The sequence below is a fragment of the Magallana gigas genome, chromosome 1 (assembly GCF_963853765.1).
Source record: "Magallana gigas chromosome 1, xbMagGiga1.1, whole genome shotgun sequence".
NCBI lineage: Eukaryota > Metazoa > Mollusca > Bivalvia > Ostreida > Ostreidae > Magallana > Magallana gigas.
Genome location: NC_088853.1, coordinates 6,008,803 through 6,073,703, shown reverse-complemented (window position 1 = coordinate 6,073,703; position 64,901 = coordinate 6,008,803). Strand labels below are relative to the sequence as shown.

General features: G+C 33.7%; 3 protein-coding genes across 3 annotated transcripts in view; 1 reads left to right on the top strand and 2 right to left on the bottom strand.

Moving 5' to 3' along the window:
* Nucleotides 1–4,286: 4,286 nt before the first annotated feature.
* On the bottom strand, nucleotides 4,287–8,376 carry LOC136269497 (eppin-like). The gene is made up of 5 exons (XM_066081754.1): nucleotides 8,129–8,376; nucleotides 7,060–7,192; nucleotides 6,431–6,505; nucleotides 5,267–5,450; nucleotides 4,287–4,401 (listed from the first exon to the last, which is right to left on the bottom strand). The coding sequence occupies exons 1-4, from the start codon at nucleotides 8,165–8,167 to the stop codon at nucleotides 5,269–5,271; spliced, it is 429 nt and encodes a 142-aa protein (XP_065937826.1). The 5' UTR covers nucleotides 8,168–8,376; the 3' UTR covers nucleotides 4,287–4,401; nucleotides 5,267–5,268.
* A 10,380-nt stretch (nucleotides 8,377–18,756) lies between these two features.
* On the bottom strand, nucleotides 18,757–25,072 carry LOC105346764 (eppin-like). Its single transcript, XM_066084858.1, has 5 exons — nucleotides 25,067–25,072; nucleotides 20,453–20,591; nucleotides 19,819–19,893; nucleotides 19,145–19,336; nucleotides 18,757–18,848 (listed from the first exon to the last, which is right to left on the bottom strand). Exons 1-5 carry the CDS (start codon nucleotides 25,070–25,072, stop codon nucleotides 18,835–18,837), a joined length of 426 nt encoding a protein of 141 aa, XP_065940930.1. The 3' UTR covers nucleotides 18,757–18,834.
* Nucleotides 25,073–60,187: 35,115 nt separating this feature from the next.
* LOC117690926 (uncharacterized) overlaps nucleotides 60,188–64,901 on the top strand; it is a 6,201-nt gene continuing 1,487 nt past the window's right edge. Inside the window, exons 1-3 of the mRNA XM_066081719.1 lie at nucleotides 60,188–60,596; nucleotides 62,801–63,672; nucleotides 63,803–64,901. The exon at nucleotides 63,803–64,901 is cut by the window's right edge and continues 1,487 nt beyond it. Of these exons, the coding sequence (XP_065937791.1) occupies nucleotides 60,577–60,596; nucleotides 62,801–63,672; nucleotides 63,803–64,901 (1,991 nt within the window). The 5' untranslated portion in view covers nucleotides 60,188–60,576. The remainder of the gene's footprint in view (nucleotides 60,597–62,800; nucleotides 63,673–63,802) is intronic.

Genomic DNA, 64,901 nt, shown 5'->3' with positions numbered 1-64,901 from the left:
TATTTGTGTATGTAAAAAACGTACAATCACCTGCATTTATTAATGGTGTACAATAATTAAGTCACCAATAAACAATTAGGTAGTTTTTCCTTATCAAAATTTGCTTGTACTTGTATGCGTATGTATACCAGTCTATTGATACTGATCGATCTTTGAAGCAACAATTGATAAATTAAAACAACAGTATTTTTCAAAATTTGAGCATGGAACAATGTCTACGGTAAGTAATCTTTCTAAACTAAAAAATCAAGTTGTACGAATTTCCCCGCAAGCAATTGAATATTGTGTATAAAACAGCCACAAACCACGTGTATGTGTTGAAAAGTAAATACGTTGTAGACCGTCATGCTTTGCGACTCATTCACAGGATTGGAGAACCTTTTTGATGTAAATATTGTCACATGCTAAATAATGCTATCCATATAAGGTAGTGTACCCGACCTGCTAAAGTGAGTGCAACTTCTGGGAGTCGCCTTTGTCGATTTACTTTATACCCTTTATGGAATATTAACATCAAATATGTTTGTTAATGCATTATTTACAAACAAAATATGCACATAGAATAAGAAATAAATACTTAAAATCGATAAACAACGAAAGGAATGCTACACGTCGGCAAGGAGGTTCAGATGTGCGATCGGGTGTCACGGATTCGAAGGGTTTATATACCAAGTATCTGTGTGACAGTGCCTTTTTAAGAGCGGAGTTTAGCTTTAATGCTTTATTGAGACAAACCACTGATATTTAAAACAAGAGGCCCATGGGCCACATCGCTCACCTGAGGAACAAGCGGTATGATAAAATCAGCTCAATGGAGTCTTAATACAAACTATCTGGACTATGTACAATAATTCATGTAAATCCTGTATAAATAAAATCCATTTTCCCCTGGATATTCTTATGTTTATAATCATTAGTCCCTTTTCTAACAGGATGATTTTATAGTCATATCATATGTTGAGTATTGCAGATCTAAAAAAGATCCCTAACAATAGTTTATATATGGGATATAAACGTACATCAAACTCTGAACCTTCTTGTGAGGCCAAAGAATTGTCCTGGGGCCAAAGTCTTAACAATTATAAAGAATCATCTGGCTGATTAGTTTCTGAGAAGATTTTTAAAGATTTACCCTATATATTCCTTTGTTAAACTTTGACCCCCCCCCATTGTGGCCCCACCTTACCCCCGGGGATCATTATTTTCACAACTTTGAATCTACACTACCTGAGGATGCTTTCACACAAGTTTCAGCTTTCCTGGCTGATAAGTTTCTGAGAAGAAGATTTTTAAAGAATAACTCTGTTTATTCCTATGTAAAACATCGAACTCCCATTGTGGCCCCAACCTACCCCCAGGGGTCATGATTTTCACAACTTTGAATCTACACTACCTGAGGATGCTTCTACACAAGTTCAAGCTTTGTCGGCGAATTAGTTTCTGAGAAGAAGATTTTTAAAGATTTACTGTATATAATCATATGTTAACCTTCGATCCCCCATTGTGGCCCCAACCTACCCCCAGGGGTCACGATTTTCACAACTTTGAATCTACACTACCTGAGGATGCTTCCACACAAGTGTCAGCTTTCCTGTCTGATTAGTTTCTGAGAAGAAGATTTTTAAAGATTTACTGTATATATTCCTATGTTAAACTTCGATCCCCCATTGTGGCCCCACCCTACCCCCGGGGGTCATGATTTTCACAACTTTAAAATTTACACTACCTGAGGATGCATCCACACAAGTGTCAGCTTTCCTGTCTGATTAGTTTCTGAGAAGAAGATTTTTAAAGATTTACTGTATATATTCCTATGTTAAACTTCGATCCCCTATTGTGGCCCCACCCTACCCCCAGGGGTCATGATTTTCACAACTTTAAAATTTACACTACCTGAGGATGCATCCACACAAGTGTCAGCTTTCCTGTCTGATAAGTTTCTGAGAAGAAGATTATTACAGATTTACTCTATATATTCCTATGTAAAACGTCGATCCCCTTTTGTGGCCCCACCCTACCCTCGGGGGTCATGATTTTTACAAATTTGAGTCTTCACTACCTAAGTGTCTGATTAGTTTCTGAGAAGAAGATTTTTACAGATTTACTCTATATATTCCTATGTAAAACGTCGATCCCCTTTTGTGGCCCCACCCTACCCTCGGGGGTCATGATTTTTACAAATTTGAATCTTCACTACCTAAGGATGCATCCACACAAGTGTCAGCTTTCCTGGCCGATTAGTGTCTGAGAAGAAGATTTTTAAAGAATTACTTTTTATATTCATATGTTAAACTTCGACCCTCCATTGTGGCCCCACCCTACCCCCAGGGGTCATGATTTTCACATCTTTGAATCTACACTACCCGAGGATGCTTCCACACAAGTTACAGCTTTCCTGGCCGATTAGTTTCTGAGAAGAAGATTTCTAAAGAGTTACTCTATATATTCCTATGTTAAACTTCGACCCCCCATTTTGGCCCCATCCTCAGGTGAGCTAAAAAGGTTAAGTTTACAATTCAATAAGTGGGTTTCTGGAAAAAAAGATTTTGGAAATTTTCGTAATAAATATTGACAATTTTTTATACTTTTTTAATCTTTAGCTTTTAAGATCTGTGTACAAACATAGAATTGTGAGCAAATCTCTGTATTTTGCTTATAATTCGAAGCTTAACACTCAAATATGGTTAGTAAATAGAAATTGTAAACAACATGCACTACATGTATAACAAATAAAGAACACAATTTATTTTATCGAAATGAATCATATATATATACATGGATACACCTACATATTTCCGTAAGCGATATCAAACTCAATTTAAACTGAATAAACTAGAGAAAATGCCGAGCATCTCAACAAAACCTATTGCATTAATCTACCATTACGCAAAAGATAATGCCGAATTACCGATAGAATGAATTGTATTTCAGTACCCCTTCATCAGATTTTGCTTCATTTGCGCAGGTAAACAGTTAATGTAACTGTTTGATTTACCGAAGTCTCTGATTGATTTGATACGTAAAAATCACGAAATACAGACGATAGTTTCCAGGTTACAAAGCATAACTAATGAAAACGAAACGAAAATCAGAACAAGCTAACACCAACGTCATGTGTGAAAACTGTCAACGCATTGAAATATTTAGCCTCAATTTACTTCACAAAATCGGCACCAATATATTTTTCATGTTTCAAAACTTCCCTTCATACGCGAACTGTTGCACAACAAGCAAATTCATCATAGTCAGATCGACCCTTTTTCGTTTAATGTCATGGCTGCTTTAAACACAGAACCTCGTTTTAGAAGTATGGAATACGAGTCTTGGTAAAATGGGTATGCAAACCCGGGCCGTGGCAAAATAAATGCCGGGGCAGATCGGCAATCGTCAATTCCAAATACGCATTATTTTGCAGCAATATCTACAGCGAATACAAATATACTAGTCCATCAAATATCCTGAAATTTTAATGAGATTGGCAGATTAATAACTGCCAATCTTTTGTTTTGCCCAGGCCAAGTCTTGCCTACCCATTTTACCGGATGCCGAGCCCGATTGAAACACGCCTTTCCTTTATTATTATTTTCGTAATAACTTCGATTTGAAACAAAATTATCCCTTAATTTTTGCAATTTATATTTTCCTTCCCATAAGGATAATTTATGCTAAACTACGTTGAATTTAGTAGTTCTTGAGAAGAAGATTTTTAAAAATGCACCCCCCTTTTTTACAGTTTCAAGGTTTTCTCCGCTTTGAATACAGATCGGACTTTAATTTTTGCAATTTATCTTCGCCCTCCCATAAGGATGCTTTGTGCCAAATTTGGTTGAAATTGGATAAGCAGTTTTAGAGAAGAAGTTCAAAATGTAAAAAGTTTACAGACGGACAGACGGACGGACGGACAGACGGACGACGGACAAAATGTGATCAGAATAGCTCACTTGAGCTTTCAGCTCAGGTGAGCTAAAAAACAACAATAGACATTTTCATAGGTTATCATATTAGTGAAGTTGCTGTACAAAACTTCATGAATTGATTTCGAAATACCGGTGCGTTTTAGCAATAAAAGCTGTGCTGGTTTTGATTTTTTGACGACAGATACGGTGTCACTTATTTAATCATTATGTTAATAACGATTTTTATTAATTAGACATATCCATGACGAAATATTTAAATAAATTAATTCATTTTTAAAGTAAGATAAACTTCTTAGATATTTTGCCTCACTACAAGAAAGCATTTGTTTCTATCATAATGATAAACAAACTGACATCATAATGATAACGTATTTCTTTTGATATTTAATACACCTTGATAGGACATAACTTTAAACATAAACTATTCAAACGTAATGTCATGTCCTCGATGTGGTTAACCTCCATGCTTTTTATCTTGGCCGATCTGAAAGAAATAAAATAAGTCATTACTTATTGTATAAAGATTCCATTGAAGTACGCTACAGATTTAATTCAGTAAAGTTAGCTACTATGAATTCATATCACTTGTTTTTTTTTAACTATGCTAAGATGAATTAATCCATACCGATAAACAGAAATTATAACGTTGTTATACCCTCCCTCCAAAGGAGAAGAGCTATTCTTTTTTTTTTAAACTTATGTACCTGCCTGTCCGTAACAGTTTTATGCATTTTCCTAAAATATCATCAATTGCAGATGCATAAATTTTTAATACACTCGTTGTTCAGATGAACAATATGTAAGATTATTTCTGTTTTTTCATTTCTGCAGTTAAAATGATGGGATTTATTAGAAAAACAATTCGATGTCAACTTCACTTTAAACTTCGACCCACTCGCATCAGATCGAAGGTATAACTAGTTTCATTTGCTTACTAGTATCTTGTTTAATATTTTGCGATAGTAGCAAATCAAGTTCAATTTAAATCTGGTAAATATAAGAATGTCCTACAGTCCCCTTCCCACACTCCCATTTACTCATCTAACTTTCTTTGTCTATCCTCTTCATAAACCCTAATCTCATTTTACGTATATATACGATAATGTTCCACATGCTTATGAAATATTATTCAATTATATATATATATATATATATATATATATATATATATATATATATATATATATATATATATATATAAAGGCATGCATTTTGGTTTACATACTTTTTCTTCTACTATATTCTGTTTAGAACAAAATACTGAAAGCTGTAATTAAGTACTTAATTTGTGTTTATATGTGCTTTGACAGTGATATGAGTAAAAATACATATTAAAAAAAATGACCTACAACTATTGGCTCGTTTTGCAGCGCTGTTCGCATTGTCTTTTTGTCTTGTAGTTGTTTCCATTTCCCCCAGATCCACCGTAGTTAAATGTTTCGCATTGTTTGGTTTGTTTGTTGTACCACCATCTTCGGAATGCTGCTCTACAGAGTCCTACCTCTTTTGGTTCGTAACACGTGTTGGGTTTTCCTGAAACAAAGATTATGCAGAAAACATATGAACAAAGGATTCATTTTTATTAAATATATGGATATGAAATTGATAAGTTATAATGTCAAGAACAATTCTTAAACTTAAATTCTAAAAACATTTTGGTTTCAATATTAATTGCTAATTTAAGTCAAAATGATGTTGATTTGTCTTTATTTGTTTGTGGTAAGAACAAGAATTCATTTTTATTCCTTCAAGATAAAAATCAAAAAAGAAACCTATATAATCTAGGATCATTAATACTATAACAGAAAACAAGGAATCTATAGTTTTTATTATGTGTGTTTTGTAGGTCGTACGTTATGTCATTTTTCTCTTATAAAATGTATTTATATGCTTTAAATTCGTATCTGGTGATACAGAACTCGATTTGACATTCGAAGGATTTGATAAAGTTTCGGTTTAAAAGTATAAATTTAAAGTCTTACTGAAATCAAACATGAACATGTATGTCATCATTAGTTTTTATTTAATTTTACATATGTTATACAGATTTTCAGTATTCATTTTTTGTTGCAACATAGTCAATGGTTTAAGCATATTTTTAATCTTATCATACCGAAAATAAACTGAAATGAATATGTAACACATTTGTACCATGTAAGGATTGTATTTAACCATTACATGTAATAGGTGTAAAAATAAGTCCCCAATATTTTTATGGCATGACAAAAAATGAAAAAAGGGCCCAAAGAAATCAAAAATACTTGATTTAATAATAACATTTACCTGGTTTTCTTGGTTTTAGGGCTGATTTGTAGTTCTATAGTTATATCTTATGCCTGGTTTATGGACTGTTGTGTAGTTATTTAGTGATAGCATTTACCTGGTCTATGGACTGTAGTGTAGTTGAGTTAGTGATAACTTTTACATGCTTTATGGGCTGTAGTGTAGTTATTTAGTGATAACATTTACCTGGTCTATGGGCTGTAGTGTAGCTATTTAGTGATAAAATTTACCTGGTCTGCCTGGTTTAAGGACTGGGTTCACACACCTCCGTCGACACCCACACCCCTGGTCACAGCACTTTTGTCCTAAAATGCATTTTTGTGAGTTTGTAAACTTACCCTACTCTTAATTAAGACTTCTTTATGGTCGTGATCATTTGTAGAATAATTGAATGTGCCTTAAAAGAAGAGCTTCATATATAGATATAAAAGTTTTCAAATTTTAAAGCTAAAACATCGGAATGTTTCTTTATATAATAAACGGTTATAGATTGAAAAACAGTTTCTAAACATTTAATTAGAAATGATGGTTAAAATGTTGACTACCCAGCCTCTCTAATAAAGAAAAAGATGATGCATGCATGTTTAAAGCAAATTATCTATACGAACGGTGATATACAGTGAGGAAATGTAAATCACCAATTGTTTCTACGTCAAACGTATCAATTTTCTGATGTCAACAGTTGTAACGTTCAGAAATAAAGTGTTGGAAGTTTACTTTAAAATTGTCGACCAACAGCTGATTATTAATTATCTTTTTTTTTTAAATAAGATTTAATTTATGAGAAGTGATAAAGATTAGAAATATTTTGTTTATCTTTTCCTACAACGTAATATATAAACGTCTAAACAGAACTTACCGCCTGGACAGTCCCTGTCGATGTTACAGCGGTTTAACTCAGGTCTACAATCGCACGTAGTGATTATTTTAGACGCCGGACACACAAATGGCATTGGTGGTCCTGGAGGAGGAGGTGGTCGAACAGCGCAGGCCTGAAAAAAATAGTCAATCTTTGTTTACTCGAATTAGATAGGACTGTTTAAAAACTTCGAGATATCCTAGTATTTGAGATATCGAGAGTAAAAAACTGGCTTCGATAGTTATGCCCCGCTTCGAAGAAAGGAGGGCCTTTTGCTTTGCTTTGCTGCTGTCCGTCTGACTGTATTTAAATAAAATTTAGGATGCATATTTATCATAATATCTAGGTCAAGTTCGATTTTGGGTACGACTGAGCAATTTTCAACAGAGTTATGACCCTTGGACTCAGTAAAATTCCACTTATTTGCAGTTTCCGTTCATTTTGTTTGCAGAGGTTGTTCGACTTGAAATGAAATTTGGTATACAGATTTATTATGATAACATCTAGGTTTTTGGGGACGCTCAAGTATTTTTCGACAGAGTTATATGCCCACTTGGACTTAGTTAAATTCCACTCATTGGCAGTTTCCGTTTATTTTCGAGATTGCACGTATTGAAAATGAAATTTGGTACACAGATTAATCATATTATTATCTAGATCAATTTCGATTTAGAATACTTTCGAACAACTTTTGACAAAGTTAGGCCTTTTTGACCCAGAAAACTTCCAATTATTTGCAGTTTTCGTTCATTTTATTTGTGGTTGTTTCCAAGGGGGGGGGGCATAAGTGTTTCACAAATATCTCTTGTTACAATTATATTCTAGCTTGATAATATTTTTTTAAACATTTTTTGAACGTATTCCAAGTTTTCACTTAAAATCATTGCATTAAATATAATAAACTGTTTAAAGTCATAATGTAGTTAAACGTTAAACAGAATGAAAATATCAAAAGTTGCAAACCAGAAAAACCGATATCTAATCATGGTTTTAAAGTCAATTCAGTCTATTTTAAAATATAAAAACATAATTTATATTTATTATCGAATTTAAAAAGTCAGTTACTTACGCTGACGATAAAACACAAAACTAATAGTTTTACTCCCATTTTTCAGCTCTTTTCCAACTGTTGTGGAAGTATGGTAAATATCCGCTTATATGAAGGGATTCTACAAATTTCCCTCCACAAAACCTGTTACATATAAAATTTATTAAGTTGACATTTGGTAACAACCCTATTAATTTCAAATAAAACATTCCTAGAAGCATCAGATTTAGAAGTAGATCAAGGATATATTATAATCTATGGTATCAATATCACGCATGACTTTTGACACACGTGTCCATTAGGGTCATTGCAATATTTACAAACCGTGTTATAAAATTGGGCTTAGCATTTTACAGTTGGACCTCTTTATTAAAAATAGGATTTACTGTACCATAAACCAGAGGCGTTGTTTAAGGATGTCTTACATCAACGCCCCTGGTTATGAGATTTGGTAATTCCCCTTCTATGTGGCTGTCATTTGTTTAGATCTTTTAAACTAAGGTAAATAAAGGTGTTTTATACGCTACTACCAACGATCTGGAAGTGAAGGTCTTGTTTCATAAAATTATTTAATTTTACTAATGTCACATATATTTAAGAAATAAAGTACGAGTTTTCGTGAATGTTGCAGAATAACCTCCGAGGTCGAGAAATGTTGTTTTGAAATATAAAAGCCGAGGCGTTAGCCGAGGCTTTTATATTTCAAACAACATTTCGAGACCGAGGAGGTTATCCTGCAACATTCACGATAACAAGAACTTTATTTCTATTCTACTAACAGCCCAGTATTTCTACAGATCGTTTCTGCTATAGAGAGACGATCTAGGTCATTTTGACGGCTGTTCCGTGTAACCCCAATGGTTTTGTTGGTAATGTTTACATGTGTATCGATCAAAGGAATCACATGCAGACGACAGAAATTTCTTTGGTTTTTTAATATTCTTATCTTATTTATAAAATATCTTTGAATCATGTTCCTAATATTATAAAGGCAATTTAATACGATTATTACTACTACACGATATATATTTTATGTAAAAACATGCAGTGAAAAAATGCTAGGGAGGTGCTAGGAACAGCCGCATTGATCTCTTAAAAATAAACATTTGAGGCAATACACATCGTTTTGACTGGAACTAACACGTGAACCTGACATGGTTTTAAAACTTTTTACGGTTTGAAGTTGTACTTTCATAGTCAGTGCGAGACAAATAGGTATTTCTGATCTGATAATTTACTGATGACGTTCGTGGTATATTGGAGAATAATGTCCGCGGCATCTCTTTGATCTCGGCAATAACTGTAGTAGAATATACAATATCGTTTACTGATAAAGATAATACACATGTATATATATATTACTTGTCCCAAAGAATACAACTGCACTCCAACATGCAAAGAAAATGTACCTGTTCGTCATTTATCACCTTTAAAACGAAAGCATTTTTCAGATTTATTTTGGAGGTTTTGCCTTTGACCTGCTTATAAATCGGGCTACTTTTTTGTAAGAATATCGGCCTACAGATTTATACTAAATTTACGATATTTTTTCCCATCAATAAACTTGAAAAAAAAAAATTCACTACGATAAATAATTTTGATTCTTTTAATACAAATGAATCCATTATACTACATTTTACTAAGGTTTTTCTTTTTCTTTCATCATCCTTTTAGTACAAGCGGTATAAGAATTATGTCAATAATACTATCATATGTTACCATTGATATCTACTGTTTTCTTTATTTTTTTCTTATTCGGGACGGATATTTCACTATTAGTCTAAGTAAAATTCCTAAATTTTTCTACTTTCACATTTAAGCTGGAGTTATTTTTCCTGACCTAATTTTTTTTTTTCCAATCTCGATCAATATAAATATTCTACTGACTGAAGAATGACGAAAATTTTAATACATCAACTCATGTTTATTCAAAACACAAATACATGTTACAGCAAATGCTATTTAGTTTAAACGTTATTTCATTTGAATTGTACATCAGTATAAACAATAAATAATACAAACAGGATTCGGAAACAAGTTGTTACAACTTATATTATTCCGTTTCCTTAAGTTGACTTTCAACTATTGAAAACAATAATTGCCCTTGCTGAATGGCAAGTATATTAGGAACAACAAATGAAAAAAAAATGAAATAGATGGAAAAATTAAACCAAAAAAAAATGAAAAGGGAAAAATATGATAGAAAATATACACAGAGAGATATCATAACTTGAATTAACATTAAAAGTGACCGAGTAAGAAACAGTCGTACGATGCAAAAATAACAAAATCGACAATACGGTAGCAAGTGGAATTAAGTTACAAATCGTTTAGTAGCAGAAATAAATTGATGTACATGTTTGAAAATGTTTGTATTATAGGAATAGTTTCTATCTGGGTCTCCAAACAACAGAATGTTTAAAGTGACCGGTCTTAATGGGTCAATGAATTTTTTCCTTGCATCAGTGTATAGAGGACATTCTAATAAAAAGTGTATTGTTGTTTCAATTTTTCCACAGGCACAATTAGGATTATCTATTATATGTTTTTCAGATAAATGCGAATTAAGTATACTACAATTGAGTCTTAAGTCGTGTGTGTAAGATCTGTTCTGTGCGCTTACCAAATAGAAAGTGTCTTGGGGTTTTACAACAGTTTGAGTTAAGCACACGTTTCAAATTGGATACTGAAGGATTTACTTGGACACTTATCGGAAGATCGTTCCAAAGCATTGTAGTGGACGGTAGAAAAGATTGTGAATAGTGGTTTGTATTAGACTTTGGTTGATTAAGGCAGTGCGATCTTCTTGTGGGATAATGATGTGTTTCACTGATTCTTAATGCTATTTAATATGCGTTATCAATATGAAACAAACAATTCTGCATTTGTTTGAAAGAGTTTAATTTAAATTATACATTTAAAATTGTCACTGGTTAAATCACTCTCGAATATCCTGTGGGGTAAATCCTTGGAATTCTCCAACGGCGTTGCTCTAGAAGAGAAGCTTTATATGCAATTCGGATAACAGGATGTCTTCATAGAATTCGTCATCACTATCACTATTGACAACTTCCTCCGGCACCATGGCTTGGAATTCACTATCGGCAGATTAAGAAGGTCCTGACACCAAATCATTGTAAAAAGCGTCCTCCTCGGATCCGCCGATGTTGTTGCTGATTCCGCACTTTTTGAACGAACTGCATGTAATATCTGTGGCACTGAGTCCCAGTCTTTTCTTGTCCATCCGACGATTACAATGTAGCTGGGCCTTCTCAGATTTTCTCCCGCCGTAATTCCTTCTCTCCGTTGATCATCCATTCGGCTCATAGCTCGCGCATCGTTGTCTTTAATGGCATATTCAGGGACACGCCCAGTAGCTGTAAAACTAAAGTGAGTGCAACTTTCGGAAATCACCTTCGTCTATTACAGAGTTCTTTTTTACTTTATACCCTAGATGTCCTCGAAACATGTCCCACACAAGTTAACTCTTTCTGTAATCAGGGCGGCGGGACGGGTCGACCACACTTTCTCGAGCCACACGTTACACAAATCTCCGTTCCCTTTTATTCACATGTAATAACACTCCGGCTTGAAGGTTCTTTGTGGGCATAGTTTTCCTTTTAAACACATCCATTGGCTTTAATTTAGTACCAAAGGCCATGCAAATTCACAAAATTTCTCTGCCCCCGTTTTTTTTACTGACTTTTTACCTTCAAAATGAACTGTCTTGTTCGGTGTTTAACAGGTGTTTCTGAAGAGCCTAAAGCGAGGAGTTCCGTGGTTTTGTTTCGCTAACCTCTGAGCAGCTTCTCGTTGACTCCATATTCTCTTTATGCAGCAGCATCGCTATGTTGTTCCATATACGACCCAACTTCATGAAATGTCAATTTCAAAACTTCTGCAAATGTGATATGCTCTGTCCAATTCTGTGAGTGTTATCTCGAAACATGGAGCCAACGTGCAATATTGGTGCAATATACTTTATTTCTCCTTCGGGCTTCCACGTCTGTGTTGGACATCTTCACACTTGTAGTAGACTAATTAACACAATTATAAGTTAAAATACCCATAAAACCACTGTAGAAAAAAAGTATCCAATTATTATATATAGTCCCTTGATTAGAAAGAAAATGCAATATTGAAACATGCAGTGGCTATGTACGGATTATCGATTTAAGAAAATATCGTTTCTAACCAGCAAGGGTGTAAACACAAGAAGGGAAAAAGATTAAAGAGAAACAGTTGTATTAACAAATTCAGGTAAAATACCATGTTTTTCATCTGAACAGGTGAAAAATACACATAGCTGCATCGCTAAATTACTCGATGAAAGTATATAATGCATTAAGAGATTAACACATATCAAATATTGCAAGGGATAAACATATACAGACTAAAATGGTATGTGTTCAAATAGTGTGTTAACTGTATTTAAAAAATGCATTATAAAAACATCTGCATCCCTTATGCACTCTTAACTATTTATCACTTCAGAAGCACATTGATCCTTTATCAAGAAAAGCCACTAAATTATCTACACAATATTTTTGACATTTTTTTTTCTAAAATCGCACAATTCATTTGCTGTACAGAACTGCATAAATTGATTTCAATATACCGATGCCTCTTAGCAATGAAAGCTGTGCTGGTTTTGACTTGAATGACAAATACTATGTCATTTTTTTTTTATTTATCAGTTATTTTGATTATAACAATTAAATTGTTGATGTCAATAACGAATTACCTAAATTAAATATTAATAAAATAAAATATTTAAATATTGCGGTCCATCCATTTTGTTTAAAATTGAACATGGGAAAATAATACGATAATTTGTTTAATATGTTGATAGAATTTTTTATGACTTTTGTAAGCATCATGATTTATATATTATCAATGTCAAACAATAAACTCTTTACAAAATTATTTCTCATTATTTTTATTATAATATTATTAATTATTATGTATAATATAATATTATTATTATAAACTTGTTAACAGATATTGTCATATTTTAGATTACAAAACCGATTCCCAGAAGTGGGAGTATAGAAAATATAAAAGAAAGTGCAGGAATATGAGTTTGCAGATGACCGATAACAGTTTTTCATTTCTCATTATGTCATTTGCTGATTGCCGTTAGGTTTGTAAACAATTGTGTTAAATATACTTTTAAATGTCGTTCTCAAATATAAATTTGATTAAACTGTGGAAAGAAAGAGATAACTCCTGCAGGAAGTTGCGGTTTTTCATTTATTAAAATGCTTTTACATTTGAAATGGTGTTTTGAAATAAATATGAAAACACTCTCACCATGTGGCCACATTGGCCCGCTCTAGGCCCATAGCCCATGAATTTCACAAATTCGGTAAACTATTAGGACTTCATGGACATCAATACCATGCTTTATATAGCAGAAGAGAAGAATTTTTAAAGATTTGATATATTTTTACTAAATGGTCGAATTGATCCCACCATAGGTCCACGAGTGTCAAAATTTAGATGAAGATGATCAAGATCAGACCGAACACGTCAACCAGGAGATCACACTGATGACTATACCAATAGTGTCAGGCATTCACTAAATTTTTAGCTTTACCTATAGTAACAGGCATTCACTAAACTCATAGTTCTACCCATAGTTCTAGGCATTAACAAACCCATAGCTATACCCATAGTGTCAGGCATTCACTAGACTTACAGCTATACCCACAGTACCGGATTCACTAAACTCATAGCTTTACCCATGTTGCATGGCATTCACTAAACTCATAGCTTTACTCATAGTGCCAGGCATTCACTTAACTCATAGTTTTACCCATAGTACCAGACATTCACTAAACTCATAGCTATACCAATATTGCCTGACATTCACTAAACTCATTGCTATACCCATAGTGCCAGGCATTCACTTAACTCACAGCTATACCGTTAGTGTCAGGCATTCATTAAACTCATAGCTATACCCATAGTTACAGGTATTCACTAAACTCATTGATATACCCATAGTGGCACGCTTTCACTAAACTCATAGCTTTACCCATAGTGCCAGGCATTCACTAAACTCATACCTGTTCCCATAGTGTCAGGTATTCACTTAACTCATAGCTTTACCCATAGTACCAAGCATTCACTAAACTCATAGCTATACCCATAGTGCCAGGCATTCACTAAACTCATAGCTTTACTCATAGTGTCAGGCATTCACTAAACGTACAGCTATACCGATAGTGTCAGGCATTCAGTGTCAGGAATTCACTAAACTCATAGCTATACCAATAGTACCAGGCATCCACTAAACTCATAGCTATACCCATAGTGTCAGGCATTCACAAAACTCATAGCTTTATCTATAGAACCAGGCATCCACTATACTCATAGCTATACCCATAGTACCAGGCATGGGTGTTGCTAAAACGCGGAACGGAAAACGGAAAGAAAATACAAACACATTACTATCATGATTACATATATCAAAGATCATTTGTGTGCGTTTTTGGCTTTTAAATCAAGAAATTTATTCTGAATTGACTATTCATATATTTATATGTTTTATATACACTATAGTAAGCGAGCATTTAAGTTAGTGTAACAGTATATGAGTTTCATTGTTGGCTAGGTACAAAATAGCGGTTATTCGATATTCCGACAGTAGTGCATTGGGGCACCATCAAATATCATGATTATTTTTTGAGAAATTAAATACGTCCCATCTAATGAGAACACAATCAGTACGATAACCACTAGGTTTAATATCTGTTATTTCAGTGTACTTTTAATAAATGTCTATCCGCACCAGCTGTGGCAACTCATTATCGTCATTTCACGGTTTTTCTACGACCCATTTGTTTATGAATGAAAAACGGCCCATTAATATTTACTATTGAAAAAAAGGCTACAAACAGCTTGGCTATAACTCGACCCTTTAGTATAATAAAATGTGACTTACATAATGAAAACAATTTCTTACAATTTAAAATGAACCGTTTATAAATTTAAAAAGCAAAAGGTAGGACACGACGCTTTTCTAAATTGATCCTCAATAAACGGGGGCACTTTCAAGTTTGTCTGGTGACGGCAACCAATCGTTGCACTTTATAATTTTCCGATCTGTTTTTAGTCTGTTATATTTGCCCCGCGAGTTCGCGCAGAATTCAGTCAGGCACTGATCATGATTATAATTTTAACGCCATTTCTATGGAAAACGGGACATGTATGTAACGTATTTTTACTAAAACAATTACATAAACATAACTCATTAATTACATTTTGAGATTTATTCAATTGTAAAACACATAAAATCCCAATAGTTATACGTATACACTCCACTCCGTTTTTACTATAAATATATCAGATATTAATTACTGATATATAAGCCAGAGATAACTGAAAATTAATAACTGTAATAAATTTCCGAAAATGGGTATGTTTGTACATCGAGTGAGGGAAGGAAACATTAACTTTGAAGAGAAACATCTTGGGAGATTTTAGTACTTCACATTAAAACATTTCAAATAATTCTTGTGAACGTTTGTTAGCTGCTGACCGACATCAGGAGGGCAAATGATGAGAGCATCCTCGTCAAATTCGGTTTTTTCATTGTGAGGCATGCCTTCCGTAAATGATAATGGACATTCTGAGGCGTGAGCGTGAGTTTTGATATCCCGTGCAAGGAATAGGCGCGATATTCCTTTCTGCATATAACCACATCGTAAGGGGGCGCAGGAACGTGTGGCGGGATTCTGATTGCCTTTGAACAACCATAACATACCCGTATCTTTGTTCAATTTAATGATTTCAGAAAGTAATTTGAGTCAATATCATCGGCTGCAGTTACATTACTTTCTGTCGGGTTGTAGCGCGATCTACGTTTCGTGGGAATAGAATCATCGTATTCAAAACGAGAAGTAGATTTTCTTTTTGACGATCTATCTTTATGGCCTGGTTTCTTTTGAGGTTTTTGTGGCATTTTGTCTCTGCATATCGCTGAAATGCTGAGACCCCTGCATTTTTCATACCAACAAAGATAATTTTCAAGAACTCCCCTTTTTTCTGCTACTGCCAAAGCACGAGAACACATTTGTTTGGCCTTATATCCATCACATGGGTATTCGATTTTTCCGCTTTTGAAAATTTCAACATAATAAGGCATTTTTTTTTATTTACTGACAACAAGCATGGCTGTGTTTTCTCCAGGGGCATGAACAATATTATTGTCCTTACCCAAAATATCAGCAGCTTTCTCCCAAACATGTTTATAAACGATTTCTGACAATCCAGTTTCTTCAAAGTTGATACTTAGGCTTTGGCATTTGTTTGTACTGGAAGACCCGGAAGTGGAAGCACCCTCGTTGTCAAAACGTTGACGAGACGGCTTCAAAGGGGCCTTAAGAAAGTTTTTTAGATGGCTTTGTCTTGTACTGTTTGAGAGCTTAAACCAATCCGTTTGACATATTTCAAATTGCTTATAGTCAGGTCGCAGTTCGTAAGGTCCGACTCCAATGAGGGATTTTTCAACATCTTTATTCTGGCTGTCAACTAAAGAGAACAGTTTGGAACAAAATTCTCCTAACTGAGATTCTTTGTAGTCAACTTTTTCTTTCAGCTTCTTGTTAATAGATTCATTTGCATTTGTGGTGTACTCAGCAAATCCAAGACCTGCAGATATTCTAAACGGTAACAGAAGATGCTTGTTAAAGGTATCTGCTTTTTCCTTAGGGAACCATTTGTGGAAAAGTGGATCGTTTGTTTTGCGGTCTCGATTTCCCTTTCATTCCAGATTATTTCATAATTTTTCAACTCTGTATCGAACTCAGAATCTGATGTTGCATCCACCAATTCATATTCTACCTCGGAATTGCGTTTAACACCAAATATGTCCCTCAGGTATTCGCCTGCAGCGGTTTCAGAAACACCTAGCCCTTGGAGTTTTCTTGAAATGTTGTTTCGCATATGCCTAAAACATTGAATTTTTAAGCTACGGGGGAAGTTTTTAACACCGTTAAAAATGGCCTTTTCATCGTCAGTTCCTATGAAAAGAATTTCTTTTAGAGATGGTCTGAGAGAAGTGCATGTGCTTGCCAAATAGGAATAGTACATTGGGAGCTTCTGTTGGTGAATGAGCACCGGGCCAATCATCGTAGGGGAGTTTCCGGTTTGCCGATGTCGAAGTTGCAAGTGTTTGTACGTTCCAACTGTTACCAGAAACTGGCCTAAATTAAAAGTAGGGTCAATACCTAATATAGGTGCTTCTAAAGGGTTAGTTAGGATTTTTTGCATTTCCGATAGTTGTCTGTCAGTAACACAGACGCACATGGGTTCAGGCGCAGCTTGAATTGATCTGATAAAGGGGTTGGTCAGAGATTATTCAGATTTGCATTGTTGTATTATCGAAAACAAATCGTCTTTTTCTTTGGACCCTATTTCTTGCTTGGGCTTCGATTGTTTCATGTTGTGAATGTGCTTTACGTTTCTGGGGATGGAACACATGCTCCCTGCTTCCATGCCGCCAACAAATTCGAACGCATCCTCAAAAGCATCTTTTGGTTTCAACTTCTCCTTCACCTTTTCAAGGGGAGTTTCCGGTTTGCCGATGTCGAAGTTGCAAGTGTTTGTACGTTCCAACCTTTACCAGAAACTGGCCTAAATTAAAAGTAGGGTCAATACCTAATATGGGTGCTTCTGAAGGGTTAGTTAGGATTTTTTGCATTTCCGATAGTTGTCTGTCAGTTACACAGACGCACATGGGTTCAGGCGCAGCTTGAATTGATCTGATAAAGGGGCTGGTCAGAGATTGTTCAGATTTGCATTGTTGTATTATCGAAAACAAATCGTCTTTTTCTTTGGACCCTGTTTCTTGCTTGGGCTACGATTGTTTCATGTTGTGAATCTGCTTTACGTTTCTGGGGATGGAACACATGCTCTCTGCTTCCATGCCGCCAACAAATTCGAACGCATCCTCAAAAGCATCTTTTGGTTTCAACTTCTCCTTCACCTTTTCAAGCGTTGACTTTGTTGTCCTAACATACATGCCCCCTGATTTGCTATTTCCATGCGGTCTTGGCTTTGGTGGAGGAACATTACCGTGGAAAACGGTGCATACACAAGTACTATGAGGTTGACATTAAAAAGATGCTCGAGTTTCTGATAGACAACATCTTTGTAGCCTTTGGAAATCAATTCTTCCAAAAACCAATATACTCAAGACGTGCATTTCGAAAAGTATAATGCTTTATCTGTAGGAGAAAATGCTTTTTCCGTGCTGTTATTTGTTAGAGATTGTTTGAATTTTTTTAAATTGAAAGAAAATATAAAGCATCTGAATGAGAGTAAGTGGTTATATTTTCATATTCTGGTATAATAAAAAAATCATTTCCTGGTGTAATATAATAATTCATTTTAATTATTTTATTATATGTTCAAAATAAAAATTACTTAGAAATTTAAAGACATCCAATGAAACATTTCCACGATTGTCTGTATTTTTTTTTAATGCTATAGGCTCAACCGTTAAATAATATGGTGCTTTTATATAGACAGACCTACCACAGTTACGTGTAAACTTCTAGTGTTTATGACTAAACGAGACACTTCTTTATATTTCAAAGGTTCGTTAAAATTAACGTAGGAGTTCAGTTTGAAATTTGAAATAGCAAAACAAAATCTTTGTGTTGTAATTTATTTTGGAGACATTGAAGTCACCATTCCTGATATTATATCTGTAGACGTTACCCGGCCCACACTGAAATACGTAACATCAGAGACATTTACATTATCACAGCAACTCGTTGTTTTGCGTTTACAAACGTAAATATATCGGAAACAAAACATACATATTAAGGCATTGGCCTTTACATTTAAACAGCAATCCATTGTTTGGCAAGTTAAAAACAATTAACATACATATAGACATTCACGTTGGAATGATGTATCCGATTTGAAATAAAAAAAAAATGCGCATAATATTCGGTGTATAATGACTAAATAACATTTGCAATTTAAGTTTCTTTATCTTTTATTCTAATTAATTTGACTTACAATTTCGCCCTTTGCATCGTCCTTCACACACTTGTCTAGTCCTGAAGTTGTTTTCGTTTCCACGACATCCACCGTAGATAAAACGCTCACACTGTTTAGTCCACCTGTTGTACCACCATCTTGGGAAATATCCGTAACAATAAGGACCGCTCTGTGGTGCCTTTGGCAGGGAACATACGTAGTCAGATTGTCCTGTGATGATGTAAAAATTACACTTGTAAATACGATAAATAAAAGGCCATTAGTATAATTATGATTTAATTTTTAAAGGTATATTGTCTGGTGAAAAAATGACTTTCTATTCCTACTTTGTGGTGTGGCTGTGTTAAACTAGGCTTGAGTGATTAAGGTTATTGATTTGTGTGTTTCACAGAAGCGTAATTCATAAAAAAAAAAGAATGTTGTGGAGTTATATAGTGATAACATTTACCTGGTCTATGGACTGTAGTGTAGTTAGTGATAACATTTACCTGGTTTATGGACTGTAGTGTATTGAGTTAGTGATTACATTTACCTGGTTATTGAAATGTTGTGTAGTTGAATTAGTGATAACATTTACCTGGTTAATGAAATGTTGTGTAGTTGAATTAGTGATACCATTTACCTGGTTTATAGTTGAATTAGTGATACCTGGTCTATAGACTGAAGTGTATTGAATTAGTGATAACATTTACCTGGTGTGCCTGGTTTACGGACTGGGTTTACACACCTCCGTCGACACCCACACCCCTGGTCACAGCACTTTTCTCCTAAAATGCATTTTTCGTTTTTGTAAACTTAACTTACATTTAGTTAAGACTTCTTTATGGTCGTGATCATTTGTAGACTAAACGAATCTCCCTAAGAAGAAGAGCTCAATATAAAGATGTAAGAAATATATTTAAATTTCAAAGCTAAAACATCGGAATGTGTCTTTACATAATAAAAGTATATACATTGAAACATAGTTTCTAAAAGAATGAAATAGATATGACAGTTAAAATGTTGACAACTCAGACTCTTTAATACAGCAAAAAAAATAATGCAAGTGCGAATTAAGCAAATTATCAATAAGAACGGTGATCTACATTGCAGAGAATCAGACAATTTTCTCTTCGTCAAACGTTTCGATTTGCTAATGTCAACAATTGTAACGTCCACAATTAAGATGTTCGAAGTTTACTTTGATATCGTTGATCAACCGCTGATTATTATCTTCTTTTTTTTTATCTTCAAATAAGATTTATTTGATGAGAAGTAAAAAAGATTAGAATTATATTGTTTTTCCTTTCCTACAACGGAATTTATGAACGTCAAAACAGAACTTACTGCCTGGACATTCCCTGTCATTGTTACAACGGTTTAACTCCGGTCTACACTCGCAAGTAGTGATTAATCTAGACGCAGGACACGAGCCAGACTTTGGTCGTCCTGGAAGAATAGGTGGTCGAACATATTGAGCGCAGGCCTGAAAAAATAGTAAATTTTTGTTAACTCAAACTAAATAGGACTGTTTATAAACTTCGAGATATCCGCGTATTTGAGATATCGAGGGTAAAATACTGGCTTCGATATTAATGCCCCGCTTCGAAGAAGGGAGGGCCTTTTGCTTTGCTTTGCTGCTGTCCGTCTAGATAAAATTTAGGATGTATATTTATTAGAATATCTAGGTCAAGTTCGATTTTGGGTACGACCGAGCAATTTTCAACAGTCTAAGTTATGCCCCTTGGACCTCAGTAAAATTCCACTTATTTGCAGTTTCCGTTCATTTTGTGTGCAGAAGTTGTACGAATTGAAATGAAATTTGGTATATAGATTTACTATGATAACATCTAGGTTTTTGGGGACGATCAAGTATTTTTCGACAGAATTATGCCCACTTGAAGTTTGTAAAATTCCACTCATTGGCAGTTTCCGTTTATTTTCGAGATCGCCCGTATTGAAAATGAAATTTGGTACACAAATTTATCATATTTTTATCTAGATCAATTTCGATTTAGGATACGTTCGAACAATTTTCGACAGAGTTAGGCCCTTTTGATCTAGAAAACTTTTCCAGTTTTCATTCATTTTACTCGTTGTTTATAAGGGGGGGGGGGGCATAAGTGTTTCACAAATATTTGTTGTTACAATTATATTCTAGCTTGATAATATTTTTAAACATATTTTGAACGTATTCCAAGTTTTCACTTCAAATCATTGCATTAAATATAATAAACTGTTAAAAGTCATAATGTAGTGTAACGTTTAACAGAATCAAAATATCAAAAGTGTCAAACCAGAAAAACCAATATCTAATCATTGTTTTAAAGTCAATTCAGTCGATTTTAAAATATAAAAACATAATTTATATTTTCAACTCGCAGCAACAACGGAAGACCTACTCGGGGCTTTGCCACGAGCTCTGCTCTAGGTTCTTGTTATGATTTATTGTGTCTAACTAAAACAAAAACAGATAACACTGACGCCATCGATATACCAGGTTTCTGTATTTTTTTGAAAAACAGATTTGATATAGCAAAAGTTAAATCTGGAAGTATTATTATTGCTGTCAAAACAAATCTCGTTAAGTTTTTTTCTGTACATAAGACAAACTCTCCATATGTATATTGGTTTTCGCTAGCTAAGTCATTGTTTAATCTCCCAAATGATATTTTATTTGGTTCTGTCTACATACCCCCAGAAAATACAAGATATACATTTAAAGATTGTTTTCTAGAAATAGAGAGAATTGTTAAGTCTCTCACGTGCAACTGAATATGTGTGTCTTTTAGGTGATTTTAATGCTCGTGTGGGTAAACTAAAGGACTATGTGATAGTTGATGAGTATTTAGCAAATCATAATAACTGGGATGAAGAAACACGAGAAGCTGAATTTTCTTTATTCCGCAACAAATTAATTGAAGAAAAATATTCAACAAATGTTAACACTTATAAATTTGGGAACCTTGACATTGATTCACTAAAAAAACTGTGTCCATATTTATTTAAAAAATATTAGCTCGATTTATTCAACTCTGTACTCTTCCTAACTTGACTCTGTATTTGTACATTTGTAAATATTTTTGTTTTTTGTACCTCATGTACCATTGATATGGTTTGAGTGAAATAAAACATTCATTCCTTCTCGCTTGAACTGAATGGACACCTAATACTTCACAGCGATAGCGCAGACAATGGCCGGTTTTAAAATATGCATATTCTGAGATTTGAACTTTGACAAGCTGAAACTTCCAAACTATTCCCTTTTAAATAGAAAAATGTTGAGGGATGACGGTTTTAGTATTCAAACTTTAATTTAACAAAAAAATTGAAACGTGATAAAATTCCTTTAAACGGATAATTGATGATCAACAGCGCGGCTTCCGGCTCTGACAAATAAGTATAAGCTCCGGTTCTCACACTGGCGCGATCGTAACTGTAGCTTTTATGACCGCAGATCACAACTGTTTTAAATAAATACAAAGCATTAAGAGACTAATTCAGTCATTTGTACAAGTGTAAGACCCTCAATCACCCTAAAAAAAAGCTCAACATTAAATATCAAATAGACATAGCATAAGAATCTTTTTGTTCTCTTAGCAGCACCGGAATGAAAATTTAAGAATTAACTTATTCTTGTAAACTTTCTTGAATTTCAAAATTAAAGCTTCAGTGAATTGTTCTTAATATGGGCATCGTTTTTTTAAAAATTGATTTACTATTTTACATAAAAGATATGCTGTGATAATAGTTTTTAAATCGGGAAAAAATCAAATTCAACTTTAACAAAAATACTATTAGCGTTGTTCAAGTTGACCTTGATGTAATATTTAAAGAACAGAAAAACCAGGTTTTTTTAACAATACTTTTTCCACTACATCCATAATAGTTTTGCGCAGGGTTATTAAAGGATGCACTAAATATCAATTCCTTACAAAGTAAGACTTCGGTTCCTATTCATTATGGCCTACAAAGTAAGCAATTTAAATATCGTCTACCATCAAGTGCATGATCTAACGTTTTACTCCTTTTAAATCGGGACATTGAGTAATCCTTGTAATGATTTTTTCTTTGTATTTTGAGTAGAGGCGGTATTTTCAATAAAGCGGTTCACCTTGAGGGGATAAAATGCCCCTATTCATTTGGAAAAGACTTGGCAGAAACGGGAATTTTTGTAAATAGGTTGCTAATTATGATTTCAAAATGTGTAAACATTTTCAAATATAATTTTTGTTCAAGAGAACAGACTTTTTTGGAGATAATTTGACGGAATGGTGCATTATCTGACACGTCTCTATTGCGTTGATAGGATTTGACGACCAACTTGACGGAGATTATACTGAAACTTAATAAAATGAACTCTACAAAGAACAAAACTTGTTTCTAAACAATTAACTGAGATTAATTTCTCGGCAATTAATTGGCAAAATTTTGGCATTAAGGGCAAACTAAAATCAGACGTTAGGATTTTGGAAAACTCATTATCTTGAATTTCTTGAAGTTTGTTTTTTAATTAAAAAAAATCTCTTCACTTGCTGTATCATGCTTTCAGATACATCTTCGTTGGATTAACAAAGTTTTTAAGGCCGGCTGAAAAGCAAGTATTGGTTTATTAAAAACAGGTACATTTTTGAAAACGGATCAGCTGGGCTTTTTTCAACTCAGGCCATAAGTTTGTTTACGCTTTCTGAACAGAAAATATTATGCCATTGTGGATAAAGTGAAATGCTTAGATATTTTAAGAATTTTTTTCCAAGGTCAAACAAGCACTACGATGTGTAATAATTATCAACGTCGTTTCAACTGCTGATTTGTTTTAGAAATATTTTAGTCACTTTAAACCGTAAAAAGTAAGTTTGAGACTTAAGTTTTGAATGGTAAAAGAAATGGCAATGTACAACGTTCATTTAATTTTTATGCAGTGGGTCATTTACAAAAAAAATATTTGGTTTAGCAACGATCTACTTTGTATCAATCTACTTTATCATATTTTAACTGTTAAGAAATGTATTACACTTATTACTTATGACACATTTATTCATAATTGATTTCCGTATGAAAGGGCTTTAACTTATGTAGTTTACTTTACGTATGTCTACCACTTCCATCTTTCGATACATAATACTATATTTAAAAAAAAACAAGACAAGGTATATGTTGCTCTTTGCCACCAGTGTGACTTTAATTGTTACATGACATTGTAACACATTGCGTAAAATTATATAAAATTATGTAACGTTATACAACAATTGAATTATGTCACAATTCTGCATTTGATCTTAATATGATGTAACTATAATTAATTTCATAGTAGTGATTAATAATAATATACAAATATGAATTTTATTAGTTAGCTGTATTGAGAAATTGAAATCGAAAATTGGTTACGTAATATCGTCAAACAAATTCCTTGTGGTCTGAAAACGCCACGAACTTGATTAAACGTATTAATCAAGTTCAGACCCCAAGGAAAAAAAAGAAGGAAAGAAATACTGGTGGGAAAGAGTAAACTCAGAGCTAATTGGATAAACATATACCCTGGCAATTTCAATATTAGAACTACAAATAAATTACAATTAACTTTCCTAAACATACAGTGAAATAAACATATATTCAATGCAACAAAAAATAACGTACAAAAATATTACTGGAGGGATAAACAAATGCCCTTCCGTAGCCCAACAATAATGTCGACAGAGATAAACATATGCTCTGGATACAGCGTAAACAAGGTTAACACAGTGTTGACTGTGCGTCTATATATAAACATGTTGTGTACTTCCTGTTTACCTGTTACCTCTGAAGAGAAATGACTCTACAAACATCTACCAGTGATACGATCAATATTCTGTCCCAAAGTCACTCAATTATCTATGGGGAAACAATGGACCCAAACTCCCAAACTACTGTTTCTCTGGACACGATCCACTCGTTACTTATTGATATTAACACCAAACTTACCGCCATTGAAGGTAATAACGCAGCCTTAGAGTCAAGACTCAGTCAAATTGAGAGCGACGTTTCAAAAATCAAATCAGTCACAGACACTGTTGCATCATTAACAAGAAAAGTAAACACATGTGAAAATGAAATGAAAGAAATGAAAAATACAATATCATCTGTAGAACACAGTGCAAAAGCAATGAGTCAAATTTTTGATGACGTGCAAAAAAATCACGAAAGCAAGTTAAAGTCTATAAAAACTAATACCCGAAATCTTGAAGAAAATTTGAAAAGAAGTGTTAATTCGATTGTCCTAAAGAACGAGGAGTTGCAAATTTCAATTTTTAATCTAAAGAGTTGGTCAATGCGTGACAACCTGATCTTTAGCGGCATTCCAGAAACCTCAAATGAAGACTGTGAGGCAGTCTTACACCAATTTCTCGAAAATAAACTGAACATCGATGAATACATTTCCTTCGAAAGAGTTCATCGCATGGGGAAACCTGACGAATTCAAAACAAAACCCCGTAACATCATTGCCAAAATCAGTTTCTTCAAACACAGGGAAATTCGTCCGTCGTCGTGCGCCGCAGAAATTTAAAAATACAAATATTTGGGTTAACGAGCAATGCCCACCTGATATTGAGGAGAGACGTAAAAAGATCTACCCACAGACTCGCACGACAAAAACACAGCCAGTTTAGGCTTGTGGTTGACAAGTTATACATTGACGGTAAACTCTACAACCCGGAAGACAATGCAGAAGAACCTCTAAGGACCCAAGGGGATGCAAAATCCGACAGCAGTGTACGCGGTAGCAGACGTGAAAACAAAAGAGCGCGTTACGGTTCAATTCCTGATCGAAACGGACGCTAGGAATGCGCGGGGGAGCGATCGGATCCGGTGTCCCAAGACTCAGTGCTCACTTAAATTCTTATCTTTAAATGTATGTGGACTAAAAAATAGACTTCACTACAATGAATTTGCAAACCTTATTTCTGAATATGATATTTTAAGTTTCACAGAAACCAAAACAGATGATACTGATTCTATACAAATACCCGGCTTTGTAACCTATATGAAAAATAGACACAAACTCTCAAACATTAGATCGGGCGGGATAATCGTAGCTATCAAAGACAATATTGCGAAACATATAAATGTAATAGATATTGACTGTAAATTTATTACGTGGCTAAAGTTAAGCAAGGTTTTATTCAACACTGATAAAGATGTAATCTGTGGAGTTGCTTACATACCTCCAGAGGCTAGCAAATACTCATCTAATGGAAATAGAACAAGAACCTTTTAATTTCTCTAAAGACTCGAATTATTTTTGTTTCATGGGAGATTTTAACTCCCGAGTTGGTCGTCTTGGTGATTTTGTTGAACCTGATGATTTTTTAACAAATGTAAAACAACATATTGTTGTTACTGAAAACATTGATTGCGTTTCTTATTTTAAAACTTTAGGAATCCCTATTTCTAGAGCTGCCATGGATACTGTATTTAATAATGTTGGTTATAAGATGATAGACTTCTGTAAAAATAACAACTTTTTCATTGCAAATGGTCGAGTTGGTAAAGATATTGGTGTTGGTGCACTCACATGCAAAAACAGTAGTACCGTAGATTATGTTTTATGAAGTCTAGAGCTGTTTCAGTATCTTTGTAATTTTAAAGTTCTAGACTTTTGTAAGTTTTTTCCTGATGTACATAAGCCTATATCTTTTTCTATCAAGACAAATGTCACCGCTTCTATTGTTAATCCTTTACCTGCGAAAAACCAACCAACTGTGAAACTTTGGTCAGCAAAGAAAGCAGACGTTTTCCGTGAAAAGTTAGATCACTCCACCGTCGAAAGGATCACTGACGAACTATTACATTTAAAGACATCAAATACCGTGAATGAAGAAAATATTAAAACGGTGATAACAGAATTGTGTAAATTATTCATTACAACGGCAGAACAATCTTTTGGGAAAAAACATAGTGCTCCATAAACCATGGTTTAACTCCAAATGTGAGACGGCAAGGAAGAAATTTCATTTAGCGAAGCGTATGCACAGCCGCAATCAATATACATAAAAAAAGGCCACCTTAAAGTTAACAAGTAAACATTATAAAACAGTTATGGACGAATCCTTGAAGAAATACAGAAAGGACTTATCAAATAAAATGCAGAATCTACGTGCGTCGAATACAAGAGAATACTGAAACATTCTTAACAATTCAAATACGACCAAAAATGTTCTGCTGATATTGATACATTGTATAATTTTTTTTAAAGTATTGAATGAAAATGAAGGCGCTGAAACATGTGATAATATTATTGATCAATCGGACACTGTGAATGAATTACTTAATAGCCCTATCACTAGGGAAGAGATTGTGAATTCAATTAATAGTTTAAAAAACAACGAAGCCCCTGGCTATGACAATGTTATGAACGAACATATTAAAACTACAATGTCTTATTGTTTACCACTGTATGAAAACTTGTTTAACATTATTCTTGATACTGGTATTGTCCCAGAGGAATGGTTAATAGGCATTATTAGACCAATATATAAAAATAAGGGTGGCCCATCTAATCCAGAAAATTATAGACCAATCACTTAATTAAGTTACTTAGGGAAAGTATTGACTAATATTTTAGGAACACGCATTGAACATTTTGCAGATGATATTTCACTTATTAAAGAAAGTCAGGCGGGATTTAGGAAAGGGTTTTCCACACTTGACAATATTCTAGTTCTGCAGGTTTTAACACACACACTGATCAACAGTAAAAAGAAATTATTCTGTGCATTTGTAGATTTCAAACAAGCTTTTGATACAGTATGGTTAGATAAAAACGTAACTGGACTGTCTACAATTACTGAGGGAATTGAAAAGGAACTTTTTTATATTTAAAAATGTTTATCCTTTTTTCAAGAATTGTTGTATTTTCTAAAGGTCGTCAACCCAAATATGTTTTTTCATATAATGGTTTACCTATTGAAATAGTTAAGGAATTTAATTATCTCGGTGTAATTTTCTTAAGAACAAAAAAACGGCTATGTGAGCAGGCACAGAAATCTATGTACGGAGTTACATGGAAGATAAGAACTTTTAATTTACCTATTGATTGTCAATTAGATTAATTTGATAAAATTGTTGTACCAGTTTTATTGTATGCATTCGAAGTTTGGGGTTATGCAAATATTGAGATTATTGAACGTGTCCATTTAAAGTATTTGAAACATATACTTAATCTGAAAAGTTGAACACCTAGTTACATGGTATATGGTGAAGCTGGACGAATTCCTCTGTATATAACCTTTTTTACTAGAATGATTTCATTCTGGGCCAACATAATCAATAGCAGTGAAAACAAGTTAAGCAAAATCATATATATGTATGTGCGTATTCTTTTTGATAAGGGACAACTATTAAATCCATGGCTATGCTCTTTAAAAAATGTTTTAGATAATTGCGGGCTTTCAAATTTATGGTGTGATCATGAAACGTACCATTATAATTCCAGTTTTAATAAGACAACTATTAACCAAAGGTTAAGAGATCATTTTTTTACAAAAATGGCATTACGATATTCAGGAATTGACAAAGGGTGTTATATATAGAATTTATAAAACAAATTTGGAATGTGAACGCTACTTACTCGTGTTACCCAGTAAATTAAGAAAAATATTAGTTAAGTTAAGAACTGCAAATCATCATCTTCCTGTTGAAAGAAGTAAACGTTATTGTAATTTGTGTAATTGGAACAAAATTGGTGATGAATTTCATGTTATATTAGAATGCACGGCATTACGTGAATTACGAAGTCAGTTTTTAGATACATGTTACTGTTTTTCTCTTAACACTAAAAAGTTCTATAAAATCATGTCTTCAGTCGATTATATCACATTAAGAAAATTGTGTTTCTTTATTTCCAAATTATTAATCATACTGTTCGTTCACCCCACCTACTTTCTTGAACTTTACAACTATATTGTATATATATAAATGTGTTTGGTCTTCCTATGTACCCCTTGTACCATTATATGGTGTTGAGTGAAATAAACTGAATTGAACAGTTACTAGACTGGGTAATTGCATCTAATTACACGAATTAACCGGTCTGGTGTACGATTTAAAGGCATCCGATTTCCAACGTCCCAGGAGTCTAATTTTACCGTCGCTCATTCCGCAGTCTGCGCAGTGAGAAGCCATGCCAATTAAAAATGAATGACTAGTAATTTTCCCCATCTGGATATTAGCGAAAGATCAATTCTTCAATATCACCGAAAATTTGATCCTCGTCACAGGTGTGCATGGTACGTGGCAAAATAAAGGACCATCTTGCACTCCCCTTTGATTAATATTATTCTTAAGGCATTGCACTGGGCATAATCTGAATCCTAAGCCCCATGTATTGTAAGAAAGATAGGTTTTCCCAGGCTATGCTTATATGAAACAGATTTAATCAATATTTTGTCATTCGCGATAGAAATTTGGTTAAAATGTAGCAGATATTCATTTGGCACAGTTAAGCTGGACGTTATTTCGCCGATTCTCAAAATACCATAAAAGGCTAACAAAAAGATTGCTCGAAATAGAATTTTTTTCATATAAATTGGATATAGTATATTGTAAAGAATCAAGGTGTTTGTACAAATTAGCCTTAGTTATTGGTATTCTAACATCAGTTGTCGGTTTGAGCTTACGAGCTCAAGTTAATACTTTTTGTACAACAAATGATGAGCATGGATCTTGGAGGCCGTTAAGTTTATGGACGTGACTGATGGCCGAGAGATAAGATGTTATCGTTGACGGTGCGTAGTCTTTTGAGAATAGGAGAGCAACATAGAGAAACAATATGTGTTGTTGGACGGGGATATCCGTTCGTAAACTGTACTTCTCCGCAAAGTGAACATATGAACATCTCCCCACTGCACATGGCCTTGTTGAATTAAGGATCGCAAGTCCTTATCGTAACTATACTAGTTATCTTCTGCATCTGCAATGTCCCTGACCGCTTCTAGATGTTTTGCGAGTTTAGCTTGTTCGTGTGGATACTTTATGCAATAAATAGCCATATACCTATTCCAAGCTGTAAGCTAGTCGTTCATAGAAGACAATTATCCATCAGTATCCTCTCTCTCCACGTTGTGTATTATAAGCATACCTGGCTTTATTGAATTTTCTACCTGAAGGGGAAGTTTTTCCCTACCGTGTTTGTTCCGGAGTAGCAGACTACCAAAATCCACGTACTGCTTTGACCAAATCTTTGATTTCAATTGTTCCGATGGAACAGAATCATTATCAAAGGTGTTACCCGTGCGGTGTCCTGAAAAAAAGTGAATTAGCGCGTCTTTTTAAAAAAGAGAGTCGCTGGAATTCCCGCTTTTAATTTCATTGGTCAAATGATGACACCAACATTACGTGACCAAAAAGAGCACTCACTTCTTCTTAATAATACACATTTAAAAGTGCGATAACTCGTAGTGCGAAAAATTGTAAAATTAATATATATATATAAAGCATTTTAAGTAAACTTAAAATTCTTTTTTATAAAACTTCGCTGAATTTAATATTTGAAATCCTTAATTTATTTTAAATGTCTTAAATTCTTCAACAAAATTTTAATATACAAAAGAACATTTTAAAAGAAGCAGCATAAAATATCAAATAAACTAATAAAAAAACTGATTTGAAATATTTTATTGTTAAAAAAAAAATATGGTTACGCACTGCTGTATTTCAAGCAAGCAAATATTGTACATTATAAAAAAAAAAGGAAATGTTGAAGAAAATAACATTGTTTTTGACAACTGTCTGTCTATTTAGCTACCTATCTATCTATCTATCTATCTATCTATCTATCTATCTATCTATCTTATATATTTGTATTTAAAATTTAAAACAGTGAAATATAGGTCCAAAGGGGAGGGTGTGACAATAATATGTTATATTTCTTTGTGAATACGTTCCATGCAAACACGTTACTATCATAATTGATTGTCTATCTTTCTTTCTATCTACATGTATTAAATCTTTCAAGAGGAGACAAACCAAACTTTCACGCTGACTCTTATATTAGTATTAAAAATTTAAAACAGTGACCACAGGGGCATCGTATCCGCTCTACACTCTATGATATATATATAAATAATACACAAGGGAAGAGTCGAAAGTATGACACGATTTGTAAACAATGTCAAAAAAACCATTACTTGACAAACGTTACGCAAATCCTCCCACACAATGTTGCAAATGTTGTCAAAAAACACGTTCACATTGAAATATTCCTAATAAACTCGGTAAAAAGCGTTTTAATCCCTTTAAAACCGCTGTCTGCTGCAGATATTCAATCTCTTCGCCCAAGAAAAGATAACTCTGAACTTTCTTTTTCGGAAATAAAACGTAAATAATATCGTTAACAATGCGGTGGGTTTAGCAACAACGTAAAACTTGAAATTTTTGACGTCGCACATTGCCCACCTGACAAAACTTGTTGTTATTAATTATTCATTTCCCGAGAAAAAAATAGAGTACAGATTTGAATTTTTTAGTATTTTTAGCCAAAAGGTCATTGAAGAAAACATAGAAGTCTTATGAAATTGCAGTGATCAGATTATAAATTATGTGTCCTGTCGACGCTTTTTTGGGACAACCCTCGTACGTTCAATGGAAACACATGATACTATCATAAACGATAGTAAAGAAAAAACAGGGAGGAAAAATGGCATTCTGAGCTCGGTTCAATTGAAAATGTCATCACATATTGTTTTTCTCTTTTCCTTTAGGTCTTTTAGTCTGGGTATAATAAAAAAAAAAGATTGCAATACGTTATATTCAGCATAAATTTTGGTTTTATAGAGAATAAATAATTTCAAAGTTTAAAAATGACTTCATTGATTATAAAGTTAAAAAGTAATTGTATACTTCTGAAGTAGTGATCGGCATTTATGGGGCCAAACATAGTGTGTCATTTTCAATATAAAAAAAGTGTGGATACTCTAAATTAATGTTCAATTAATTCAACGTATTTATTTTATTCATGTCATCCGGGTATAGTGCTATAACCCCTGGGAACAAATAGTTCTTTGCACCTGATAGATTTGTGATGAATAATTGGAAGTTGTTAAAAACGGCATTTTTATCAAATGTATTTTATAGTTCAAATGATTGATAGATATTGTTGAACACTTTTTTGATTTTAATAAGATAAATAGATTGTTTAGAAGAGATATTGGATTCGCCTGACAATTTCTACATAAAGAATATGCGAACACTTTGTAAAAATCCTGTCCCTTGTCAGAATTGTACTATCATTATTTCTGAACCCGATACCTCTCTATTGAGTTGTCAAAACTCTGACAACTTACTTGATGGATAGTATGCTCTCTTTCCGAAACAAAACTTATTTTTTAACAAAATACCGAAATTCACGGCGTCTGGAAACATTTTCTATCGTAGTCAATATGTAAAAAGACGATGCCGTGAAATGCATAATTGTAAAATTCTCTGTTTTGTTTTTTAAATAGGGTTAAATGCCGGTCACGCAAATAGCTCTATCATGATATCAGATACATTTTGGTGCCAGATTTAATACTATAATTGCTGTTATTGATATCATTGATATAATTGCTGTTACTGATATAGTGGGAAAGCTTCAGGAAAAATACCTTTAAAAAGTATCATTTGCGATTTAAAGTCATATGTAACACGTAATACAGAAAGGTGACACAAAAGTCGGGTATAATGGCGTGGTATTTTTTTGTAATCGGCTTCGGCCGATCGCTGTTGTGTCCATATGAGGCATCCGGCAAATGCTTCCATGTGCGCACACATCCCGCTTGCATAAGCAGTTCTTATAAAAACTTGAAGTTTGGTTTAGTATTTATGTAACATTTTACTCAGTTTTATTTCAATTAATTTACCTTAAGAGAAATGGCAATATTCAAGAAATTCGGATGGACGATCTGGGTCTTAGGTTGTCCTTCCGATTCTTTTTCAGACTAAGAGCTACAGACCTGCAGTTAAAGATTGTCAAACTCTTATTGATTATGTAAATTTATTTAGTCCCAAAGAATCAGGTTTTTTAATCAATATAACGTTTACCTTAAAAAAAAAAAACCAGAATGAAATCGGACACAATTTTCTATGTTAGCATTTTACAACTTTATGGTCCAATAAGATTTCAAGAAACAACTCTTCATAGCTTTATCCAAAATATTGCATGGAAAAAAGATTTACAACGCATTTTTTTAAATTACAAAAGTATATACAAAACTAGAGGCGAGCTCGTTGCAAGCAACGATTAGGTCTTCCGTCATAGCTGCGTCATACTCGTGACGTAATACAAAAAAATTGATAGCTGACCATGGTACAATATTAGATGTATAAACATTGAATAAAAGAAACAAAGTATTATACTACATGTTTATAAGCAAATATAGATCTTAACACGTTGTCTATAGTTTGATTCGCCGCATTTTATTCACAGAGTGGGACTGTGGTATGCCCGGGATGAAGGTAAAAAGACCATTAGCAAACATTTTACACGCATTTTTATCGAACGCAAGCGCCTATGAATCTTTTAGTATTTATGCGGAGATCCTGGAAATTTTACAGGGGGGTTTGAAGAATAATTTTCTTTTTCGAGGAGGGGGAGCATGCGCGGATCAGAATTTTTTTCCGGGGTGGGGGTTGAGGGTCTGACGGTTATTAAAGTTTGCCAAGGGATGTCCGAGGCATAATTTAGATACGTTAAATAAAAATGGTTAAAATTACAGTAAAATTACCTGCATCGGTCTTCTCCATGCGCGGATCTAGAAGGGAAGGGAAAGGGTTCCAGACCCCCCCCCCTCCCCCCCGCAAAATTTCTTTTAATTACGTGTACATTATAAACGTATCTAAATTATGCCTAAGACTAAGACTAAGAAAAATAAGACTAAGAGCTACAGACCTGCAGTTATTGAGATTGTCAAACTCTTATTGATTATGTCAATTTGTTTTGTCTCAAAGAATCATGTTTTATCAATTAAGTTTTACCTTAAAAAAAAGAAATCGGGCTCAATTTTCCATGTTAGCATTTTACAATTTCATAGTCTAATAAAATTTTTGAAAGGGGGGGGGGGGCAAACTCATCCAACAAATCTTGACAAGCTAAAAAAAAAAGGAATTTAGAATTTTTTAAAATCTTCGCAATCTAATCCGGGGGGAGGGGGGAGGGGGGCTTAGTATATCTAAAATTTCAATTTCACTACTAATTTCATGATTTTAATTTCATACCATTTTTTTTACATACTCCCAAAATAGTGGGGGGGGGGGGGGGGGGGGGCAACTCCATGATAATTCAATTTTTTATATGTATTTTTTTTTAAATTAGTTGCTGCGAGAAAAAGTGTGGGGGTGGGCATGCCCCCTGCTTCCCCCCTCCCTTCCGCCGATTCAACGTGCCTGAATTTTCCGATATGAAGTCAAGCATATTTTCCGATATTTTCAAGCATGTATATAGAGGATATCTATATTGTGTGATTTTATATTTGCTTTATCCAACGAGTTGAAATGGTGTATATATTCGCGAGGCTTGCCGAGCGAATATAACCATTTCAACGAGTTGGATAAAGCAAATATAAAATCACACAATTATAGATGTTCTATTTATCTCATACAATTTGATTTATATTATGAAGCTTTTGAGACAGTCCCTTATATGACCCTAATTGATTTTTTTTCAAAGATTAAAAACGATGATGCAACGTTGTGTTATCCGGTTATTGTGACCTTGCGCAATACAATTTAGTACGTCATTTCTGAGATAAATCTAACTATTTTAATGTAAAGTATCACTGAAATAAAACCTGAAATGATTTTTTAGCTCTAAATATATTTTCTTAGAGCTTATTCATTTGATTAAATGGAAATACTGATCAGAAGACTTGAATCATCAAGTCTGTTGACATACACAAAGTTGAGAATGCACGTTAGTTTGTATTGACTCGAAAAAGGAACAGTTGTTGATGTTTTATAACACAAACACCAGCCTAATGATAAGAGATTGAAAATAGTGAATAAGGATGCTTACTGGTGGTGGAATCAAAGTCTTATCAAACATTATTTCGGTAAGGTCTTGTATATAAACACAATTTGCACAACCAGTACGCTCGGTTTCCATCGCCATCGTCAGGATGAACTCGTTTATAGTTAACGTAATTTGCAGTTTTATAAACTACACAAAGCAAATTGAAAGTTTGAATGGGGCTAAACTTATCAAAAATCTTGACAAACAAGAAAAAAAGGTCTTTTGGTTACAGTTATGTATAACTTTATAAAAAGAGTTGGGGGGCTAAGCCCCCCCCCCCCCCAATAGCCCGGGTCCTAACGCCTATGCTACGCAGTTATGTGCACGTGTTTTCCTTCTTATTTGTAAGTAATTGAAGTCTTTGACAAAATCCATTTTTTATCACTTTTTGTAGTTGATACAGTTATGTTGAAAGTACCAGCAAATCTTCGAAAATAGGTCACTGAAGCGTTGAAGCGAGGGGCTGTGTAAAAAGTAGTTCCGACCGGAAGTAGTTGATATAGCATCACCCGTGTGATATAGCAAAGGTTTATCACACGGGTAATATACACCACACGTATGAGATAAATTGTCTTATTATCTTAGACCTCAAGCATGTTGGAAAAACGAAATACTGTATCAAGCAGTTATTATGCGCAGATCATGCATGCATTCCTCTGTGGTTTTACAATTACATGTATCAGTTTCTACACGTACTTACTAAGGAGAAATACATTTCCAAAGAAATGATATCGGTAACTTATAGTAAATTTAACAGTCAAGTGCACTTTGAACGATTAAATTGGTTTTTATACTTACCCCGACCCTTACGAAAGAATCAATCCTGACCAATGGAAATTTTATTTATATGACTCCGCGCCAGAATGTCTCATTTATTAATTTTTCGCAGTTATAGTAGACGAGTCCAAAAAAAGAAACTTTTGAGACACATCATACAATGTGACCATATACTGTGAATACAGTTTACTTTGCGTCTATTTTTTTTTATTTTGAATGTCCTTCTTATCATTGCTTGAAAATGAGAGAAAACCATGAATATTGTTAATCTTTATGTTATATAACATGTGAAACTGTTTTCATTCCACCCACAAGCTTGACATAATAATATAATTTTAATGAAAACAATATAAATAGTCGTCATAAATCTCATATCAAACGACATATTACCACTTGGATCTGCGCGTCTTTTCAATGAATTTATGTACAGCGGCAAATTCAAAAATGTATTTTTTAAGGAAATGTAAGTATGTAGCCCTTGTATGAAAAATTTCGGATGGTAGTCAAATTTTCCGGGATCCAGACCGAGAGCAACATATATGCAGCTACGGTACCTAATAATGCTTCCAATGAAATACTTTGTTTAGTAATGAAGGCATTTAAGAAAGCAATACTTATATTTTGTTTAAAAGATAACACCCCAATACTTCGTCTTACACTCACAATTTGTAGAACAAGCAGAACCAGTATTAGTCTGACCCTCACCATATACATTGTTCGAATTTAATTGCCCTAGCATTGAATTGCTTTGCATGTACACAATTTCTTTTAAAAATTTAACACAAAGTGTTTATCTATATGGCTATTAATCTATTTGTACACATAACGTACACACGTGATTCAAAATACCCCAGACGGAAAACGGTAAAGAATTCAGTCATTGAGTCTACGTTTTATAGAACTTGTAAGAACACACATTGCGGGTCTGAATGTTTGTTGATATGTCAATCTATCAATATACAGTACGTTAATTATTTTCGATTGCTAAGGCTACAGTGTATTTGATGAACATTGAACAACATTTCCATGCCACTTTTTTCCATGGAAGATAGCGAGTATAATTATAAAGCATTTATAAAATTTATTTAATTACCTCTTTAGAATTGTGTATGGAATAAATAATTTATAAATTGCTGCTGAAGGTTGGTTGGTATTTTCGTTTGTAGATGTTTTGCAAATAAAAAACGTGAAACGCGGGGCAAGTCATATTTAATATCCCTAATAACCGTAACTTAAAACTAGCGGCTTCGGATTCAAATATTATCGTTTACCAATATTAAGTTCACTTTTCAAAATCATCTCCACGATGATAATATTATCTCCATCGTAAATCAGTATTTTGTTTTGCTTTAAAAGAAATGTTCTATTGGGAGCAATCCCATGTTCGTTTAAATTGCCAGCGTACATTTGTCATGTCAGTAATACACATTGTGCTTTATATGACGGCCGTGTATACGTATTGTAGAAAAGTTGAGTTTAATTACCATGCAATGGAACCATTTTATTAACACATCTCCAAGTACTGAAACAATTCAAAATGTCTCCGTTACAGTAAAACAGTGGGGCGTTAAACATGTGTACGTCCAGCTCTACACGAACATGCACTGTCGTCTAGGCGACGGCCTGAATACAGCTAGCGACTCTCCTATCGATCGGTTACCTGAGTCTCGTAATGCATCTAAATATAGAAAGGGGCACAGTTATGAAACAAACAACAAAAATAAGGTCAAAGAGATTCATCTTTATGAAATGAAAATGTACATGTGAAAAAAAAAATTGGGAATTTTATGTGGAATCATATTTACGCGCTGCATGTATCAGTTAGTGCATTACACGAAGCCCTTTTATAACCTCCTAAACGTTCAAACACCCACAAAAATGGACCGAACTGTCAACAATTGTTTCTGCAAATACTGACTATAAATTACGAAAACATCAAATTGAATAGTACGGAAGGATTTGGAATTAATTTCCATACAAATTTGCTTCGATAATGCATTAGAAATATTTATTCCTTTACAAGTTATTGACAAAAAACTTTTGACGCCTCTACCTCCCTAATTATAGGGATCAGCCCATTTTTCTGTACTGGCAATGTACCAGTTATCGGCTAAAATTTAACGTTTTCATTTCGTAATTCCTTATTTCTAGATATTTTGGATAAAACTTGACTTACTTCAAAATGTGAACTCCTTATTTATCAATCTGTTAGTTTATATCATTATTTAGAACCCAAAACATCTTGTTTTGTGCTTTTAAGCACGCCCCGAGTTTGCGGAGTTTTTACGATTTACTGTACCAGTTATCGGCCTCGTGATAATAACATAATATCAATCTGTGTTCATGTTGATTTTATACTCTGCTAAATGTAGTTTGAATTTTGCCCCTTGTGAGGTCAGACTAAAGTATTCGGGGTCATGATACATAATAAACAAAACTCATAAAATAATTCGTTTATTATCATACGGTAATACACCAAATCGCATTCTATTCAATACATAATTGTGCAATCAGGCGTTCAATTGCGCTACGAATCTCTCGGAAATTCGTGAATTCCTTTTCTTTATAGATGTTAAATGTATTGATTTTATATGTCAAATCAAAGAAAGGATATAATAACGTATCGCAAAGAGGTAATATTCTATTTTTAACTTATGAAGTCCCTTCCCCCACTGCTGAAAGTGCAAAAATGTAAAATCAGCGGTAAACAATGATCGTTTAAGCTCATGTATAAAACATATTTAAGAAAGTTTTCAAGCAAACTAATTTTCTTTGTTCGAAAAAGACGACTGAATTAAAAAATCTTGGATTGTCGCGTGCTATAAACCCGAACTCTCATTTTAGCCGATAACTGGTCTTAGCCGATAACTGGTACAGTACCAGTATACCGAATGAAAGGTCTCCGTAAGACCAAAAACTTTTAAATTACATCTTATAACAAATTATTATAAGGTAGAAAACTAAAACGGAAAATACGCGATTTTATTGCATTTTTTTTTCTAACCTTTGTTTTAACATCTACACCACTCCTTTTATTTGCATTTAAATAACAAATAAAATATGTCTTGCAAAAATTCAATGTATTAGATTCCCTACGGACAAAAGAGGTCGTAAAATTTTACTAAAAGGGAATAACTCAAAACCGGATGGGGATTTTCATAAACTAAAATATGCAACGACAACATCACGCGGCATGTTGTCAGACCTGAAAATTTAAAAACAATCGGTGAACAAACGAGCGAAATATTAATAATCAAAGTTGGCGTCTAGAAGAAAAAAATAATAAGAAGAATTCTGGAAAATTTTCAGAATAATAGTAAGGTCATCCGCTCCCAGCAGTAGACCTTAAATATCTAGTGATAAAAAGATCGCGATAAATATGTTTGAAGATTTTGATTCAAAATGTGTAAACCATTGTCGTGCATAGGCGAGTGCCAAGAAAAACTAAATAGCTGGAAACGGAAGACTCTAAATATAAGTTTTTAGTCAGCATTGACTATTGTTATTTTCAGATATCCCACTCATTTGTGATGGATATCTTTTTGTAAACAATTACTTGTTTACACAAAAATTACAAAGTTATGACGCCTTTTTAACATCATACTTTTCTTAAGGAATGCAGCTGTTATCATTGTCGTGTTCTGCATTGTTTGTTAATATTCTAATACAATTTGAAGATGTTTATATATTGAAAAGGTTTATTAACTTACTAGTAATTTATACATTTCGAGTGTATATCCTTTACAATGGACATTTGTTAATAAACTGTTTTAGGAACATCTGGTTCATGAATAGTTAAAACATTGAGTATTTCTTACTTATGTAACACTATTCTACATATATCCATTATGCAGCATAACATGTATCTAATCACTACAACAAAAGAATGAACTTCGAAAGCAAAGTATGCCATCCTCGAATTCGAATATTTGACCTGTTTGATATAAAGAAATGGTTATTCTAGGTACTTGTACACTTTAACAACGTTGCTATTGCTGTATCCCACGTGAAGAAAGCGATCTCTATCGACACACACGCTAATGGAAGCATTGTCGCCTTCATTATCAACGGGTAGGACACGCAGCTGTTGGACATCTGTATCAAAAAGCTGAACTTTGTTAGCAACACAAACAATGATATGGTCATCAACATCAGTGCAGATTCCTTTGGGACCAAAACCTGGATCTGCAGCACCCGGGTACCTGCGATCCGCCTCAATCTTTATAGCATTGTTGTCAGAATCCGATACCCAGATATGGCCATTGGACGGTTCAGTAATGTAGCGTGGATACCTATACACGTGCTGACCATCGTTGTCCTGAAATATTTCGCGTTGTTTTGTTCCCGCCGAGTTACATCTAATGACTCTACCCACGGCTCCTTTTTTTGCTGTCATCCCAATCAGAATGTCCTCGTTGATGCGAGATGCGTGGATGCTGATTGGTTTCCATTCTGTGCCGTGTTCATCGTCGTTTTGTATAATAAAATCAGTGCTATTAGCATTTGGTGCCTTTTTTTTAATGCCGCACGTTTCTCCGTTCCAATAGGTATAGTACACCACTCCGTTTCTGACAGTGTGGTGAACTACACAATTATCAGGAAGGGATCCTAGGGATATTAATGCGTTGTTTCCGTGCGTGTTTGTAGAGACAACACGACCCATCCCATCACCGACAAAAAGCCTGCCTGAATCATCCAGAGACATAAAGCATACACTTTGCAACCCATCTACCTGGTACACCCTGACCGGTGGAAGAATAGTTTGCCGGATATTTGCCATCTCTAAAAAAAAACACGTAATTTTGAGGGTTTCCTTTATTCAAGTTTTCAAATTGATATATCAAATGTAATTATATAACTACATGTCTGAGTTAATTTTTCAAAAAACAATCGAAAAAACTAAAAAATAAATTAACTAATAAAATGATATTTCAGAACTAATAAAATTAGTGCATAATAACAAGATCCTTTTTTACTTTTAAAATAGGTTCAACTTGGCAAAGTCTAAATTGATCGACATTCATGTAGCATCATTTATATAATTTTATTATCTTTATCTTATTAAATAACTTGATTTTTTCACATTTTGGAGATTGCAGTTTCCATCATGAAATTTGTAATTATCATTAAATACCCTTATGGGTTATCTCAAATATTACCGACTTTCAATTGTGGATCATATAAGACTTGGTTATAAATGCACTCTTAACTAGTTATAATTTTCATATCCGTCTTTGGGCTACATTAATGTGTTATCTTTGAATACATTTAAAAAAATATGTTTTTAATATGAGAAAAAGGAATCAAAAGGAAATGAAAATATATCATTTGCACACACAAAAAAAACGTGCTATCTGAATACACTCGGTAAAAATTTAAAATAGTTTCCTTACGCGCTATATGGATGCAAGTGCTAGCAATTGTAATTGTTGGAACAGGAAGAAGCAGTTTATCTTTAAAATTATAAATGAATTAGTGTGTTAAATATTACATCATGATGCACATTTGATAATAACAAGTTCATGACGATAATGAATAACTTGTTTCAAATTGCAAACTTTCTTTTTTTTTAATTTTAAATTACCTTTGTAACTATATTTTGTCAGCAATCGCAATCACGTGACAACGAATAACTGTCATTATGGAATAAATTTCAACAGCTTGAAAGATGTTAAGGAATAATAAAGAATGCTCCAAAATTCCCGTAAATTAAGAAAAATATAAATGCTTATTCTTATTTCCATTGTTGTAATCAGATAACATTTTGATCTAAATTGTACCTCTGATTACTTCTGAATATAGACATATTTTCATTGTACTGGATGAAACCGTAATCGTTTGCATAATATTAAAAAATATTATATTATGAAATAAAAAAAGATGGAAATTAAAAACTTAGTTCTTGTGGTCCTTATTGTTTATTGTATTTTTTACACATTCTTCTTTTCAACATTACATCTCTGTTTTGGTTTTTATATTTTGTTCAACAAAATGTGATAATATAATTTTCAATAAAATAGGTACAAGGGACAATCAAAATGTAATGTCACACAGCCTACCGCTCTTTTCATTGGCACTTTATTACAAATAATGAATACCACTATAAAATGTTAAACAAATACTAAATACTTACTTTTTTCGAAAACAGTTGTTAGAAATCAAACGTTTCCTCCTGTTCTAACTATAGTGTTAAACTAGCACGTTACAGTTTAAATATGAACCAGAAATGACAATTATGCTCCTTAATTTATGTAGTTTGTATCACGTTTTTTTTTTCAGAGTGTGACCAATCAAATTAGTTGCTCATACATGATTGATCCGTGTGGATATAAGTTAAAAATAGACAAGTGCGATGGCCACAAACTAATGTATTGTACATAATATTAAGTTGAGTTTAAATTCTTTACAAGTAAAAACATGTTTACCTCCAGTATTCCGCTTTTTTCAGAATGTATTATACAACTGAATACGATCTCGTTACGAGTAGTGAGTACATATGCAAGTCTTCCGTCAGATTTGTTTTATTTGACACAATGAAATATCGATACTCTCTGCCAAATCCGAGATCCTGTTAAAACTAGTGTTTTTGTCTCGGGACCGGAAAGAGACAAATGGAGGTGATAAATAAAAATTTAAGCTGATATTTCTTGTACTTTTGCCTAATATACTTCACTGTTTATCAGGCTAGATAAAACACCAAAGAAAGACTGTTAAATTGTTAAAAACATAATTTGTTTGAACCCTTTCGATGAGAGGCGTTTTTTTAATTGGGTCTCTGGTACTGCATTTGTTGATGCAGTGGGTTTAGTGGGATGCTCATCAGTGGGATCCCCTGGTTCAATTAGGTCAATGGACTGATCATTTTTGGTACTGTTCTCCAGAGGTCGAGGCTCCAATTCTTGAAAAGCTTGAAGAAAAATCTGAAAAAATAAATCGACATTTTCAATTTTAATTCCACAGAGTTTCACAACTTATTTAGAACAGTCATTTGACGTTAACTTTTTTAACTGTTTATAATAAAATAACTCCATGTATTTAAACATTATAATATAGAAAAAAGGCGCCTGTGTAAATAGATATAGTTTATAGATATATAGACTTTAAGTGTGAAATACTTTTGTGAACAAAAAGTGAGTATCTTTATTTATAAACTGATTTGGGTATCTTGAGTTGAAATGAAAATAAATGTAATATTGGTTTACAGGGAGAGTGCCTTATAGGGGATGAAAGAGGCTTAGAGGGGTAACATGGTATTAACATTGGCTCAGGTAGGGGGGGGGGATGAGTTGCTTACAGGTGACGTGTATATTAAATGATAGGAAAACACAAGGATTAGCCGGGTGACAGGGGACGGCAACGGTTTTCAGGGCGCATAGTGTAACTGAAGCTGTAAACGTTCGGAAATATTACGTTGTTTAGATTTGTAATGAGTCATTCGACCTATTAAAAACAACATATCACAAAAAGCGCGGTCATGGATTCAATTTAATGAACACATACATTTTTAACAATTTATAATTATTAAAACAAGCTTACATTTTACACTTAAAATATACAGTGGTTGAAAAGATAATAAAATATGTCATTCATGAATACATTATAGCAAAGAATATTTGCAGCATTTAATTTATTTTTTGTTTTTTGACACGTTATCTTATCAATAAACAGTGAAGTTTTAAAGAATTGCTGTTTTGACCTTTTTTACCACTAATTAGTTGATACATCAATAATTACCAATTGGTGCTTGGCAGGATAAGAACAATTAGCGACTTAATTTAGACTCAAAGCATATGTCATACACAAATTCGAAATAAATATATAAACGTTATACTGTTTGCACAAATCTTTATTAAAGATTAAATACACAGCTATGCTTTAGTTTATAACTGTATTACGAAAATACCCGTTTAAACCCAGATCTATCTGATATTATAAGAAGGTGCGCTACACCTCTTTAAAGATGTTAGATTTTGACGGAGATTATGCTGAAATTGAACTCTACACAGAACACAACTTGTTTCTAAACAATTAACTGAGGTTAATTTCTTGGCAATCAATCGGCAAAATTTTGGCATTTAGGGCAATCTAAAATAAGACGTTAAGAATTTTTAAACTCATTTTCTGAATTTCGTGTAGTTTTTTTTCTTCTTTTTATTAAATCTTACCACTTGCTGCCTCATGCTATCAGATACATCTTCATTGAATAAACAATGTTTTTGGGCCGACTGAAAAGCAGATGTTTGTTTATTAATACCAGGTACATTTTTTTTAACTTAGGTCATAAGTTTGTTAACGCTTTCTGAACAGAAAATTGTATGCTATTGTGGGTAAAGTGAAATGCTTAGATAATTTTAGATTTTTGCCGAGATCAAACAAGCACTACTGTGTGTATTAATTATCAACGTCGTTTCAACTGCTGATTTTTAAAGAAATATTTTAGTCACTTTAAACCGTAAAAAGTAAGTTTTAGACTAAAGTTTTGAATGGTAAAAGAAATGGCAATGTACAACGTTTATTTCAATGTTATGCAGTGGGTTATTTACAAAACAATATTTGGTTTAGCAACGGACTACTTGGTATCAATCTTTTTTATCATACAACTGTTAAGAAATTCATTACACTTATTACACATTTACGGATAAATAAATATCACGTTTAAGATATTTTATGAAAATATCTGTGATTTTAATATACAATTTTTAAAACCTTGCTGAATTTAATATTTGCAATCCTTATTTAATTTTAAATGTCTTAAATGCTTCAACAAAAATTTCAACATACAAAAGAACAATTAAAAAAAAAAAAGCAGCATAAAATATCAACTAAACTACTACTGAAGCTGATTTGTGATATTTTATTGTCAAAGAAAATATGGTTACGCACTGCTGTATTTCAAGCAAGCAAATGTACATTTATAAAAATAGGAAATGTTCAAGAAATTTATTTATCTATCTATCTATTAAGGGTATTTTTTTAATTTTGACATTTAATTTAAAGCCATGTTATCAAAATTCAATATTGAAGGACTGTTATCAAATTTCAATATTGAAAGACTGTCACTGTCACTTAAATTAATCTTTATTTCATCTTTTTTTTTAATTTTTCCAGTGATGAAATAAAATCCCAATCAAACTTCAACTTCCAGGTAAGTTTCGTTTAATTTCTTAATTCTACTTCATCACTGTCAAGGTCATTCCGAAACCACAGGAGAATTAAAAGCTCTGAGGCTATTAAATATAACATGAGACAACATATAATTTTGACCGTAATTTACTAATAAAACATATAAAACTGTATTCTCCACATATAGTGTAGCGGATAGTGGATGAACTATTTCACTTGTGGAGACAAGCACCAAATTTTGCATGATGGTTCCTTGAACATTACTTGATCAAAAAATATCGTTGGCCATTCAAGTTTTGGTCATTTTCAAGATGGCCGCCTCTTATTTCAAAATGGCGTCTTTTTTCATAATGTTTTCATGATATTTTAAATATTTCTAGGTAATGTTTTTATTTTCTGTGAAAGTATGAAGAAAAAATTGTTGTATGATATAATTTGATGTTCATTTCATATATAAACTATCTGCAAATGCGTTTAAAAACATGCTGCAGCTCATTTTTGAATGTACATGATCTAATCGTCTGAGCAGTTGCACTGCAAAAAGCAGTGCAAAATAATTCGGACTTGAAACATTTGCATTCCCCAGAACAATAATATTACATCAACATTTCAGTAGTTCTTAACATGAAGCCACCATTGGTGTAAGGATGTCCAGTGTGAAATCCGAAAACCATAATCTTTATCCCAAACCCATCTGGAAGGGGATGGTGAGTTTGTCACTTGTATAGTGACTGACCCAATGTATGTTTAGCTTGCAATAAAGATCTCTCTCTTAATATGCTCTACAAGAGCAGCTCCTGAGGGATCGAAAGATGCCATTGTATGGACGCTACTTACGAGCAATGAGGTCAAGGCGTGCGTCATTTACTCTATTGGAAGTGCTAGACCGAACGTTCATAATGACTACAAATTCTTCTAGTTTATTAATTGTTTGTTCTGTCACACTGTCACAAGGAGAACTTAAGTACCTCTGTTACGTTCTCAAACACATTTCAGCCTGCCATTTTGTCATTTTACCTGTCTCAACAAATGCGAACTCGGTACCCCATTCCGTGAATGCATGAAAGAATGACAGTGCTGTGATCTTGGACCCAGTGATCTAACAATGTCATGAACTGGTATCCATCGCAAATCCTTGACCTTTCCAAATGTCAACCATAACTCATCAACTTTTAAATAATCAAAAACAACCACACCAATAACAACAACAATCTGTATCCGAATTTACTACGATGTTTGATACTACCCAAGGCTGCATGCTTTGCATTTGAATTTTTTATTGATTTGCATCTTTTCCTTTGTTACAACTATAGTAGTTTCTGTCGTAATAGTTGCAGATACGATTTGGTCTGCTTAAATCCAGATGGTTTTGTTTTGTTCTCGTTACACCGAAGAAAAGTGTTCCAAGAGTTTGGCGGTCTAGTGCTTCTAGTTATCTTCCGTCTAGATCTTATGCCTCGTTTTCTTCTAGTTTCACATCGAAGACAATATCTATTCTCCAACATGTGTCATTATTTCATCTACTTTACATCCATTGGCTGCCCTAGTGCTGTGTGCTGAATACACATCTGTATTTACCCCACTGTTACGTAACACAGTTTTAAGCCAACGAGCAATAGCCAAATTATTTTGGCAAAGTTAGACCTAACCATTAGGGACATAGCATCAAAGAGGGTTCATCCCCCCCCCCCCTTTTTCTCGCAGGAAAGATAATTGTTCCTAAATTTACCTTGAAAGATTGAGAAGTTGGAGTCATAGGCTTACTAGCTTGTATTTAGGAAGCGATGGTTTTTTTATTATACACTACCTTCATGAACCGCTTAACAAAAGGATGGTTGCCCACGGTGATATGTTCTAAATCCGTCAAAATGACCACATTCGAAATAGCAGATTGTTTTCCCTGGAATGTGAGCAGAAGAAAGCCATATATTTCTGTCATATGCCCACATCCAGATTTTCCTAGCCATTTTATTGCATTCTAAGGAACGACTTCTACCTTGTTCCCTAACATACGAGGGATGTCCCAAAATAGCGTAGACAGGTGGCGTTATTCAGTTAATCTAAGACAAAGGAAGATGAAATTTGTGCCACAAAGGGTTTAAGAAATTTGCATTCAAATAATGTTTTAAAATCAAATATTGTTTGAGATTAAATAAGTGAAATGAAAGCATGTTAGATCAGAAATTCGACATGCGGCGCAATGTCAAAAACAAAAAGTTAAAATCAACATAATGAAATGAAAATTGCGAGGAAAAGTACTTTTCGAATGAAAAAAATCAAATAAAACATACATTGATATGTGATAATAATTGTATTATTTACTCAAAAAATATTTTTGCTATAACAAACCTTTTAAATATTGTATAGCGCGTTTTGTGACAAGTTGAAGAGTTAACTCGTAATAAAATGACGATGTCAGCGTGTAAGGCAGCGCAGCAGTAACTGATAAAATTTTGTAAAGACCATGAAATAAATCCTATGCAGCTTTGGAAGTAAATGTAATTAACAAAATCGATAAGAAATGCGTTTTGTGAATAAGTAGTTAAACAATATAGAAAATAGTTTAACAAGTATAATGATAATAGTAGAAAAAAGAAACTCCGAACGATATCAATGGACGTCAAAATGTTGAACGACACATTTCGGCAAGACGGACGTTAGACAACAAGTAAAACATGGCAAGTTTGGAGCCGACAGATCGTTTATACTTAGAACATATTTTTAAAAAAAAACTAGAAATTTATGTTGAATGTGCACTCAGGGTACATGTTCAAAGATAGTATTTTTTCTAAGACATTTTGGAAATAAAACGTAAAATTAATGTTATCGTAAACGATGTGGATGGTTTAGCAACAACGTAAAACTGGAAATTTTCGACGTCGCACATTGCGCCGCCTAACAATACTTGGTGTTACTAATTATTCATTTTCTCGAGAAAAAAATAAAGTACAGATTTGAACTTTTGAGCATTGTTTGCCAAAGGGTACTTGGAAGGGACAACCCTCGTATGATACAGCTGTTGTATTATCAATTAATAAATGTATAGAAATATTGCGCTTATCTTTACACAATGCTTGTAATGCTTAATACACAGCTTGAAGTTCCAAAACATTGATGTTATAATTTGCTTCATTTTGTTTCCAAGGTCCAGCTGCTGATATATTGAGTGATCGGCAATTGCAAACCCAACCTCGCAAACTAGCATCTGTTTCAATTATTAGATCAGCCTGACCTCCTGTAATCGGAGCTTTGGAACCTAAGATATTTCGTAACCACCAATGTAAATCCTTTATGTCCAAATCAGATAAGTGAACTCCAGCATTGTCTATAGAACAGCTTGCCATGTGTTACAGCTAGGAAACTTGCCACTAAATTACCTATGATGGCACGCAGATCCCTGATAGTATTTGTCTTACATTTAAGAAAATCTTTGCAAAGGCCTATCATTTTCTCTGCTTTTTTATTTGTGATAGACACTGTCATTTCTCTAGAATTCAAAATAGACCAGAAACGAAGTGCATGCCTAAAATTGCAGGGGGTCTGGGGGCCGCCATGAGGCCCCCAGTGGGTCCAGGGCGAAGCCTGGTGGGGGTCCAGGGGGCAAAGGCCCCGGAAGTTCATGGATTCTGACGATTTTTAACATTAAAATCATCGAAGAAATTGAAAGGAATGCTCACTTTTTAAGCATATTTTTAGGCAGCTAAAATTGTTTTGGTTATAGTTTAGGCATAAAATAAAATCTCAAAACTTATTAAAAGCTAAAAGAAATTTTTTTTTTTGACGTTTAATTGATTTTTTTGGACCCACTCAAAGCTTTCATTCTTAAGTCCATTTTCACCTAGTTTATGGTAATGAATATCTCAATAAAGCTGTGATTTTCTATGGGGGAGATTTAAACTGATACGTAAAAAAGTTCAAATGCAAAATAAATTTTTGCTTTATTAGGTACATACATTATGTACTGTTTCTTTAATATGATACATTAAGACCACATTGCGTGTCTATATTTATATATATAAGAAATAAAGTAGGACCGGGTGACGAAAACGGGTTGATGGAATAACTAAGTATGGACCTTAATACTTGAATTCTTTTTTATTTGTTTTTCTTTATTTATTTTTTTTTACTGAGTTTCTTCCTTTTTTTCCCAAATGATGTGCATGGAAAGGCATATAAGCATACATGGTAGCTACGCCACTGAACCCCAAGTATTCAATTTCTTGACTGGCAATAAATACATATTTTTCAGGGTAAGTGACAAAATATTTGATGTAGCAATCACATTTTGATTACATAATTCAATAGTGTCCCCTTGTAAGTAAATATCATCTATATAAATGACAGACTGGTGTCCAGATTTTCTTAGCCCTGCAAAAACAGGTTTCAGCACTTTTGTAAATAAGGACTCATACATAGACCAATAGGACACGCTCTATATTTGTACAGTTTTAAGATCCAATAAAACTTCAAATATTTCTGAAAATTCTAAGATACTGGTATGCAATAATAAGCATCTTTAAGATCAATGGAAGCCATATAACATCCTGGTGATATCATGCGTAAGACTGAAAACAGCGAATCCATTTTAAAATGAATGTATTGAATGTATTGATTTAAATACTTCAAATTACATATGAACCTGTATTTTTCATCTTTTTTAGGCCTCAAGAATATGGGGAAAATAAATTGTTCATTCTCATATTCACTTTCTACTATTACTCTCTTGTCAAGTAGTTTTTGTATTTCTGCATCAATAGCACTTTATTTCTTTTCGTTAAAACTACATTGATTAAGTATATTATTTAGTACAGGTTCATCCATAAATTCAAGTTCAATACCAGTAACTATTTTAAGAATTTCTGGATCTGATGTAAGCTTTATCCATAAGAATAGAGCTGTCGACTGTGTGATGTGATTGTAGAAATCCTAGAATTCCTGATGTTGACCTGCTATAGGTAAAAATAAAACAAGATAATATTTTATCAAAAAAGAAACATCATGCAAACTAACATTTAACAGCAAATTCTAAATCAAACAAAATAACGAATGAACATAATTTTTAGATTGATAGATTGAATGATTCACATTTATCATTTTGGATTTTTCTAAAGCTTCTATATTATCTTTAAGAGTAACAGAAGTATACATAAAAACTTTGTTCAATAGTTAAGAAACATAAAAGCAGGGTAAATATGATTATTATATAAATTAATGTACAAATATAGACATACTCAATCCTGTTGTCTCCAGATCATAGTATACAAATGTGTTGGCGTTACAAACATCTGATGGTCCAGGGATTACTTCCATATCTGGGTCAGGTGTGTCTCCTACAATAAATGCAAGGTATTACATGTATCACTGATATATAGTAGACAAGGAACTTGCACATAAGACTACTATCACCATCACATTTGAACTAGAAACTTTATTCAAATAATACTGCCCACCAATTCATTCATGTCCAATGCATATTTCTTTTTCGATATTGTCAACTTCGCGATGTATACAATATCGATTTTACATTGTCAACATTTGCCGATATTTCTTTGCCGTTAACATCGTCGACATCGCAACGTCGAAATTGTTGAACCGATATCGAGATTTAATTGTCAACATTGCCGACATTTCTTTGCCGTTAACATCGTCGACATTGTCGACATCGCAACGTCGAAAATGTTGAACCGATATCGAGTTTACATTGTCAATATTGCCGATTTTTTTTTCTGTTAACATCGTCAACATTGTCGACATCGCATTGTCGACGATGTTGAACAAATATCGAATTTACATTGTCTACATTATGGATATTTTTCACGTTTACATTGTTAACATTGTCGTATTGTTATTGCTTTTTGTTCACAAATACAAATTATAAATGCATACATCTATTTCCATTTTATTAACGATTATTACACAACTTGAAAGCAAATATATCATTTACATTAAAAATTAAATGCATCGATCTACAATACATCTCTCAATTTATTTATAATGATTATTACAACCAATAATGTTTAATTTCACTTACTTATCTTCTTTGATTCTTTTCCTGTTTCTTACCAACCTATCATTATTATACATTTCTGAAATTTTCAACATACACAAGTTGTACTTCCCACAGGATATGTGTTTCGTTGCAAACTTAAACTTGGCCACAAACTGAAAAGTTTGTTCACATGCTTCCGTGTTAATGTGTTTGAACAAATCATCAGTGTATGGGTTGGCATTTCTTCTACACCATTTATCAACATGATTTGCAAAATGCATTTTGTCAACAACAATGCGTAGTGTTGTCAAAAATTTGGAGTATTCAGTTTTCTCTGCCCTGATCGGATCTGATACATTTTTTTAATTCTAAATAATGATCATTCATTTATGAATTATGCACCGTCAGCCTGACCAAGATTTCATGCGGGGAAATGGGAAAAGGGGGGGGGGGGGGTCCTTCGTTTGAAATGCACATTGTATGAATTGTGATTCAAATAAATATTCGCTCCTACTTTTAACGTACATGTAAATATATATAAAATTACTGTTATTTTGATTCAGAACATCATCAGTCTTTATCAAGCCGTATTTACATTTCTAATTACACTTACATATCAATATCAATCCTCCTCATAAATTCCATGGAAAACACAGAGTCGCATGTTGACATGAAATATTCCTGCTCTATAGTCTGTCCCAAGATATTTATGCAGCACATTTGGACGATTTAAAACAAAAATACACCTACCTGTGAAAGAAGTGCAAATGTTAAAGTTGTAAGGGATAATTTCTAAGATAATTTCATTGACACATTATCAACTGTCACTCAGAAAAATTCACAGGAACGAAAACAGATTCTTTACGAAGATTTATAATGGGGAATGTTTACATTTTTACTCAATTCGGAATACACTCGGATTACATCGCGCAATTTTTCAACGTTATCATCCGGGCTTGCTGCAATACAAAATCTCCGTAGACATCACATTTCTGTACCCCCGCTCCGAAGGAGAGGGGGTATACTGTTTTACCCTTGTGTGTCTGTCTGTCTGTCCGTCCGTCCGTAACAAAACTTTCTGTCGCATTTATCTCAATAACTATTTATCGCAGATGCTTGAAATTTTTACACAGTGTTTGTTAAGGCATACTTCCTGTTAAATGACGACTTTGCTTATTTTTTAACCAAAATTTTCAAACAAATTTTCGTCAGAGATTTCTCAGCAACTATTTATCGCAGATTCTTGAAATTTTTACACAGTATTTTTATAGGCATGCCATATCGTGGGATATTATTTTGTACCAATCGGACGTCAACTTCCTGTTAAATGAGTACTTTGTTTATTTTAAGCCAAAATTTTCAAACAAATTTTCGTCAAAGATTTCTCAGCAGCTTTTTATTGCAGATGCATTAAATTTTAACACACTATTTGTTTAGGCATGCCATATTGTGGGATATATTTCTGTACCAATCGGATGCCAGCTTTCTGTTAAATGTCGACTTTGCTCATTTTGCATATTCACATCAGAGCGGGGGTATCACTAGTGAGCATTGGCTCACAGATATCTTGTTTAGCATTGTATTGAAACCTGATAAGCCAACAGGGGCGTTTCGACTGAGAGTCTTGGAAATGGTTTATACTTTTGAATGAACATCGTTTGAACCCTGAGGTATTTATAAATATCAAGCAATTAAGCAAAATGTGAATCCAAGATATCTTGGGACAGACTATAAAACATCGTTGTAATACAGTTCCAATCCTTTCCTCGTATATGTATACAGTGTTGCACTTGCTACACTTCAATTTATACATAACTCCTACCACGGGTCTAAATCTAGATTTTTAAACAATACACGCTTTCTGTCCGATTTCCGAACCATTTCTGTGCCACAGGGCCTATTTGAATATCTACGTTAAGTGCCACAGGGCCTATGGCAATTTGAAAAAATATACATTAAAATAGAATAAAAAATCAAATATATTAAAGCTGACATGAATTCATAAATACGCATTACTTCCCTTTTATCTCCGACTACCGCCATATTAGTTGTCAATTTCTATTGTTCTGCTCATCGCTACACACACCCTATAAAAGGCCGAGAGCCCTCGTCATGCTTCACCCCATTCAGGAATTTCACACACCCGAACACGTTACCTTGGACGAAAAGACTTGTAAAAACGCGTTTTGAACAAAAATGATATGACAATATTCACTGGCAAGATAAACGACGAAACAAGACAGACTGAAATTCAGGCGCAGATACATCAGAAGTTCCTCGATAATTGTAGACCGTTTTCCTGTGTATGTTATAACATCGCACATGCGCAAACCACACACTGTGGCAGATAGAGCAATGTCAATTATCGCATGGATTTTATAAACGGGGAGGTTTTGTAGGAACGGATAGAAACGTTGTTACTTTATAAATTTACTATCATTTATCTACTGTGTTGGATGTAGTGTCGCCGGGGTCTTCAAGAAGATGCAGACGTTATGCACTCTGTATGAACGACACACGTGTTCGATGTGCATGCGAAGTAAGGCAGCACTATCTGTGCAAAATAATACAGATACCTTGGACATCAAAGAATAAATATACTTTGTATTTCATTGATTGTTGTTTTCTTTATTCTTTATTACTACATTTTACTACATGCACAATGTGTAGTTCATGCATTTAGAAGTCCGTGCAACATGAATGCCTCGATCGGAAAGCAACCGACCGTAACTTTCTCAACCGGTATATATACCCCAGTGGCAGTAGAGGAGCGATCGAAACTAATATGGCGACCTAATCCTTTTATGAATTCATGTCAGCTTTAAGGTTCTGTTTTTCATTATTGATTTTTTAAATTTGTATCAATATACATCGTTTGATCTATGTGTTTAGTGAAATACTGCTGATAACGTCACAACGAAAAAAATGACATCATAAAAATAACGTCACTACGTCAAACAGTGCCAACACGTCTGCGTTTTACCATGGCTGGCGTATGATTTTTGTGAAAAGATCCCCAGGACTTTTCCGTCAGAACCGGAAAAAAATAGCTGTCCTAATGCACAACATGGACCAAAGGAAATGCCCCGCCCCCACAAGAGCAAGACCATACTATGCCATATAAACCTGGGGCTCGTTTAACATAACTGACTTTTGACCAAAATCTATCTTAAGACCATGCATGTAATAACTTATTTGGAGATAATGGTGATGCTTCTTCGACCGTGTTCGAGATCAAGACTTCAGTGCACACCCCCAACCCCCGCGTGCCCGCTTCAAGTCCTATTGATACCTTTTTCGTATCTTCTGTCTCCTTCAGAGCATTTCAAACAGAGACATTCTTTCTTGAAACTAAATTTCAACCGTGTCTCTAAAATTGGACACCGCACAACATAGACATTTAATTTTCACATGGATGGTTTTGACTGCACGGACTTTCAAGTCATTGCCTGTTTTATGGTCACAAAGAACATCTACTGTGTGTACAGGCGCAAATATAGTGGTAAACCAAGGAAATATTTCTAGGAGTGTAATATACATTATGAAAATACTTTTTATTCTTTCAGTTTATGTATAATTTTAGTATATTACATATATCAATGTTTTAATCACAAAATTGTATCATTGATATATTTTAAACAACTCAGTTGGTCAAGCAGATTTAATCACTAAAACAAACTGCAAGACCACCAGTTGGTAAAAAAAAAAACTTCTTAGCTCGAATCGAGATATAGAATCGTAAATGTTTTGCATTTCATCACTGTTATATTTCATCGTATGATAATGAACTATGTGTAATCGTTAACTTTCTTAGGCCTATATTGTTTTTTTTTTTTGATTCTTTGAATATTAGAACTATAATATAAATCACAATCGTAGTTGTATCGATAAAAAAGATAAGATATTAGAGAACATTAAGAACAAAATTATACATCTTTTTCCGAGAGGTCAAACGTTTACAACTGACGATCGTTATTGTCAATATTACACGTATGATGTGGTAAAAGTTTTTACTTTGTATGGAATAAAATGTAAAAATTAAGATAGTGTTCACCTGTCCGAGAAAATTTTAAAACATACAAATAATTTAAAGCTACATAGTCCGAATTTTTTTGGCTATGAATACAGACCAAATCTATTTTTAGAAATATGTCTATTTACACAAGCAAAATCCGTCTCCTTTCAAAGTTTGTATTTTTTAAAGTACATAAAAAATTTCTGTATGAGAACACACAAACCAACTCCATCTTGGGAATGTTTAGAAACGGAAACCGTTTGGTTTCGTTTCCGAATGATTGGGTTTATTCAACCCACATGTGATGTATCGATTGTATACAAAACACTTCTCCAAATATTAGTGAATAAAATGTACCGACGGTTATTTTTTATTTGAAGTCGTAATACAACCATAACCGCCTTGACCTCAGCAGCGAATTTTATTATGAGACAAAAGAAATCAAAACAATTTAGGTCGTTTGTTTTTGTAAATAAATTGTGTACATCACTTTTTCATTAAAATATGGCTTAATTGACCTGGAAAACTACTGCAATGTCTGTTAAGATACACATACGTAGCATAGCCATCGTATTAAAGCGAACACAAAATTTTAAATGAAATCGGGCATAGCAGCTTTAAAAATTTCACGATAAGCCTATATATTATTCTATTTACGAAATCATTAATACAGTCATCTTGGGTATTTTGAATAACACTTTTTGTTCAACTTGATTGTAAAATATGTGTAAAAACGTTCGTTGTTTTGGTCCAACAGAAAGATCATACTCGTTTATGTGCGGACCTAGAAGGGGGTGCATGGACTATTCCTTCCACCTCTTTGAAAGATTACATAGCAAAATTCCCGAAATAGGCCTAAAAACCCCTCTCCAACCTTGGAAAACAAAATTATCCCTCGGACACCCCCTGGAAATGTTTTCTGGATCTTCGCATGCGGTAACAAACATACACTGTATCAATTTTCTCGCTTAATAAAGCAAAAACATACAATGTAATGAGAAATGAATATTGAACAGCGTTTTCATCACACAAATTCCCTTTACTGAGGTTAGCGAGAAGATATTAATCACAAAATAATTTATTAATGTATGTCATTTGTTCTTTAAACTCTCTATATATAAATCATTGGCGTCGGAAGCAAATTGAAAGTGTGTGTGTGGGGGGGGGGGGGCTAGACTAATCCTCAGAAATATTGACAAGCAAAAGAAAAAGAAACAAGAGGCCCCAGATCTTGATACAGCCCAATCTAGACTAGCTGATACTTTCTCTTTGAAAGGAAGGCTCATAAAACCTGTTTATCGATATTCGCCTCATTCTAAGCTACTTTTATACTCTAAAAATCTCTGCTGGGATTTTTTCAAACTACCAGAGATTGCGTATGGCCTCCTTTTTTTTTTTTTTTACCAAAATCTGTTACAAGATAGTGCTATTTAGGGACAAACAATTGGTGCGGGTATTGCTACCAATGGTCAACATCTAGTTTTTATTTGAAAAAATCGGTACCAATGTAACAAGGGTACCGCAAAGCGGTGCATCCCCTCGCAAAATGAAAATAATGTGCGATGATATGCATTATTAAAAAATAAACATGTAATTTAAAAGACCAAATATTTAACTTGGTTAAAAAACATTTCAATTTAATTATTTCGTTTATTCCTATCCCCCATGCACGCTCTGTGTGTATCCATGGGGATTGGGTGCATTTACGTGGTTGTACAAAGGCTCCCATTACTGAGGAAAACACACCACAAACGTGTTAAACTTTAGTAATATAGCTTAATAAATTCTCTCTATCCAGTGACATACCTTACGCAGGTGGACAATAAGTGTATGCAAATTTAAGTTTTATACTGAAAAGGAAACGTAGCGAAGATATGGCGATATATTGTCTGCTCTATGAGAAAATTCGAGTAAACATGTTGTAATTTTAACCCCAATATTTTAAAAAGAGTAACATATCTTCAGCGATTAACTTGAAATGAATTCCCGTTTAATCATGTTGATGATATATGTCAAAGTCTCTTCTGAATTATGAACCTGTTCTTCTCTAAGTAATTCGTTGAATATAGCCCGAAATTCATTGCTCAAAAATGTTTGCTTCTTACCTTAACAGGGCTTACATCGAACAAAATTTCAAGTTGCTGATTTGAAATGTTTACTTTCACGAACCGAAAGTCGTACATAAAATTTCTAAGTGTTGTAATTTTAACGATATCTTAAAAAATATAGGACGGAATTCCTTGAAAATAAAAAGGGTTTGTCCTTTAACCATGCTTATGAAATGTACGGGGTTTGAAACACATGCATGCGAGGGTTTTCTTTAAATTTTGCTAAAAAGGCTGAAATGGACACACATACGTACATACATACACACATACAGCAGCGATGCTATATCCCCCTCGCAACAAGTTGCGCGAGGAGATAACAAGGGCACCGCCAAGCGGAGCATCCCCTTGCAAAATGAATTAGTGTGTGTGTGGGAATGCATTATTTATGAATAAAAAGTTACGTAAATGTAAATGAGGAGACCAATTTGTACTAACCCTTCGTTACCACATTTTTTTTAGCTGTACTAGATTTTAATCCAAAAAATATCAAGTTGTTGATTTGAACCGCTTACTATTACTTTAACTTCAGAGCAGTGAAGCGGAGTAGCTACAATCTATTCATAATGTCTGTTTGTCAAACATTAGTGTTGATGTGTTTTATTTAGGTGAGATTAAGCACTTTAACTTCACAGCAGTGAAGCGGAAGTAGCTATTGTCAAGTCGTACATAACATTTCTGTTTAAAATTGTGTTACATGTATTTTAACGACAAAAAAGTAAAAAAAAAGTTTGATAAATATCTATGAGAGGATTTAATTTAAATATTGCTTCCAAGCCGAAGAAGACACACATACATACATTGTACACACACATGCACAGCAGCGATGCTTTATCTCCTTCGCAACTAGTTGTGCGAGGGGATAAAAATTGTTTAAAATTAAGGAGACAAAACATTTTCTGTTGCAATTTATTCAACAGGCGAGGAACATCATTCTTGATCTTCATTATCGTCGGGAATATCTGCTGAAGAATACAAAAAAATATGTAATCATTGATGGCAAATAAAATAAAACGAGACTTATCTGCAAGTTGAAGTTTAATTGGAATTCTGTTTCATCATTTTTATACTTAAGGGGATTACGTGAGCTGGCATTGCATCTCCACAGACGGGTCAGGTTTTTTTTTAAATCATAACTTTTCCCATCAATACCAAAACACCCCTAACAGGCCATATATGAAAGGGCCTTTAAAGGTGGTCACGTAATCCACTAGGTATAAATATTACGAAACAGAATTCCAGTAAACCAGTACGTGAACACCAATTATGATCCATCTTACAATAGTGCTCTTGCTCGCTTGTGGGGTTTCAAATAAATACCACTTTATCACAACCATTTCTGATACTTTCTGATCCTTTCCAATATTTAAAATTGCACAAATTTTTCTCTTCAGGAAACTTTCCTAACTCATGTGAAAATATTTATATTTAAGTTTAAATTGCTTAATCTCACCTAAATAAAACACATCAACTCATGTTTGACAAACAGAAATTATGAATAGATTGTACTCTTTAGAATGAAATAAGTGCAACTAATGAAGCAGTTTTCAGTGTGAGCTTTTATATGCAGTTCATACACCTTCTGTAATAAAAAACATTCCCATCCCAACTCTCATTGTATCGATATATTCTAGGCCTTAACTGAAAAACACCTTTCATGAAACAAATGGGTGTTTCCCCACATCAGTGCCACTGATCTGTTCAAAACATGATAATGCCGACCTGGAAGTATTTATTCAACTGCAACTTAGATTTCGCCTAAACGGTTTTTAAAAAGACTTCTAAAACATCATTTTCAGTTTGTTGAAGAAATATAAATACACTTTTTACCACAAAAAACTAGTCTATTTCTTAATGACTGTTGCATCTTGTTTAGAAATGATGTCTGGTTAACCAATATTCAAAATGAAACCAAAGCTTTGCAATTTGTTGACAGTAGTTTTATCATTATTTTAACAATCATATTGATAACACCTTGCAAATACACATCATTAATGTATTGGACGTTAGAAAAAAAAGCGAGGTAGTCGAAACGTGTAACCTATTCCATATCAACTCATTGATTTTTGTGCACACGAGATTTTCGCATTTTTTGGGTCGTTTGATTTTATCAGCAGATCCTTTTACATGTTAGGCCATATTTTGTCGATTTTAACCTTGCACTTATATAAGATAGTTTACAGGTTTTGCTGCGCCTTTGTGTATTGGCTTTTTCTGTAAAGTTGCATGTTAAGAGGCGACCTTCATAAACCTCAACTGTGACCCACGTTCATTTTCACAGAATCAGGTTTTCCAGATTATGAGCCCGACAGTTTTGTTTTTGACAATAAATCATTCATAGTCATTGTATTTGACTCATAATTATTGTCTACATAATAATTATTGTCACTTTCCTTACAAACAAGTTCAGTTATGTCTGACTTGTGTCATTGAAAATTGGCTGTGAAAGTGTGCGTTAACATTTCAAAGCATTTCGTCTTATTGTCAAAATTCTGGGTATTTCTGTTTTCAACAGACTTGTTTCAAGTCTATTCTCTAACTTGATTTTGAGTTGATGTACATGTAACTTGTGGCTATAGTAGATCGTGATGGTCCTTGAACGACACTATTTTTGTCAAATGTATCGAACTTGGCGAGCATATTGGTTCAAATAAACTTTCATGTGAAATAGTAGTCAACAGAAACTTGACTGGTAGCGATACTGAGTTAGAGTTAGTGCTCTTCCCTCTCGAATATTTCTCGGGTTCCGACTTTTTCAACATGGTGGATGCAAGCTCGTTGTATTGAAAAGAATACTGAAAAATCTTTCTAAGACAGCTTAGTTTAAATGAATTGTTTCACCCGTTAATTTAATGTTCACGACTAAAAACGTTATAAAATTCCGAAGAAATCTTCCGTTTACAAGGTGATCAGAACTCTTTCAATAGGACCGCTCTTTAAACAGTCTACGCACAGATGCAATGCTATCTTACGCGATTCCCTTACAGAATACAGCAATTGTGTACATTTGCTGGCAGTAGTGTTGTAAATTACTTACAAAATCATTATATTAAGTAGCATCCACAAACAGAGTCACGTCATAACGTAACGCTATGTGACTCTATACAAAATTAAGTGTTTTTAAACAGCAAATTCATAAGCTTGTATTCACTCAATAATCATAGAACAAAAATATATGTGAAATGATTTACCTTAAAATACTTAGTGTCTGTATTTAAATTCATAAAACCTCGTCTAAAATTAAATTAAAATGAAAAGAATATCGCGCTTGTTTGCGAAAGCTTCGCCTGAAATATAACAGGTAGTAAAAGTCGCGTTGTTTTATTCGGCCGTTACCAGGACAATAACGGTGCATGAGACCGTTCTTTGTAACAAACAGACGCTGGAGAACTTGCAGAACAAAATGATACCAAACAACGCACGAAAAACGTTTATTCTGCCATGATAAAAGACTACAGAAAGTAAGTAATTTTTAATCAAAAAATCCCCCATTTTCTCGGACAGGTTGCATATTTGTTACAGCATTTAATGAAATCGATATTAACTCCTCTTCAAACTAATACATATACTTCTTTAGTAAACATCCGCGCTAACGAGCGCTTTTGAAAATAACATGATACATATTTTGGCTGTAACTGAAATTTGACGTCGTCTATGCACAGAGAAAATCACGGATGGAGTTTGTTTACTGTTACCACGGATATATTACGGATATATTACGGGGAACAACTCTAGCAGGTTCAAATATGGGGCACCCTACGGGGAAATGTAGAATAATATCCACATTTTCACTGTTATTTTCCACTCCTTATTAGCTATGCATTCATAGATTTTATAACCTGTATTATTGGAACTAGTTTTATTGCAACACATGTTTAAGGCCATGCTATTATTAGAATATTTTAGAGAAAAAAAAGAAAACATTTAACAATGAAAAATAAAATGAAAATTGCACTTTGTATTGTACACTGATAATATAATAATAATTAAAAATAGGTTTAACACTCATGCAGAATGAACATCATTCAAATATATTAGTTGAAAAATAGTTTTTATCCTTTCAAATACAATTATATATTTTGAAAAATTAAATTAATATCTATCTATATTTATCAACTTCTCTCTAGTACTTAAGATTTATGAAAACACCAGCTTTCAGAGTTATAATATAAAACCATGTAATTAATTAATTTACAAATACTTCTAATCTGTATAATATAGAAATTTTCAATGTTATAGAATATTTATTAAATCATATTTACACAAACGCAAATTACACAACTGATAATTGAAAAAAGCTGTCACTACATCTTTAAAACATTTGACTTAAAAAAAATTATTCATAGCTACGTATATAAAGAACATGCAATTAATGTGTTGAATAAAATGCGTTTTGAATAGCCAAGTGGTGATGCAAAGTTTTTTGCGGTCGATTAATTGATTTCCCGAAGAATCATAAAGTGACACATATTTTATCTTTAAGTATAAGAATTAAGGATATTAATTACATTTATCTAAACTGCTTGAATTTTTTTCAATTTCTCTTGCAAAATTCTGAGTATGAGCACATCGAGTATAAACATTTTTTTAAAGCACTACATTTTGTTTACACTTGCATAAGTAGCATTCATTGCATTATGCTGGAAGTAATCATGATTCAGAATATTAACTGAATTTAAATATATACAATGTTATGTATATTCATTTCTCGATGCTCGTTTTAATAATTTATTACAAACTAATGGATACAAACACCATTATGAAATATGTACCTAGGTTTAGAAAATCATATTACTAGGCACCTGTATCATTGCTTTTTGTAGAGGGTACTTTCCGTACAAGCACGGGTATAGGCGAAATAATAGTAAAGGACACAAAACTCATTTGTATATTTACTTTTGTAGTGTAATTTCTTTGATTAAATCAAGTTACACAAAAGTTAAACCACACGTGTACATATGCACACATGCGTGCGCGCATGCATGCACACTGCAGGCACGTAGCATCGTTTTTTTTAAATGGGGGGGGGGGGGGGGGAGGGGGGCAGACTCATCCAAAAAATCTTGACAAGAAAAAAAAGGGGAACATTTTAAGTTTTCCAAAATCTTCAAAATCCTAATCCGTGGGGAGGGGGGATTTATAACTTCAACTTCACACCTCATTTCCTTATTTTTAAATCAATTTTTTACATACTCCCGAAAAAGTGGGGGAGGGGGGGGCACTCCATGATAATTCCATTTTTTATATGTAAATTTTAAAAATGTTGTTGCTGCGAGAAAGGGTGGGGGGACCCCCCCCCCCCCTGCCCCCCCCCCCCCCCCCCCCCCCCCGATGCTACGATACATCAAACATAGTACATTATGCGATATGAAAGTTTTAAAAAAAATTAACACACATGGATGATTTTTTTCTGATCGATTGTTGTAAACGTTAATACATGTAATTGATTAAAAACATTTATATATTCCATTTAACGGGAAAATATTTACACTCATTTTTTTAAACTCTGAAATCAAAGCCAGCAAAAACTAATTAGTTATATATTTTAATACCGTGGTTCCATGTAACATGATTTGTAAATCTGATAATATACCGTTGTTAAATTTTTACAGTTACTAACATCCAAGAGTATATTTATTTACGATTGGTTTAATTTTTATTTCAGAACTTGCTGGATACTGCTTATCGCTGTTTTTATTCAACAAACTCTTCGTCAGATGTCTTGCTCTACCCAAATGATTCGGAATTCTGATGTTATTAGCTCTAAAATATCAAATGGGACATCCAAAACTGCTGAGTGGATAGTAACACAGTCAGAAAATTGTAATCCGACATCAACTAAGGTGGCTATTGGTCGATTATGGTCAGAATATGAAAAGCTTCGTAAGAACAAATCTAAAACTGACGGCAGCAGAAAGTTTACGGAATTCTTGGAAAAAGAGTTTGCTCCACCCACATTATCAACAACAGTAAAGTCAAAATTGCCCGAAGCTACATGTCTGATTAACTCTAGCGGCGATGCCACGTCAACTGCCATATCCATATCAAACTCTCTTTTTATGGAAAACCAGAATCTAATTCAGGAAAAATTTACATTAAAGTCCGAGTTATCTGAAACTATATCTAACTTGCAAACGCTGAACATAAAGTCTGAAAACATATCAAGGAAAAACCGAGTGCTTCAAGAAAAACTTGTATCATCAAACAAAACAGTCAAACGCACTAAACGTAGAGAGGATTACTGGAAAACCAAATGTACAAAACTGGAGACAACAACTGACACAACAAAAGAAGACTATCAACAACTTATTTATGAACTGCAGGCTGATAATGATCAACAAAGAACGACTATCACCGAACTTCAAACTGCATTAAAGGAAAAGGATGATCAGATCGCTTATCTCATCGAACAGCTACAAGAGGGGGATGAAACGAGAGTCATCCATCTATTTGACAAGAAAGAAAAAGCATTCACCCCAGAACTCCATTTATGTGTGTACTCTCTTCTCGAACACAATGTTCCTTCAACGCAAATTGGTAAGTATCTCATTTTCATAAGGATAAGGACATTGAACTACTACGGGTACATAATCCTGATTTTCTTCATCATTAAGCAAGACACACATGTACTGGATATACATTTAATTTCTTTCATATTTTTTTTCAGGACCAACCATAGAAGCATGTTTAAAGCTGGCTGGAAAAGAACCTGATCGACTTCCATCTCCTTCAACTGTGGCCAATATGAACATTCAAAGACTCTGTCTCGTTAAAAAGCAACTACAAGATGAACTACCTGAAAAGATAAACACTACTCTACACACTGACGAAACATCCAAAGTTGGCATCAAGTACGGGGGATTTTCTGTTCGTGATGAAGAAGGTAATTACTTTGCTCTAGGACTTCGTGAAATGGCTACAAAATCAGCACAGAACACACTGGATACTTTCAAGGAGATTTTGCAGGATATTGCTGACACCAGAAAAGAAACTCATCCTCAGAGTGCTGGAAACGAGATTTTATGTAACATTCAAAATACTATGAGTGATCGTGCTGCAACTGAGTTAAAGTTCAATGAGCTCTTAGAAAGTTACAGAGAGGAGGTGTTGCCACAGGTACGAGCAGATTACAACACCATGGATGATGAAGAGAAAGAAACAGTCAGTAGACTTAACAATTTCTTCTGTGGTCTTCATGGTCTTGTTCATATGGCAAATGCTGCACAGAAAGGATTATATGAAGCAGAGGTAGGGAATTTTGCAGGAAATCCTCCAGTATTTGACAAAACGTTCTCTAAGAGTGATGAATCTGGTTGTTTCCGTTTAATCAGAAGTGCGTGCAAAGCTTTTGCTAGAAGAGGGGATGAAAAATGTGGGTGTTATGGAGCCTTCCGAACATACATGCAGCCTTTTCTAACTGAAAATAGAATGATGTCACTTCCTCTTCAACCTTTCAAAGGCCATAGATTCAATATTCTGTTTCAAAATGCGGCCTGTCTATACTTTTTACACCCCCACATGATTGCGTTTCTGGAAAAATCAGATACAGAAAACAAAAGACTTTTAAAATCTGTTCTGTCGGATCTTCATGTCTCCTTTTATGTGGCTGGACTGAAAGCGTTGGGTTTGATATCAAAGATGGTTACAACGCCCCTGTGGAATCTTCTTGAGAACAGCGACACATCAATTGAAGACATGACACAGCATTATCTCCATCTGTCTTTGTATTTGGTAGATGCTTGCGAAAACATCGTCGATTTCATGAA

Coding starts and splice junctions, on each gene's coding strand:
- LOC136269497 (XM_066081754.1), bottom strand. CDS start 8,167: ATGGGAGTAAAACTATTAGTTTTGTGTTTTATCGTCAGC. Junction 6,506..7,059: donor CGACAGGGACTGTCCAGGCG/GTAAGTTCTGTT, acceptor AATGCATTTTAG/GACAAAAGTGCTGTGACCAG. Junction 5,451..6,430: donor CCTTAAACCAGGCAGACCAG/GTAAATTTTATC, acceptor TCTTTGTTTCAG/GAAAACCCAACACGTGTTAC.
- LOC105346764 (XM_066084858.1), bottom strand. Junction 19,894..20,452: donor TGACAGGGAATGTCCAGGCA/GTAAGTTCTGTT, acceptor AATGCATTTTAG/GAGAAAAGTGCTGTGACCAG. Junction 19,337..19,818: donor CCGTAAACCAGGCACACCAG/GTAAATGTTATC, acceptor ACATCATCACAG/GACAATCTGACTACGTATGT.